Source organism: Heterocephalus glaber, unplaced genomic scaffold, assembly GCF_053883595.1.
Source record: "Heterocephalus glaber isolate CG9 unplaced genomic scaffold, H.glaber_assembly_v1.0 deba00000347, whole genome shotgun sequence".
Lineage (NCBI taxonomy): Eukaryota > Metazoa > Chordata > Mammalia > Rodentia > Bathyergidae > Heterocephalus > Heterocephalus glaber.
In genome coordinates this window covers 55,787,480-55,859,568 of record NW_028258143.1, presented here as the reverse complement: position 1 = coordinate 55,859,568, position 72,089 = coordinate 55,787,480, and the positions used below count along the sequence as shown (strand labels likewise).

General features: G+C 40.4%; 1 long non-coding RNA gene across 1 annotated transcript; it reads left to right on the top strand.

Moving 5' to 3' along the window:
* Positions 1-45,687: 45,687 nt before the first annotated feature.
* LOC110344442 (uncharacterized) lies at positions 45,688-67,063 on the top strand. The gene is made up of 3 exons (XR_002387017.2): positions 45,688-45,815; positions 63,774-63,867; positions 66,786-67,063. It is a non-coding gene; the product is annotated as an uncharacterized LOC110344442 (long non-coding RNA).
* The last annotated feature ends 5,026 nt before the right edge of the window (positions 67,064-72,089 follow it).

Below are 72,089 nucleotides of genomic sequence, written 5' to 3'. Positions count from 1 at the left end.
CTTTCCCAGATACCCTGCAAGCAAAAAGAATCTTAGAATAATTGAAGTCAGAAAACAGTAAGTGTGTGTTACATGGATAGATTGGTGGGTGGACGGCACAAGAACACAAAGTCTAGGAAGTGAAAAGATTTTGTCAGTGTCATAACTGTTATATGGACAATGTCCATTTGGACTTCTTGCTGAAGTCCAGAGTTAGGCGACATATGGAGGGTATTCAGTGATCATACATTTGGGATGCTTTTAGTGCAATGGAGAGTCTGGAGATTCCTCTTGGCCTTAGCCCTTGGAAGGTATGAGAACTCTTTCTCACTCCATGAGTCAGATACATATTGAATGAAAAAACACATAGTACTTCATCCTGTATCAGGCCTTGAAATTACATAGCAATCACTAATAACAGACTTTGCTTCAAGGGCACAGTCTAATGTCTATGTGTATACATGTATAAGAAAGAAAATACACATTCTAAGAGCAAGTCAATTTGGAAAAATGGGGACATGAATATAATCTTTGTTCCTTATACAAATAATGCATTTGAAAGCTGCCTCTCCAATCCTCACTATCACAGAATCCTGTTTATTCCCTTCAGAGCACATGCAACAATCTCTAATTATCTGGATAATTTATTTGTTTATTGTCTGTCTCCCATTGAGACTGTAAATTCCTTAAGAACTGGAACCTCCTCTTTTATTTACTATTGGTAATCCTGGCATAGTTTCTGTCAAGTAGCCATATAAGAAATATTTGTTGTGTGAATGAGTGAGTGAATTATATGAAAATTGAGAATCTTTAACTTGATATCATACTCCAAAATTTCTCCAACTCTAAAATTCTGTGATTCCCACCTAAAAGGGGTACTGCAAGTATAAAAGAATGTCAGTGTGTATACACATATTAAAATTAATGTGTATTGGAGCAATTTTTTTTTTGTATTGGAGCAATTTGTAAACTGTTAAACAAAACTTGCTCTTTGAACATTGTGTACAAAACAAAGCCTGGAATGATAGAAATTAGACCTAGAGCAAATGAACCATTTTAAAATAAAATGCTTTCTAAAGAGATAACATTCTGGAAAACAAAGTCAGCTGAGCAAATTTTCCCCTCAATCAGCTCAGTAGAAAGTCACATCCTCCTCTTATGCAGTAATACTTGAAGAAGTTGTATTTGCAAGTCATTTCTAAAGGGCAGCAATTTATTTTGTATTAGTGATTCTGTGAACCACAGACCCTGCTTGGTGAGATCATATGTCTCTGTAACATCTACTTGACAGGAAATTTCATTGATGCATCTAAGGAAGATAGACCCATCTGAAATCTTTCATTGGCCCAATTGTGTTTCCAGGTGGAGTCCTGTGCACTGTACTGAAGCACAGAATCTGAACACATGTTCTTTCATCCTGTGCCAGACTTGGCTGGGGCCAGTCAGTAGTTCTTTTTAATGATAGAATAAGTATGTATTCCCAAGGGCTGATTTGCAGTAGTCACCTTACATCACGTGAGCATTGGTATCGCCGTTAGAGGTTTTGTTGGGCATACTGGATCTTGTGTCACTCTTCAGCCTCTAAGCCAGTGGCTCCTCACCACTCCCCAAAGTGAGTTTGATCTTCTGGCATTCAAGACTGCTCTACATGGCCCAGCCTAATTCTTAAGCACACATTCTCTCTGCTCCTAGAAACACAACCTATATTCTAGCCAAATTGAGCTGCAAAGAACTTTTAAAACATGGCTGGTACTTTCCTATCTTCCTGGTTTTGTTATACTGTCCCCTCAACTCTTGAGATGGGGCACAGCCTCTATCCACAATCCCTATCATCCTTACCTGTAAAAAGTTTATCATTCTTAAGTCTTAGAGTCCTCCACCAGAAGCCACGTCTCTATCCTCTTTGTATTTAATTATAATCATTACATTTACACTTATTGAGAACATACACCAAAGGTTGTTGTAAGTGCTTTATGTTGCTTTTCTTAGGGCACCCTCAACTGACCCTATGATATATATATCACTATCATCCTGTCTTTCAGATGAAAATCTTGAGCTTAAAAGAGTTAGGAAGCTGGTACATGTTCTACATGAGTACATGGCAGAGCTGAGACTTAAGATCAGATAGTTTATTGCTAGAGCTAGGACTTTAGAGAGTCCTCTATTAGCATCTCATTGTAATTCTGCATTCAGTTAAATCATGTTGGTAGTTTGAAATAAGCTATAGTGAGAATATTTACACCATGGAAATAGGCATGTCCTACAAACACATGCAGCATTTGTTCCAGATCAGTTGTTAAATATTTACTGTTACAACACAGGCTGGGGCCCACCTTCTCAACCATTGTATTATATTCCCTTGACTGGTGAGGTGTTTTAGTGTGATTCCCATTAGATTGTGAGTTCCTCACAGTAAGATATTACATCATATTCATTTATATCTCATGATATCTTGGCACACTACCATTTTTGTACACAATAAATAGGTGTATTCGTCACTTTCCTATTGCTGGGAGAAAATACCTGATATTTGCAATGTAAAGGAGGACAGGTTTATTTTTCTCTCTCAGAGTCCACTGGGTTCAGTCCAAAGCCCACGGGCTCTAAGGAACAGCATGGTGGAAGTGCCTGCTGGATGACAGCTTCTTCTCCCATGGCAGCCAGGAAGCTGAGAGAAAAAGGAAGAGGAAGAGACAAGAATATACCCTTTCGGGTCATGGCCCCAGTAACCCAGCTCCACCTCCTAACAGAACATTCAGTTACATTCAGTTATCCATCAATGGATAGCGCCGTCATGATCTAATCATTTTCCAAAAGCCCCACCTATGAATAGGAGAGGCTCTGAGGGGACATTCTAAATATAAACCTTAAGAGTGGGCAATTGGAATGATTTATAGTGATTGGAATGATTTGCAATTCATTCTCCAAGTGGCTAATAGCAATGTTCTATTGTGAAACAGAAAAAGTAATTACTTGTCTCCTAATTAAATCAAAATAATTCTAACTCCTTTAAATAGCAAATACTTGAAGATGATTCTGTCAACGTGAACAAACATGGAGAAGAAAATTCTGGAATCTGAGCCCAGAAGAAATCGTAAAGATTATCAAATATTACACCATGTTTGACCAAAACAGAGTTCTAGCCTCTAGTGGCTGTTCCTTTAAGGGGCAAAGATTGACCAGTTGTTATCTAGGGGCGGTGTAGGGTAATGACTTTTTCAAAGTAGAACATTTTGCCATCCCTTCTGATGTCTGCTCCCACCTCTCCTCCCTCACTGTGGATCACGGACACCCAGAGCCTCACTTACTGACAGAGGGCTGGTGTCAAAGGGGGCACATAAGCAATGAAATCTTGCCGAGATTAAGAACAAGTCAGGGAAGATTAATGTGATTCTTCTAAACGCAGTGCCAAATTTTACTACTCAACTTTCCCAGCTTTCAAACCTAAATTGTTCTAAATGTATTTCCCCCTCATCTTATGTTTTCTCACCCCTAAGTTTTTACTCTCTCCTTTCTACCCACAGGACTGTGCTCCTGCCCCAACATCACCTACTGAAATCACACCAACACTTAAATTTATTTAAGTCTAGCTTATTACTACCTGCTTTGCCTTCCACCAAGAAGAAATCATTGCTATAAAAAAACGCAGATCCCTGGGTTTGAAAAGTTTACGTGTTCTTATCTAGAATTCTACCATGAATCCTTCTGGGAAGCATCCGGCTTCTCCTTGATAAGACCAGAAAGGCCTCTCCACCCGCTCTGTGTCCCCTTTAGGCCCAGCCTGACTACACTGTGACCAATGAACACCAGGTCTCCTTCATATCTGGGAATCTTCTCCAATAAGTGCTCCACCAAGAACTGGCAGGTCTAGTCTTGCTGGGGCTTAAAGGGAAAAGGAACTCAGGCACCTCCTGATCCCTGAAGTGCCTCCTCCTCTCTAAGTCTGTCCCATCCCTGCAGCTGCTGATCTGACAGGACTCTGCCTTGGTACGGATTTCTTCTCAAGATATTTGCAATGATCACAGTCCAGGTTGCTCACTAATTGGACAGGACTCTCAATCCCATCTCACTCACCTTGCCCCAGGGTTGGGCTGACAATCAGGATGGTATGGACACCACACAGACAGAACACTAAAGACAAACAGAAGGGAAGTCAAGGAAACATTAGCCTCCACCAACCTGAGCACAGTTCTGTGACCTGTGCCAAGCATCTTACCTAACCCCAAGAACTGCTCCTACCACCACCCCCTGCCCCAGTCTCTCCTGCAATCCCTTCTCCTGCCCACTGCTAAGGATGATGACTGTACTGCCTATCTGTTCTTGTCCAATAGCTCTTAGAGTAGTCCTCAAACAAAGAAGCATTCTTTCAGAATGAAAGTATTGAAAGACATCTAGAGGTCCTCAGTGTTCAGATAAGGATATTTAGGTGGGTGACCACCTCTAAAATGGGCATCTAAAGGGAGTGAAAAATTGATGGGACTTGGTTGAGCAAATGTTAACATGGAATAGTAGAAAATGACATGATCCAGAAGGTTTTCACTTTATTTAACAAACACTCATATTTACTATATGCCAGGCATGGTTCTAGGCCTTTTGAAATAATAACTTTTAATCTTGAAGGGACTGAGGCACAGAGAAGTTAAGTATTTTGCTTGAAGTCAAACAGCTGAGCTGCAGACCCAAGCAGTCCAGCAGCAGAGTCCTGCTCTTTACTAGAAATGTAAGGCTGCTTACATGAAAGTGACCAGAAAATGACTGTGGTCAGCCCAGAAGAGATAGAATCAAGTTTGAGGAATCACTGCAAGGCCCAGGAGGAAGGCAGGGTGTCTGGGAATCTTGGGAGATAGAGCTGTGGATGAGGTCAAGATCCCAGAGCTGCTCCCAACAGACAGCCTTGGCTGGGACCAAGAGCAGCAACCTGCAGGGAGACAGATGCTCAGTGCCAGTCCCATGCTCCTAGATAGTAGGAAGGCGATGAGTCCACCCTCACACCACCTGGTGGCTGGGGACAGGATCTGGTGGCTATAAGACTGGCCTTACATCCTAATCTCAACACTGACAAGCTGTTTGACCTTGGACAAGTGTAGTCAGCCTTTTTGAGCTTTGATTTCCGGACAGAGGGCAAAGATTGCTCCTTCTTCATGGAACATTATAAGGACTAAATGAGGCCACATACTTGGTAAACACTTAACTAAATGTTGGTATTTGTATTACAATTATTCTTACCAATTTCACTTTCCTTGTAGCTTTCGCAGTGCTGATGAAGCAAATTCAGGAGTTGTAAATTGCTCCTAAATTATTTCTGGTCTTGGTCTTGGGCCAAGTACATCTTTCATTACGAGGAATTTATTCATTCCCAAATGTTTTTATGTGTCTACCCTATGTATGCACCAAGAATTATCCTAGGCACTTAAGAAATAACAATAAATAAAACACTTTGTCCTTTAGGTAAATACAAATGTTTTGAAAAAGCATGGCAATAACTAGCAGCATGGTGGCTGCATCAGGAGCTACTAGAGAATGGAGAGTAGAGTGACAGGCATGCTTGGAGCAGGGCCTGCAGTCTTCACATTTCAGAGAGTGGCATTTCAGCAGACAAGGCAGACTTTGAATGTGAATGGGGTTGTAAAATGGGATAAATTTAGAAAAGAAGGCAGGCCTCATATCCTGTATATGGCAAGACACTGCTCCGGGATTTTATGTAGAGAGAAGAATGGGATTTTATTTGTATTTTAGGAAGATGATTCTAGCAGTGATTTTAAAATTGATTGATCTTTTTTTCTCAACTTTAGTAAAATCTTTAGTAATTTGCATATGCCAATCACAATATGTTGTCTTCGGTGTGGATCTTCTATACTCTGAATTCCTTAATATTTTTCTTTACATTGACTACCTTTTTCCTTTGGATTATTTAAAAATAAGTTTTATGTAACATGGATCAGTGAGAAGTCAGTGTCATTGGCCTTAGAAATGACCACAATGGAACCAATATTCACAAAACAATATTAAAAATTCAATCCAGATACTTTTCTTGTCAAAAGCTTTGAGCCTAAGGACTGTTCTCATTATGTTAAAAAAAAGTAGACAAAAGAAAATAGGGGAGAGAGAGAGAGTCTTAGCAAGTGTCAGATGGGTATTAAAGATATACTAGCACCAACTAAGGCTTTCCCCTTGACCCGGTTAGATAGTTTGGACAAAGAACTAAAAAGGCAATAACATTGTCATCACCTGATCCAATGTTATGAGCCTAAGTTGCTTAGCAGCATTACTAGGAAACAATGTACTAGGACAGAGATTTTAAACTTTGTGGATGAGAACCAAGAGAACAAGCACATTTTATAGCTGCAATCGGCGAGAGTTCACAGGCAAGTGTGCACACACACACACACACACACACAGAGGTATACAATCTAAGGAAAGAGTTCTAGGCAATAATACCCATCCTTTCCTTGTGCAATACATGGTGATCCCATTCTATTCTCTCTTCTTCTTCCTCCTCCTCCTCTTTTTTCCTTCTCCTTCCTCTTCCTATTCCTCTTCCTCTTCATATTCTCCTTCTCCTTCTCCTCCTTCTCCTTCTTCTTCTTCTAACCTTGTTGGGGAAACACTAAATTTATTCCACTGTCCACTAATGAGTTACGAAGAGCTGATCCTTTGCACTCTGAATTAAAGGAGAGCAACTGAATCAGCTGTTATAAGAGCTTCAGCAAGAAAGGAAGGGTCCTGATACTTATAAAGTAAGGATTCCATGCTCCTAGGGCAGAGAAGGTGAGCCGCAGGCACCAGAAGCACCCCCCACCGTGGAAATGAGAAGACATGTAAACAAACCTCAAAAACAGACTTCCAGATCACCTACAGCAACCTCAAAGGGAAACAAGATGGAACAATCTGATACTCAAACACCTGGACTCCCTGAACTGGCAACAAAAGAGGATCTCGAAAAAATGAAATCAGAAATAATTTCTCAGATAACAGCAAAGATTGTGCTTATAGTGCAAGACATGATTAATAAATCTAGAGAGGACACAGATTAAAAAAATAGAGGATCTGAGGAACATGATGGAATCCCAACATAGGAAACAAATGGAATCCATAAAACAGATGCAAACAGATTTCTAGGAGATTAAAAACTCCATCAAAAGTCTATGCAGCAGAATGAACCAATGTGAGGACAGAATTTCACATATAGAAGATAAGATTGAAATTAGTGACCAGGAAAAGAAAAATTGCTTTAAAATTGTAAGGAAACATGAGAAATCAATCCAGCAGCTGCTAGACGATACAAAGAAGAATAACGTAAGACTGATTGGAGTCAATGAAGAAACAGGAGAGAGTGCAGATGATATAAAAAAACTGTTCACAGAAGTGATGGCAGGAAACTTCCCAAGCAGGGGAAGAGAACTTGACATATAGATAAGTGAGGCATATAGGACTCCAGCTAGCCTTGATAAAAAAAAAATCTACACATAGGCATATAATAGTTAGGATTCCAGAAACCCAACAGAAGAACAAAATTCTACAAGCAGTGAGAGAAAAGAAACAAATCACATACAAAGGAAAGCCCATCAGAATCACAGCAGACTTCTCAATGCAAACCCTCAAGGCAAGAAGAGCTTGGAGTCATGTATTTCAAGCCCTAAAGGAAAACAGCCTCCAACCCAGACTGATGTACCCTGCAAAACTATCTTTCAAAATTGATGGAGAAATAAGATACTTTGATGATAAAGAGCACCTTAGGAACTTCATGAATACCAAACCGGCACTCCAAAAAAACTTTAGACAATATCCTAGGAAAAGACAATGAGGATCACAACCCCAGGAAGCCCAGCAGAATGAATCCATTGGGCATGACAAATTGAATGCAAAGGGGGAGAATCCAACAAAAAGAAAAAGTCATGACAAGGCTTTTAAAACTTTTAACTTCATCTGCCTAATGAGTTTACAATTTAATCTTGTTATTGTACTGATTAGTATTTTTCTGATTCCAGAGTTGCACACCTTTCCTTGTGCTATACTGGCTATTTATCATCTTCTTGTGTCTACTTTTTAATTGGGTTGTCTATTAATGAGCTGTAAGCGTTCTTTATATATTCTGATCATAGGTTATATGCATTGTAAATATGGTCTCTTTAAGGACCACTTTTCATTTTAATGATGTCATTTGAAGTTCTAAATTTTGATGGAATCTCATTTATCAATTTTTTTCTTTTATACATCATGTTTTTTGTATCCTAGGTAGTTCTTGCCTATCCTAAATTCATAAACATTTTCCCTTAGAATTTCTCCTTAAAGTTTTATACTTTTAGGCTTTCATATTTAGGTTCATAGATCCTTTCAAGTTATTTTTATGTACAGAAATAAAGGGTTGATATTAATTTTTTATATACAGATACCAGGTGTTCTAGTGCCGTTTGCTGAAAACACTCTTTTCCTCGGCTCTTGAATTGAGTTTATATTCTATAAAATGTTTTAATGTTAAATAATCCTTCAAAACTCAGTGGACCAAAAAAAAAAGAAATGAAGGGTCCTAACAGATTCCAGCCCTGTTAGAAATTTTAAAAAGAGGGAAAGAGGTGTGATCATCACTCTTTACCTTTTTAAAAGTTATACCATTTGACATAGAGAGGTAGCATTTGTGAATCCATTTCTTATGCGTTTGTTTAATGTGAATTAAACTCCCAGCAACTGGTCAGTTTGGGGTGTCTTTTGATGGGAAAGCACTTCTGCCTAGAAAACAGGCCACAGGTACTGTTAAAAGCACAAACTCAGTCAGCTTCAAATATGTCCATGTGGCTTTCCCAGAGCATTCAAGTTTGCAAATACCATTCATATTATGGTTTTCAAGAAATCTTCAACCATGGTCATGCTTGGGTTTATTAGTCTATACAATAATTGTCACCTTGGATGATAGCTTGTTTTGTAACTCTCTGGTAGCCCAACAAGTGTGACAATGACAGAATTAAAATCGTAATTACATTGTGTTCATGGTGTTTGTTCAAGTGAGACTTATAATGAGACTCCCTTGAGCAAATGAAAAATATGAAAATGCTTCAAGTTTACAAGACAAGGAAAAAAATCTGTATTCTCAAACAGTTCTGGAAAGGCCACCTCTATTTTCACAAGTGTGGCTGTAAAATAAACAAGCTTCCTCTTTAATTTACCTTTGCTACCACATCAAGATGTTAAGAAAGAACTGTACAGCGATGCATTTGCCAGACAAAAAGCTTTCGCTGTTATTAATGACTGGTGCTGCCCCAGTGTAATCAAAGGGCACAGCTGTGGTGATATACGGCAGTGACAAACCTCGGGATCTTTCCTTTCCAGTGCCAGAGCCTAGCAGCCAGCAGCCGAGAACTTCCAGCTCTGTATATCTACAAGATAAATAGCACCAGATATGAATATATGTATTGCTTACAGTCTTGAAAAGTATTGTTATATCCTCACCACACAATCATTCTAAATATGACGCTAGTGCATTTCTCACCATTTCTATACAATCCTTGTTGTTTGTAAATGACAATAGTTTTCTAGTAGAGATTTAAAGCTGTCCAACTATACTGTTAGCACAGTCTGATTTGAAATCTGGTGCCTTTGCAGCTGACAGGAGAGCAGGTTTCTGGAGATTCATGACCCCTTTTATGGTGACAGGCAGCATCAAAAGAAGGAATCACCTCAAAAATGTACTAGAAATCATTTTTATTTTTGCTCCTTGATCATGCCAAGATGATCTAAAGGAAAAACTCAGAGTCACTCTTGATATGAATGTGACATGAAGAAATCCATTAAAAAAATTCACTGATGTTTTTATTTCCAGCGATTAAGTTGTTTTTTTCCCTCTCCAGCTTTGAACTTGTGACCAGCAAGTGCCATATTTTGCTTTGTTAAGGGTTCAAGAAATGTATTTAATTAGGAGTTATGGCCAAGGTTAAATAAGTAGCATGAAACGGTGTTAGCTTTCTGCACTTACTCAGGTGTGAGTTCCAGTAGAAAAATTCTATAATTACTGATCAGGTTTCCATTAAAAATAAAGTAAGCAAAACCACTGAATGGTCTTTTCCCAGATCAATCGCAAAGACACGTCTGTGCGCACATACAGGAAGTTAGCACAGCTCCATGACCTTTTCATGAACTTTCTGGGAGACAGAAAGATCATTCAAAGGGCAGAGGTCAGCATTCATGCTGGCCACAAACAAAACTCAGATTTACCGGCATATTGAAACATTTTGGGCTCTCACCGACAAGCACAAATTAAATGGTATGGTTGCACATTTTCTTATACCATCAATGGCAAAGCATCCCACTTTTGTGTTTAATCATGGAAATAACATTTATTCATCAATACACATTATTTTGTAAGCATCACAAGATGAAAGATGAGGTTTAGAACTGGAAAAGTGCAGTCAAGATGGGACTCTTTAGCTCATCTGTAGGACCTTATGATGCTAAAGGTGCCCCACCTCTCCCCAAACACACACGGCATAAAGGGAAGACCAGGACAATGCAGAGTGGAGGAAGGAGCTTCAGTAAGAAATCAATTACACAGGTCCTGACCAGATGCCTAGGCCTTGCTCCTCTGTAGATCTAGGTCCAGCTCCCACAGAAATTGTGCAGCTCTCTACCTTTGCACTAGACATGATCAGTGCTAAAGAGACAATGGTGGAAATAACTAGGAATCAGATGCATTTTCCTAAGGAGCCCTATTTCTAAGTGCACTGACTCAGGACAACATCATTGTGAAACTCAGAGATTAAAATGAGTTTTTGGTTAGAAAATGTCCACACAGAGGTGCAACTGGTAGCTTCTATGGTCAGTGTTCTTAGCCGAAAGGAACCCAAGTAGGCAAAGTCTTATGTGTGTTAGAGTCAATTAGGAAGTGTGATAAAGGCACTTTGGGAACTTTTAGTATTGAAATATAGAAATCTCAATATTCTGAAAATTAAATATCCTAGGTGTTGATTAGGAAAAGAAAGCATTTTCAGAGAATCTGGTTCAACCACCACAAATCACAGATGAGTTTGTAGCCCTCTTCAGATAACACAAATAGTTCAAAAGCAAAAAGTTCAGAATCCTGCAGCTCTTAGTAGAAATAAATTCATAGTTAACACATAATGAAACACTGCCAACAATTCTCTTGTGTTCTAATGTACTCTTGTGTTCTAATGCCACACAACATTGCTCCTGTTTGTGTCTATGTTCTATTTTCCTAGGTACAACATTTAATTTTCTTAATCACTTGATGTAAGACCCAAGTGAGTTTCAGTATATCCTAAGGCCATCCCTCCCAGCAGTTGCTTTGTGTAACTCTAATTCTCAGTATTCTATGCTGAATCATACATTAGCTTTGGTAAAGCAAGCTTATCTACATGAGCATGTGGGAAGTGGAGTAGGGCTGGGAAAGTGGATGCCTTTTAAGTCTGTAGGACTTGAAAGTTAGGTGACATATGAGGACATGCTTATACTCTCCTTTGCTTTCTAGAAAAGGAAACAGTCCTGGTGATGGAAGTATATGCTGTGTAGCACTGGCCAACCAGAATAGAGGCCCGCCCTTTCCAATCACAAGGGATTGTGGGTCTGGGTAGAAAGGTCTTTTACAGGTAACAGTTTAATCTGGTGGAGGAGAACTTGGAAAGGGAATGTCAGCTAGGGTAACAGATAATACAGTGTCCTTAATCCTGGGGAAAAGATGGTGTATTGGTTTTATACACATCTGCTGGGCTAGAGTGCTGATTCTACCACAAACCAGATGAATATCCTTGGGCAAGTTATTTAGCTTGGTGAGGCCTTGGTTTATTCACTTGTGAAATGAAGATGATAGAGACCTCAGAGAACCCTCTGAGGAGACGATTTTTATAGCCTGCATTTACAGGTGAGGAAATGTGGCTCCAGCAGGTGATTTATTTGGCCCCATCTCACCTGTGGTAAAAGGCAGCAAAAAGACTCAACCCAGAAAGATATGCATGGAGCCCTAGGTCATCCACAATATCTGCTCCCAGAACTTATATTCAGTACAGGTCCTAGCAGCTCTCCTTTTATAGTCTCCCACTAAGAGCAGCAGTGTTTATGTAGAATAAATGAGATGCCTATAAAGGACTTCATATGATGCAGTTTTGCTTAGCCTTATTTTCTAAAGAGGTAAATTTGTCCAAGTTTTCACAACTAATTACTGAGAAAACATGTTAACACCCCATGTTCTGCTCCACTGCTTTGAATATAGGTTCAAAGTGAATTGTCAGATTACACTGTGAAGCATGGCATGATGAATTAGTGTAGATTCTCAGTTAGAGGGTCTGAGTTTGAATCCTGGCTTCTTGTCTTACCTTGCGACCTTACAAAAGTTCTGTGGTCTCTTTGTGCCTCAGCTTTCTCATCTGGAAAATGGGAATGATAATCAGAATAGTACCTCTCTCCTCCAGGGAGTTGTGAAGATGAAGTGAAGACTGTGCATGAAGCATTTAGAACAGTGCTTGAAACATAAAAGCACTCCAGAAGTGTTAGCTCTTGTTGCTTTCATTCAAGCATATTGCCTCTGTGTAATCCAATTAACCACCAAATTTCAAAAAAACTGCCTTATTCTTTTCAGAAATGTGATGGGTCAAGTGCATATATGGTGGAATGAAGTACTAAATTAGGAACCTGTAAGAGTTATTTTAAGTTTCTGAAAGAGGATGTGGTTAAACCTTAGTTCTGAAATCAGATAATACTTCAAAGAATTGGTGACACTAGAAAGAGGTCTGCAAAAGTATTCTAGTTGAAGAAGAGACAGTTTGGAAAGGACTCCATGAAATCATACATGTCCTGGTGACATTAAATTTTACCAAAGGAAGGTATGAGCTTCATTCATATCATCCCAGTCAGAAAGGGAGGCCAAACTCAACCAAATATAATTTGTATAAAACATTTTATTCAAAGTATCTATTTTTAAAGGAAATATAGCATATAATATTTATTGGAATGAATGGAAAATGAAGGTGAAATAAAATTGCATCCAATTTTTTGTAGGAGAAGGTATAAATATTTTTAAAAATATATTTCTTCATCCATCCACTGCCCTCAAAATTGTATTTAATACCTCAGAGGGTACAGTGAGCAGATTTCTGCCTTTTTGCCCTTTTAATGCGTTCAACTCGTTTTTAAGCACGCATCAGAAACCAGTTCACAGTGAAAGCCTTTTATTGTCTGTAGACAGAAATGGGGCCCCGGCCAGCACAAGGTATAAAGGAATTCCTCCTGATGCCATCTGTCCTTCAAGGTCAAATCCTGCACAGCTGCACTCTCGGGATGGCCTGGGATCACCTGAGTAACCTCTGAGTAATGTTCATATCTGAGATGTGACCTAACACAGGGAAGAAAGGGGAGAAAGAGCAACATGATACTAAACAGATTCTGGCCCAAGTGATTGCACATTTGGCTTCCTGCAACTCATAAATCCATTATCTTCAAAACCAGGCTGCTCACATTGCAGGCATTCCTCCTAAACAGCTGCAGATCATAAGCCTCGCTTTACAAAACTTTCTCTAAAGTTCCTCGGAGGTATGATGATAGTGTGCATGTGATGAGCACCATTTTTCTCATTTCTTTATGACAGAGCTAGAGATCTCAGTGGCCCATTATCTTTCTGCTAACCCTATGAATGGGGTTTTCAAAGCCACCCTATTCTACAAAGTCTCTGATTCCAGTATTAAAACTATATCTTTTAAGGTTTTTGTTTTTATTGGGGCACAGTGGTTCACACCTGTAATCCCAGCACTCAGGGAGCCTGAGACAGGAGGATCATACACAAATGAAAGTCCAACCTGGGCAATTTAGTGACTTAGTGAGACATTGTCTCACAAATTAAAGATAAAAAGGGCTGGGGATGTAGCTTAGTGCAAAGGCCTCCGGTTCAATACTTAATACTACAATAAGTAAATAAAATAAAATAAATTTTAAAAAGTTATATGGATTGCTCATTATGATTTACCCATACACACTTATTTGTCTTTTTCTTTTCTTTTTTTTTTTTTTTGTGGTGCTGGGGATCCAACTCAGGACCTTGTGCTTGCAAGGCAGGCGGCGGCACCACTGAACCAAATCCCCAGCCTATACTCTTATTTGGTTTTTTAATAAAAGGAAATCCAATGAAATGTAAAAACCTTGAGGACATTATGCTAAATGAGGGAAAAAAGAAACAGAAAGAGATATACCATTCTACATGGTCTCACTTCTATATGGAATCTAAAAACCTCTTAAACTCATAACAACAGAGAGTAGAATGGTTGTTACCAGGGGCTGAGGCATGGGGAGATTGAAGCAAAGGGTATATTGGTAAAGGGTACAAACCTTCAGTTATACGATAAATGAGAACTGGGAGACCAATACATAGCATGCTGAGTATAATCTGTTATGGAGATCTGTTATGTCGATCTCAGGGGTTCTCACTACATACACACGCACGTGCATGCATGTGCACAGCAGATGACTATATGAGGTGGTGGATATGTCAATAAGCTTGATTGCCATAATAATCTAGTAATTATACACCAATCAAAACATCACATTAATAAAGTTAGGGAGCAAGAATAATAATTTACTGCTTTTTTTTTCTTATGTGGAGGATTTTTTCTAGAACATTCCATTTCTAAAAAGATAATTTGACTCAAGAACTTTTGGAAAAAGCAATGTGCCAGAGCTGGTTTCTTGTAATGCTCAGGTAAGGTCAGCACATATTAGTACTGAAGAACAATATTGCTAGCTATAGGTTCAATTGTTTCCAGAGCTTTGGGGTAAAATACAAAAAATAAGTAAACCTACAGAACTTCCTTTTAAAATCTGTTATTAAATAATCATAGAATCATACATCTATAATTTGGGGGTGGGAAGGGGTCTAGGTATAGCTCCCCTCTCAACTCCTTCAGTAATAGAAAGTTGGCAGCTTCAAATTAGGTACAATGGGAGAAGTATTTATACCTCAGACACTGGCAAATGCTTCTGCCTCCTATCCCATTCCTCCATCCAGGAGCTGGATTTTAAAACAGTAACCAGCACACCATGGCTATAGCAGAACTGTGGGCCAGCCCTGGGCACCAAGGCTAGTGATGGCTCTTTCTCAGAATTCTAATCATCAAGAAGCATTAGGCATTGTTTTAGTTAGCTTTTCATCCCTATGACAAAACACCTGAGAAAATCAACTTAAAGGAGACAAGATTCATTTTGGCTCATGGTTTCAGAGGTTTCAGTCCATGGTCATTTGGCTGAGGTGTTTCTGTGCAGTGGTAAGACAGTGGACATGACAGAGGAAAGCTAGGGGTGAGAAGAGGAAGGTGTTAGGGATAAGACATCATTCCCATGCGGACACTCCCATGACACATTCCCTCCAAGTAGGCCCCATTCCTAAACTCTTATTGCCTCACAATAATGCCACCAAATTATGAATCCATCAATGGATCCATCCACTGATGAAGTGAGAGCTCTCATGATCCAATCACCTTCCAAAATCCCCACCTCAGGACATTGCTGCATTGTGGACCAAGCTTCTAACACACAAGCTTTTGGGGAAACATTTCGGATTCAAACCATACCAGACACTTAGTGGTATCTATTTGCTCATACCTCAAATCAATATGAATGAATGATGCAGTACAGAGAAAGGGGGAAATACAAATTATTGTGCTTCTTAAATTAGTTTAATAAAACTACCATTTTATTAAATATACTATTAAGTAGAATACTTAATATCCTCACATGATGACGACTGACAGCTAGAACCTCTTAGAAAGGAAAAAATAACCCTATTATATGTGTTTGGGTTTTTTTAACTTCTTAATAAAAAATAACCTCACATTCAGAAAAAAAATCAAGAATTTTACATTAATAGAACAACTTGTTCTCAGAAAAAGGTTGTTAAATAAAGTATGTTTAGCTTTTACTCATCACCGTTAGTTCTGCATGCTTCTCTGTATTGTCATTCTTGACTTTCCATACCACACATCCTTCCAGGAGGGTGTAGCAGTAAAACCATGGAGGGAGGTTAGCTTTTATTGATTCTGAAAGAACAATATAACAAGATACTGACAATAATAAACAGATACAAAGTCGTTTCAGCCTGGCAACAATTGCAGCCATATAACCCTTGGTGGCCTCTTTTATATGAACTTTTATTTTTCTCTCCACAATGACTAACACGGGAACTATCACCCATCCAATCTAGCAGCTTCAAGGTGCTCAGGAAATGGTTAAACTACTGCAGGTCAGCCCAGCAACCTCATGGAAATGCTTTGATTTGTCTCCCACATAAAACCAATATGAGTCATTTATTTTACCAACAATTCCCAACAGAATCGAGGCTCAGGACTAGTCTCTTTCAAAAAAATTTACCTGTACACTTGACTTTATCAAGAAAGAGTTTCTTCTGAGAAGAGTACAGAGTTCATGTATTTTTCACTAAGTGTCTATAAAGCCTTGACACAATATTAAGGAATTGTGTAGTTTAGCAATTTACTTAAAGTAGCCTCACAGTTCTAGTCTGGTTTAATCTAATCCTGTTGCCAACATATAAAATAGAAGTTTTACACAGAAATTCTCTGCAGTGAACAATTCAGGTGTAATAATTACTCTAAATGCTCTTAGCCACAGAAGAGGAGAATGTGCATCTCGACTCATGTTATCTGATTAGTCAATAAATAATCAGGTATCCTCTGGATAAAGAATATTATAATAGGTGATGTATGGGTTAGTTCTATTTAATCATTGCAAGTACTTCTATATTTTGTCCTTCCAAAACAGAACCTATTGGGGAAAGAGAATCAAAGAGTTAACCATGCTTGTTGAATAACAGCTCTTCTTCTAAAATGGGTGATTCATATTCGAGTCAGCTTCTGCTTGCTGGAAGCCACTGCTAGAGCTGCCAGACAGCAGAGAGGGTGAATTCTCTGTTGATACCACTACCCTCCAGGTTTATCCTGTGACTAACAAGCCACTGGCTTCATACCACACACATCTGAGGGTGCGAGATTCTGAGGGATGGTTGGAGAAGGGAGAGGAGAAAAAGAAAAGATCCAAAGAATTTCTGGGCTTGAGATAGAAAATGGAATATTCTTTTTCTACTCTGATTCCAATGTGAACTAAGTTTGTCACAAGCCACTCTCAAAGAGCAAAGCTTGAGAACACCAGCCTGCATCAAGTCGTTAACCTTTTAGGACCTACTCAAGGCGATGTAGTGTGACTTTATTAATGAATACTTTAATGTGGTCTATAAAAGCTAACAAACACAGACACTCGCTATGATTCATCAAATTTAATATTCCGTCAAACCTTTCAATTTAAAGACCAGTGACTCTTTTTTAATACCAAAACCTCAAAGATGAAATCCTGTGCTTCAATTAAACTTACGCATCAAAAAAGAAAATTCATAAGAATTTAATGTTAGGTCAAATTTTTGAACAAACAAACAATAAAAGAAATAATTGCTGTGTGAGATGAATTATAACTCCAGAAAATGTTGTATTGAAATTGCAGACAACCAAGAGATGTAGCCCTTGAAAACAGACTTACTATTTAAAGCACACTGCAGTCTGCAGTGTTGTTAGGTGGCAAAGACCCTATTGTAAAACAGCTGGGCTTCTTGCTCCAGGCAAAGGCAAATTCCACAGACAAAAATCTAATTAGAAACTTCTAGAAATTTTGCAGTTTTACCAAATGACCTTCATACTTTTGAAATTCATACTTATGTGCTTAATTTTCTCTGTAAGATCTCTGCTTCTGTAATTAAACTATATACATTTCCCCAGTGATATTTATAAGTTGTCTGAGCTCAACTTTCCCACTTTCTATACCCATCAGCAAGGATTCTTGGACAAAACATTTGAAAAGGTAATTTAGACACTTTTTTCACATTTTTTCCCTTTTAAACATTTATGTTTTGTGGTATTTATCAGAAGGAAAACAAAGCAGGAGAACCTTGATGGTCTGATCTGATTTTGATCTTCTGTTCAAAATCTAGGTCATGGTCAGGGTCTGATATGTGCCAAAAATTAGTACAGTTTCAAGGAAATCCTGTGAGTCCATTGTGGACACAGACAGAGGCCTATAAATTATGTCACCAGGCCAATCCACCATGTCATCAAAGACTAATTCAAGTGGATTATTATCTTTTTTCTCTTCAAATCATTGTGTAGATGTCTTAAGTGCTTTGCAAACTTTATTCCTCTTTATTTGGCTGTCAGATAAGTTATCTCTCATTTTAGGAATGAAGGATCTGACAGTGAAATTAACTGATGAGCTGAAACTCTGATTAAGCCACATCAGGAAGTGGCTGACATTAGAATTTTCCTGTCACTCAGAATGACATTTTTAGCTCTTGGAATAGAAAATACCAGGTTATGTGAATTTTACCCATTTCGGTTACCCATTTCTCACAAGCACATTGCTCACAATGCAAAGTTATCAAACATACTCCAAAACAGACAAATTATGTGTTTTACTAGATTTTTAGTTTTAATACAGAACATAGAATCTAGGAGATATTTTAAATGACTCAGGAAATGAAAAGTTACTATGTTTCCTCTATGAAATGTGAATAATTCACTTACATCATCTGAGATTTGTGCAGCAAATTGGCTCATGAATCATAGGATAACCATAAAAAAAATAGTGTCCATGTGACAAAAAGTGGATCAATTTTTAAATTTCAGCAATATGTCAATCTCTCTTAGAAAGAAATGAGAACACTACATTTTACATTTTTTAGTGAGAATTAGACTCATGTTCAGGGAAAGAGTATGGTATGATCGAAAAATCACAGAATTTATGCTTAGCCAGTACTTTTAAAGATGAGTAGCAAAACATTTGTCTTAGTGAGGAAGATGCTAAATTCTGAGAGGTTAGACAACTTAACTCCTACAATCCTAATCAGAAATTGATATGAACACTATAAAACAAGCCTTGGTAGGGGAAAGGATCTTCCTGACCACAATCTGAGCTCTCTTGCAACTCTAATGCCTGACATTCCCTCTTCTCAGGGAGTATCCAGGTCCTCTGTTCCCACTTGATTCTCTACCCATCCTTATCTCACTCCATAAACAATGGAAGACAGACATATGTCTATGTGGGATGCACCTCACAAGTCACATTTTTGTGAACACAGGGGTTGTTGGTAGACAGAATGAAGAAACCATGGAAACTAGAGCATGGGTCTGTAGCCTGCATAAAACATGAAGGGACCAAGAGAGAAGCTCTTGGCTTTGTGGAGCCTCATGACAGAGAGAGTGACAGCCCTGAGTCCATGTGGTAGCCCAGGGACCAAGTACCCACATTCAGCCTTCTCCTTGGACCTAAGTGCATCTCAATACCTGAGCTCCATCTATACGTATAGGCCTCATTCCAGCAGATGTAACTAAGAACTTGACTTATTTGGCTGAATATGTAAGAGGGGCAGCTTTTCTAAGCCAGGATTAAAGGCGTGGAGGGCAATAGATTTGTAGGGGATGCTGGTTTAGGAACAGCCAGAGTATGTTCTCACATGCAGCTGTGAGTCCATTCAAAATGCTTTGGCCTAGGAATTAGAAACTCCCAACACCTGCATTTCCTTTATGTAACCATTACTTAATGCAGCACTATGCAGAGCACTGCAGATTCAACAGTGAGCAAAACTCAACAAGGTCACTGCAGTCTTGTCACATCTCTTTACTGGGCAAAACTGCCTTGTGTAGATAATCATTCTGCACAGCGTCAGACTCCTGTAAGAGTGTTTTGTTACCAGCTCATCTCTGCCCCACTGCTCAGGACCATTGACCCTTTTGACCTTTATGCTCCAGAAATATTCAGCTAATAGCTGTTCTCCAAAGGCCCCACCCTCTCTCTTTGCACTTTCTTTTCATTCCCACTGGAATGACCTCCCCATGACTTCTTTCCTGATCACCTCCTTTGGATTTCTTCTTAGATACCCAGGAGCATTCTCTTCTCTTCCATCCCCATCACAGACTGAGCTGGCTGCCTCAAATGTGTTCCTAGAGTCCCCTGTGCTTCTGCTGTCAGAGCCTTAAACTTCCGTTGGTTTAGCTGTCTCCTCCACCAGTGTCTAAGCTCCACAAGGGCAGTATTCCTCCCTCAATTCCTGTTGTTCTATAGTCTAGCACCAGCGCAGGTCTGGCCACAATATGCAAAGGTAAACTCTGTTTCCATTTAATTTGTTTTCTCCATGATTCCATATATTTTGTTGAGTGCTTTAAAAAACATTATCCTGAAAAAGCGTGTGTACATTTCATCTGACTCCCAAAGGCCTCTGTGGTATAAACAACTTTAAGAATATCTGCTAATGCTCAGTAAGTACCTGATGAATGAATAGTTGGGCAAATGAATGAAGGAACAGATTGTATGAAAAAAACTCCAAAGAAAGGAGTCATGACTCCAGGCCTGATAGTTGTAAGAACTTGCTCCTATGAACATTTTATTCCCCAAGGGGGTGGTATGAATTGGTCCGTGTAAACCGTGTTAGGTGACCACCAGTCCCATCCTTTTTCTTCCACATCAACAAAGACTACCTTTTATAGTAGTGTCTAAACAGGCATAGATTCCTTGGTAGCCATTCAAGCCATGAGACACAGTTCTGCCTAATCAGATATAAAGGAAAGTCCATTAGGAGCTTCTGGGAAACATGTCTTTCTCTGACACAGTGGTGATCTTGAAGAGAAGACTTCCTATAACACTGCCTTTGAACATGCCTTGGCAAAGGTGTTGAACCTAGAAGCACAGGACCATCTGAGGATGAAAAGGAAAAATGCTAAAGATGGTAGAGTGGAGCTGGAGGAAGAACCTGAATCCTCTATAACTTGATAAGTCATGCAATCATCCTTGGGTCCATGATCCCAAGTATCTTTATATAAGAGAACATTGAATAGCCTATGGTTTAGCCCATTCTTAAGTGGTTATTCTCTGTTTCCATTTAATTTCCTTCCCATCTTACACAGCCAATTGTCCCCATAACATCTTTGCCTGTCACAGGAATCATAGTACAATCCTGAATCGATTAAGGATGCCACTCCCTGTTTCAGTTATCAGTTAACACTTTCCTTTGCAAAGTTCAGATTCATTCAACAATTTTTTTTTCCCTAGAATGCATCAGCCAGAAAAGGGAAGTGTTGGCCCTGTAGTGGGGGAATATTTCATGAAAGAGTAATCACAGCACCAGCAGATGTTCTCCAAGAGGTTTATGTGTCTGGCTCTCCAAAACTCTCAGGTGACATGCCAGGCCTGGACTTAAAGCCACCTACACAAAAGGTCAAGGTCTAGTGTGAAATGGGGAGGCTGCTGATATTCACACCCAGCCTCCATGAGGCCCTGTCCCTAACCCTACCTGTCCCCTTACGTGCCCTCTGATATCCTTCACTTCCTTGTTATCTCTTATTTCTTTGGCCCATAAGCTCCTTTGAAATCAGGGACAGTGTCCTAGGGATCACTGTATTATCCACCAGTATTCAAGCAGAGGGTCAATACATACTTATTCCATAATATTTTTAAAGGCTTAGAACTATTTGTAAAGGAAAGTTCAAAAAGATTACAAAACCTCGTTCCTGCAAAGAAGGAATGTATATGAAAAGATAATTATAATTCCAGACAGTAATACAACAGCCTATGAAGGAGAAAGTCAAGGCCACTTGGGTCCACAATGGTAAGGGAAAGCTCTAAAGAAGATTGGCACCTCAAACTCATCCTGCAAGTGAGTAAGACTTAGGAAGAGGACTAGCTGGGCATGCCTGGCAGGACACATGGTGTGAGCAATGTCACACTGGTGATATTGATCTGGCTCAGAACAGCAAGGCATCAATGTTGAGAAATTAGGGAATTAAATGGAACAGGGTGTTTGATGTCAAATGGTAGAAAGTCTTTCTCACCAAGATCGGGAGCCTGGACTTCATCTTATAGGAAATGGGGAGCCACTGAAAGTTGTAGGAGAGAGTTATAAACACATGCCTTGTAATTACCATTTGCAATAATCTTTGCTGTAAAATTTCCTTTCTATAAAGTGAGTTCCTCATTGATAATAATGCCCGAGGCTCTACCATCAGTCATCACATTATTAGAAAGTAGAATTATCTAGATCAAAGTTGCCATCCTCTTGAATAGGTTGTACAGGACAAACTTCAAAATCTTCCTACCTGTGAATTATAATTTCCTAATTATGATCATATTTTATTTAAAAGAACATTTTTTCTCTACTTTCCCAGAGACAGAAATTAAACATTATAGTCACTCTTTTGTTCTTCATTTTTTATCTCAAGAGCAGAGGTCTATAATAATTCCACACCTCTTTTTATAACACATCATCACATAATTCCATACAAGACCCTCCTCTTAATTTAATTGAATTTTTAATTCATCACCTCAGACCTTCATCTATCTTTTTCTTCCCTTCAAGTAGCTATTTTAATATTTTTGATATATGCACATATTTTTGTATATTTTGTTACTTTATACTTAATAAATCTGAATTCATTTTAAAATTTGGACAAGTGGAATATTGCTTTAAATCTCATTCTTTTACATTCATAATTTTGCTTTTAGACTAAATTCATATTGCTATGTATTGTAGGTATATTAAAATATAATCTCCATCTGCTATAGGGCATTCCATAGAAAGTAAGACCCCGGGTATTTATCAATTCTTCTTGTAGAAGACATCAAGGATTGCATTCAATCACCCATTATCACAAATTATGCTAAAAGGACATTCTTGTACATGGTCCCTTTATAAAAATATTTTCAAGATATGTGTTTAGAGGTAGAACTGTGGAAGTAGGATGACTATATAATTTATTTTGCCAAGGAATTTTGGAGGAGTAAAAGGTGGCACTATTAAAATTATGCCAGAACCTCAGGCTTCCTGCTATTCTGGGTAAGAAGGGAATCTTGTCCCCTTAGTCTCGGGGAATCCTCATACTTACTGCCATTGATATAATTAGATTGCTTCTTAAAAAGATCATACTCTTTTTCCTCTTCCACAATGATGAAAAAGATTTCCTACAACCTCACATCCTTGCAAACAATGAACATAACCCAGTTTTCTAAAATTTTGACTTTTTGATGTAGCTAAATTAGTCCTGCTGTTCTGATTACCAGTGGGCTTGCGAGCCCTTCAAATGTTAGTTCTTCATTTAAGTTTCATACAGTTTCTGTATTTTTTCTACTGACTTTCTGGTCCATTTGCAGAGTTCTTTTACATCCTAAATATTAGTGTCAGCTCTTTTTTTTCCCAGAGTAAGTTTTAAGCATTGCAAATATCTTCTCCCACTCTCCCACTCTGTCTTCCGGTTATTAACGTTATAACATTTATAGTTTAAAGCTGTCTGGGCCACCATTTTTCTCTTTAAAGAAAAAAGTAAAATAAATTTAAATAATAAATAAACATTTTTCTTTAAACCAATGAGAGATACGATGATCTTCCTCCCCAGGCTCTGGCTGACTGGCCAGCCCTTTGCATATTCTCTCTATAAACAATGGTAAAGTCTACAGTGACCTAGGTCAAGTCACTGCCCCCCTCATGACAATGGTTCTTAAACTTCAGTGTTCACCTGAACCATGTGAAGTAAAGCCCAGACTCCGCATCTTCAACCAGCTTCTTTGGGCTGAACACCAAGGCCACTTGCACCTGAACAGGACCTGGGAAATGGTCAGTAGGATTTTCAAAAAGGGGTAGCAAAGTTGAAAGGGATCTTGCAGAGCATCTAGTTCATTCAACCTCTGCACCCACAGGTACAACATTCCAAGTTATGACAGGACAAGCACCAGGGCCAGAGGCCTCCTTGGCCTCCTGCTGATGCCAAGGCCTGGCTACCTGCTGTCACAGTAGGCTGGATGTGAAAAGACCTCTCTTCCTCAAGTGCTTCCTTACTGACTGCCTCTCATCAGGAATGACCTTCTCATTTCACAGGCCCTGGTCACCTTTCACAGTTGACTTTTATCCAAGATTTGAGATGACAAAAAGATCAAATGCTTTCATTTTACAATGTCATTATTATCAGCATAATCGAATTAGGAGAGCAACATGTTTATTTCTTCCATTGTTAACATTTTTAAGGTAAAGAAAAAGTGGCATGAGACCACCGCCCCCGCTCTTCGCATGCACGCACACACAGACACACACACACACCACCTAACGCAGTGGATAACCATCTCTGAAAATAATCTGCTCCAAACCCCAGAGTCCAAAGCAAACAAAATTCAGTTCCTTGGTGTCCCCTGTTTCATATTCACACAATGCAAAACACACAGGCCAAATTTATGTCCCTGCAATTTGCCTGGCAGCTGGCATTTAAATCACCAAGATTGCAGCTCCTTGTTTTAGGGTGTCGTTTGAAATCCTGTAGCCAAGAGCTCTGGAGGAACAAGCCTCACATGAAGGGTCATTAGCCAGCGGGATGTGATGGGGCTCTCCTAGCAGAGAACTAATTAGTATGCTGCGGCGCATCTGCATATCTCTCAAATAGACATTGGTTGTGTCTTTCCTCAGTGACAGGGGAAGATTGTTCCATAGAACACCTTACCTTTTAATATGCGGGGTTTGTTAGAAGAACGGCTCAATTCATATTTCCCCTAGTTTGATGGTAAGTGAACAGCAGTGGCAATATTAATCTGTAGTAACCTGTCAGTGAACTCTACAGCTAATATGATGTAGTTATGATTTTACCATCAATCAGGACTGAACAGGCTCTGGGCAATCCTTACAGCACAGCCTCAAAAAATCTAATTGTGCAAAAGCTTCATTGGTTTCCAACATTTCTTTTTTATCTGTCACAAGCTTTAGGCCTAGTACACAACCTTTTATTATTGGCCTTATTGCATTAGTTTGTTGGACAAAGAAGAAAAGGCTAGAGCAGAGGGTTCCCCTGCATTCCATCATTTGTTTGCATGTAGGATTTTATTTGACAGTCCTGTATTGTTTTAGATGTAGATAAAAATTATTAGGACATATGGCATCATATGAACTTTTGAACTGCCAATGGCCCATGTGCCCTAAAGGACTAGAGGCATTTACAAATTCGGCTCCACCTATGGAGTTGGAGATGTTTCATGGACCAGCAAATAAGGCATCCCTGGGGGGATCGCATTTTCTAGTCAATGTGATCTAGCATGTTCTCCTTGACCAATTTTTTTGCAAGGGAAGAGTAAAATCACCGGGAAACCAAATATTAGCAGCTGAGATGATTTTTAGCCAAGATGAAGGTTGAATATTTGTGACATGATAGTGGAAAAACTGTGCACTTTCCCCCAAAACTTGCACATACAGTGTGAAGTATCAGTGGCCACATGGCCACATGGCCTCTGAGACGCAGTCAGATTCAGTTCCAACAACAGCATGTGCGTAAAACACAAATCCACATCAAAGTAGCTCTAGCCCTTGAGTATACAGAGTTGGAAGGAAATGTAAGACTTAAAGCAAATAAAAGCATTTAGGAAGATGAACTATTAACTTTATCTGTTTAGGCACTTTAATCTTTTGCATCTTAAATGCAATTGGGCCTTTGGAACTGGGAAATTGCTAATCAGCATGTTGGGTAAATGTTTCCATTTTTAAATGTGCACATTTAGAAATAACAGCTGGTCATAAAGTACATATTTATGTTTGTGATTTAATGTATCACAAACTTTATATTTTGTTTCATTTAGCTTCACAGAGAGACCACACTTTTTTTTGCAAGCATTATATAACTTTTGCTACAGCTTTATGCCTCAAGAAACACATATGATAATAAATCAGATATGTATACTATGCCTACATTTTTCAAATTTGAAATTTTTTTAATAAAAAAATTTAAGGCTTATATCCATCTTTTACATTGTTTTAACTCATTTAAAGATTCAATTGAAAATTCCTTTTCATTAATCAGGAAAAAATCTGCATAGAATTATAGTGATTGGTTTTTGAAACACTTTCCCCTTGCTTCAAAGGAAATATATCGTGAATAAGGGCACATGGACAAGAGAGCTGAGAGTTAACCCTCCACATGCCAACATACACATTGTCCACAACCTAATAAAAATAGCTGCACAAAATGAGGAAATGGCCACCGCATCCTGCAATGAGTGTGCAGGAACGTGCCTTGGAACTACTGAGGCGGCCGCTGGAGGAGACAGACAAAAACAGGATGTTAAAATTGTTGCAGCAGTGGTAGTGGCTTTGAGAGTTCTCTGGCTAAAGAGTTATCATTTGTAAGAATCTAGAGGATTCTTTTCAAATATTTAAACCAGGATGACCTTGAAGAAGACCACCTGGAAACATCTCAGCTTTTAGAAGTGTATGACTTCCTGAAGTAAGCCTTCCTGATGATAGACCAGCACACCACTAGCTCAGGTCTTTGTCAGTATGGGAAAATGTTTGCATTTGCCAGAGCACATTTAATTCCAAAAGATCATAGCTAAAGAGGGTACTGAAACTTTTGTGGTGTTTTTAACAAGCAAACTATTACAGAGAATGTTCTCATGAGGAAGTTCAAAGGCTGAAAACTAGGAAAGATCTTCAATCAGCATAATTACTGAAAAGTAGGAAATCTGTAAGTCTAATCCAGACATTGCTCAAAATATATACAAATATACTTATGCAATTTTTTAAATTAAGAAAGCAACTTCAGACACATGGGTATTATACATATAATATTCATGTCAAATGATAGCAAGAGTGAAAGTTCTCTCCAGAAGTAAAATGTGCCAAGCAAATAGAAAATGGCATTTCACCAACATTCTCCTTGGGTGAGCTGGACAAAAGATAACTGAATTCATCTTATAAATATCCCTATTACAGTAAACTAAGAAATGATGTCTTTCAAAAGAGAATGCAATAAACAAGAGACTCTGGATATGGTGGCAGGTGCCTGTGGCCCAGCTAGGCAGAGGCTGAGGTGAAAGATCTCATGAAACCTGGCATTGAAGGCCAGCTTTGGCAACATAATGAGAGCCTGTCTCAGAAAACAGAATAAAAACAATATCTCCACCCCAAGAGGCAAAGGTTTGTAGAAGAGAATTGAAAGTAAAGAATAGGGGCAGAGGAATGGTGGAATGCCTTTGTAAAGAACTATCAATGATAAACAGAGGTAAATATAGTTATTGAAGCTCAAAGGAGAGAAAGCTTTAAAAACCCACATGTTAATTAGCTGTAAATTTGAAACATGGAGAATTATTTCTAAATGAATTGTTTATATGTCATAATATTTGTCTACATATGTATATTATATGTACATATATATTACATGTAACATATTTTACTAGTTTATACTATCAAAAAGTGTTTTTCTAAAAAATGTCTATTAAAATGTATCTTAGGCGTATATATATATATATAAAATTTGGTAAATTTTTGTCCCCCTTGAGAGTATTTTCTAGGTCCCAGCAAACTTAATATAATTAACTTCATACAGTTTATGTTTTTAAAAATGATGCTCATGTTTGGAAAGATAAGGAGAGGTAATTACTCCACTAATATCACTGAGCTGAGAATAAAAAGAACTAAGAAGTAATGTAAAAATCAGAATGGCAAAATATGTTGAAGTTCAGCAACCACCGAGAACAAAACACATGTATAAGCTCAGCTGGTTAGAACACAATAAAGCTGATAAGAAATACAGAGATTAATTACAAAATTATTAGAAAATGTCAAGTCATAGATGAATCATTGAGGTAGGCTAAGTCTGGTTCCCCTGGTATTTTGCAACAGAAAAATGAACACAATTGAACTAAAACTTTCAAAAATATTCACTTCTACTCCTTTTTGGGTAACTTTGTAGTACTACTACAAAAAGTTTAGGTCAATAGTAAAGATCAAATGAAACATGCTATGGGTCAAATGAAGTTGATAAAGCACATGAAATTGGTATTTTGTAAAGCAAGATTAGTTGAGCCTCCCAGCACTTAGGGAGGCTGAAACAGAACTACATGTTTTGTGCTCATCCTGGGCAACTTAGTGAGACTCCCTCTCAAAATAAAATTTCTTTTAAGGATAGGGATGTAGATCAGTGGCAGAATGCCCAGGGGGATATCCCCAGTACTGAAAAAAAAATTTTGAACCTTAGCAATTTTATGGGGTTTATCTATTGTAATGTATGTTGTAATGCACGGAATTTAAGACCGTTTCTGAACTTCAAGGGACATGCATGGATTTCATTTTCAGTTTGACCACATTATTGGTGGTGAGCCCTTAGGCAATTTTCATGCTTTAATCTCTCAGCTTTAGTGTTCTCTTCTATGTAACAGGGACTGTGGTATCTGTTCTTACAACCTTGTGTGAGTTGGTTGAATAATCTATACAAATGCCTCATGGGGCTTTGTCCCCACAAAATGAAAGAGTGGCTCCCCAAACATTCATTTTAAGTCAATAGCTCAAAACTCAGGAAGGAATGATTCTAAGTTTTCCTAAATCTTCTGAGATTCCCCATGATTTTAAGTGTTCTGGGCTTCTAGCCACCTTTTAGAAAAGCCACTCCTAACAAAGCCAGCTGTATGAATAGGTGAGGGCATCCCACTAGAACATCTGCTTTGAATATCAGTCTCATCTTCAAAAGAGATCCTGAATCTGCACCTCATTCTTCCAGGGATAGTAGAATTTAAAATAGTCAGAAAGACACAGAGAATAATTCTTTGAAATGCAATAGCTGTTACACTGGGGTTGGGGGTACATGGGGAGCTCACAACAAGCCCCTCACACTCCATAAGCAATCTGACAACTCCTGGTATTACTCACATTGGCCTTCCATCGGTGGGTTAACCTCCCTCAGGGGACACTTCTCACTACCCACCCAGCCAGAGAAGTAAGTGCCACACTCTGTGCATGGTGCCCTTGCCTGATTTCTCTTCAGAGGTTCTCAACTGCCTGCTCTGCTCTACTCAACTAGACCTGAAGAGTGGCATATCCCGGTGTTTCTCCGCTTTTGGAATGAAGCACATGGAACCCTGAGAGTGAATCCAATGATGTCCTTGGGTTGTGACAAGTGACTTCCATGTAATATTTCATTCTGTTCTCACAAGTCTATAGAGACATCACTGCCATTTAGAGACCAGGTAACATGCTCACCCTCACTAAAGCCACATTACTAAGCAGCATGGGATCCCAGAATCTAGTTCTCAGCCAGTAAACTGGTGCCAAAGAATATCAAGAAAAACAATAATAGAGGGGGTTTTTTTCCTCAAAGTAAAATTTCCACATCAAATAACCAATTACAAACAGACTATATTTCCTCATTACACCTGCAAGTTCATTTACTCCCTTCCTCAAAATAGGCCAGAATCATTCTACCTCCCCTAACACCCAAAAGGGTGGTCTTTCTTCCTTTTCAGAATTCTCTGTTTTACCTCTAAGGAGAATTTTCTCCAAAGTGATGTACCATTTTTCACTTCAGCTTTTCTTTCTCCTGATCCTTGTCACTGGGTATCTTTCAACTTCAGCAATAATTTCCCACACCACAGGTTTTCCTGGTGTTAAAAACATCAGGCTTTGCCTGCTTGCACCTTTAGAATCTATGCAAGCCCAGGATCCCCAGCACGAATCAATATTCTGCAGTAGAGAAACGCAGGAATGAGCCAATAGAATTAGCAGCGTAATTTACTGTGCCATGGCAGCAGCTGGCAGGGACTGCAGAGGGAAGTAAGCAGATGTTTGTTTGCTAATGGTGGCTTTCTCAAGTAGTCGGAGGCCAATGCCCCATCCCTCTATCAGCCAATCTGTCCCGCTTTGTAAAAAAAGGAGAAGGGATATTTGGCTTCACTCAGTGGTAATGCCAATTGAGTTCTTTTTCTACAATTCATGGCAATGTTCCATGATTTTCATGGTTGCACTATGGAGTGATTGTATGATATTTTAAATTTGTTGTAGTGAAAAGGGGAAAGGATTTTGATCATATAAGTTAAAAAATCTCAATGAGGTCAAAATATATATTCATATGTATATTTTACATATATGTATACTTACCTGGAAATTGTGCTCAGTGTACCTCACTGCTAACCTGGTAGACAAGAAAGGAAATGGCAGCAAGACACTTGGTAGCACATGTGGATTTTCCCTTGTTAAAGTCATGTAGTAATTTTCTCTCTCTAAAAAACAAAGAATAAGCATGTAATAAAATATAAGCAAAGCAAAACTGATTTCTGGTCTTGCCTACACGTGCAACCTCCTGAGAAGAAAACTAAGACTTCAAGAGTAGCAACACCTGCTTCTGAGAGGCCCCTGATGGACCCAGTACACTATGAACCCACAGTAAGGCTTGGTATCTCCACGGGTACCTCCTTGGTACTCCTTCATCTGGCTCTCATCCATGATTCTGAGGCTTATCTGTCAAAAAGTATTTACTCAAGATAAATTTTCTGAAGTTTGCTATGTGAGGTTCTGAGCCAGGTTCATGAAGGGAGACAATCTCACATGAACAACAATTCGGAAAGATTCGTATAGATTTGGGAGACGGGGTTGAGGATGTTTAAAACAGGAAAAGATGGAACAACATTTTAAAGAGCACCAGTGCAGCTTGAGATTTCAGTGGGACTTACACAGGCAGAAGTGTGGACAAGGCAGAAACCTTTGGGATAGAGAAAATGGCACAGGCTTGGTGGAGAATGAGAGTCTCATGTTCAGAGAATCCAAAGGAGTCTCTGGCTGCACATAGGACCTTGGTAGGAAGTGGGAAGTGGTCAGAGATTCACTTGGAAAAGAAAAGAGTCCAAAGCTTGGAAAGTTTTGAATTCCGAGATCAGCCTTGTGGACTGTACTTGGTGCACTACTAGACAAGAGTGAGGGACACTGAGCACCAACTACCTCAGTTTTGTGATGTCAAGCTCAACGGTCATCCATAAGTACAGGATTCCTGGGTAAAGAAGGTAGAAGACAATGGAAGCATGACTAAGGTGGTGACAGTGGGACTAAAATGGAAGCTAAATTGGGAGAGTTAGATGTTGAGAGGCTAGAAAATGCAGTTTCCTCAGTGACTAAATGGATCCAGTGGGAAGGTTTGGTCTAGGGGGAGGAAGGTCAGTAGTGACTAAAGTTTAAAACCTAGGGAATCTTGGGAACTAGGTACCATTAAATAAAACAGACCACCAAAGGAAGAAACTGGACATGCTGAGCACCTCAGTACGTCAAGCACATTTTATGCACCATTTAATCTTATGTTCAGTTTTTATTGATAGCTATATCATTCTCATTTTGTTTCTGAGGAAACTAGGGCTGGATAATAACCAATTTGCCCCAGTCACACAGACAGTATGTGACACAATGAGGATTTGAATCCACTCTGTCTGGCTCCTTCACCTATACCTATTCTAGAGGTTTTCCATCTGTGTTCTGAAGAAACCCAGAGATCCTCAGAAGCTCTGGAAGTTAATTTGGAGAAGCATGAGGTAGGTTGGACCCCTGGACCCTCATTTTGGCTCTAACTGACTTAAGATTTTCTTTGATGAGGGAGTTCTCCTGCTGGCCAAGGCCACAATTCTACCCCATATCAAAAGAAGAGAAGGGCTTACTTTCAAACATGCTAAATATGAGGAGGAGCAAATAGGACAAAGGCGGGGAAGGTCCAAACATTAAATATGAAGAACTGATCTTACAGATGAAAATACAGGTTCAGAAGCATGTCTGTGTAGAAGAGATTAATGAAAGGGGCTGCCTACTTGCAGCTGGTATTAACTTCCAGTCTCAGGAACTACATCTTCATATACGCATATTAGTAATGCCATTCAACTGGCAGGTGCTAGAACAGCTAAAAGTTCCAAGTTGCACTGTGATGCCAGATCCTGCTCTCAGATATGTGTGTCCATCCCTGCAGCCACCAGTTGGGTGTCTAAGTCATCGAGGGCGCTTGTGTTTATTGCCAAGGCTGTTGTTACAAGTTCCATTTGTTTTTGTACTTTAGGATTTCTATTGAATAACATGTAAACCAATGCGATGTGAATACAAAAGGAAATGAAGTTGTTATTTCCATGAAAAATAAATTGAAATTGTTTGGAAATAATGAGTCAAGTTCCTTTCCCTTCCAATGAAGTAGGAATGAGATGGTGAAGTATTGGGGGAACTATAAAAACTAGGCAGATTCTGGGCTCAGTTTGCCTTTAAAGTATATTTAAATTCCTGCAGTTCTAAGAAACTAAAACTAGAAGTTGTGGGTGATGTATTATGAATGCAGCTTGTACATGAAAGTTGATTTTAACTCTAGGTGCCAGACTATGGCCCTACATCAAAAGAATGGGTGATTAATCTCTATTCATAACTTTTAAGTGAAAATAAAATATTATGGGGGTTTGTTTCTATCACTTTTATGATGCTACATTTTAAATTATTTCTTTATTAACCTAAAGACACCAGTCCTGACCAAATGAGAGAAGAATGCACCTACTACATCTTTCTAGTCCATGAACAGAAAAGGGATTTTTACCACTTTGAGCATAAGTCAATCACTTTGGTCAAGCTAACTAGAAAATGCGTCAAGAAATTAAAATATTGTTGAACTGAGTGGAAGCTTCCCAGAACTCATAAATACAGAAGGTGGTTTAAGGGTGAGAGCCTAAATTTTGAATGACTTAATTATGACCTCCATTTGTAAAATCATGTGGAAAGAAGTGTCCTCTTACTGTGTGTAAGTTCAGTTATTACTAATGGGCACAATTCTGCCATTCCCCAAGATGACATAAAATACGGTTTCTGGTGTACACAGAATGGAGTATTGTGAGGCTATTTCTAACTGTATGCACAAGGTCGGATTTTACTTTGCTGCCCTGGAGAAATATGAGGGGCTGGAGCAAGCAGCAGAGGCCGCCTGCTCCTCAGCAGCTGCTGCCTTGTGACCTGGAAGCCCTGAGTGCCGAACACCAGGAGGCCTGTATTTCTAATTGGCACTGCAGACAGGACAGACTCCTCCCTTTGTGCACCCAGGCAACACAGCACCGAGGAGAGAGGGAGGAGGGGGGGCTCTTGTGTGTGTGTGTGTGTGTGTGTGTGTCTGTGCGCGCACGTGTACAATCATCTGCTTCCCTTCTCTTGTTGCCATGGGTTACAGAGTCCAGAGCTGGATTGTGGGGCCAAGCACACAGGGTGGAAATAACAGCATCAGCCTCTGGGAAAAAAAAGGAAATTAGAAATAGGATGCAGAAAAGCAATGGCAGAAGAACAGAGATCTACATCCCAACGTGGCCTGGCTGTGAACTGTGGAAGCCAGGCAGCCCTCATCCAACGCACTGGTCTGAACAGTGGTAAAGAGAAGAGAAGGAACACAAATCTCTGCAGCAATGTGCACCTCCATCTAACAGGCCTGACTTTTGCATTTGTGAGCCACCTTGGGGAAAAATAAACAAAGTCTTTTAACAGCTAAGTCAACAACTGTCAGGGAGCCCATGATCTGCATGTCATTATGGTAGACTAAGACAGAGATGCTGCCAATAGGAAGGAGGCTGTGACCTTGGGGAGGCCACCATGGAATTGGGCATCTTAAGTCCGGAAGTCAGACTTGTGCACCCTACACCTGAATACTCACCACTCTTCTTACTTGATGGCCTATCGGTGCAAATTACACATTTCCTCCCCCTTTTCCTGTGGCCTGCTGAGTAGTTTTTGTGAAATGTGACAGAGTGTAGAAGTAGAGGAGAATGCTCAACAAATTTCAACCTCTAATTTTTCAGGTAAAGAAAAAATAAAACAGGCTCTGATGGGTTATCCAGTGTGGTGTTTGTTTTGTTAGAGTGAAAAATGAAGACCCAAATGATGCAACTCATGTTTACTTGTATCAGTCTCAGATTGGATGACCAGGAGATAAGAATCCCACATCAGTTCAGCCTAAAATATCAAGAAACAAAATAAATGGGGCTTTGCTTTTCTGATAGGTCACGTACTGGCTCTGAATGGGAGAACCAGAACCCCCTTTCAGCAAGCCTTGTGGATGACTGGCAGGGTGTTCGAACTCATGCTGTCAGGAGGAACATGATTGTAGGGTGTGATCTACAAGCCTTTTAAATTCAGGTCCTGACACTGAAGTGAGCTTCCAAGATCACATTCTTCCTTCTTTAAATCTTGCCAAAGAAGCTGAATGCCCAGGTTCTTGTGGTGCATGTAGACCTCAGCCATCTTTCCCAGGTTAGGGTGAGACTGTGGTCTACGCTATTGATAAGAAAGAATTCTATTAGAGATCATGGCTAATTTGTGTGCCTAATGAAAATGAGCTTCTTGATGCCACTTATTGACTAGCCATTTGCAGCTCTCTTTCTTATTCTGTCCCCCACTTGCTAAACACTGTGCTGTGGCTGGTCCCATCTGGACTTCCAGTGTACTTTGCAACCTCAAGAACTTAGACTGTCATATTAAAACATGGGGAATGGTGTCATGCCTTCTGGCTGCTGTTGTAAAAACTGACTAACTAACTTACATCAGCAGAGCAGAGAGAATGGTGCTTTCCTCCAGGACACTCGTAGGGAAGGCTGAAGTTCCAGAAGGGTGAACCTGTCTCCCTCCCAGAAGGGTTCAAGGTTGCTGGCTCTCTTCTCTCCCCTCAGTTCCAATAAGAGGAGTACAGGCCAAGTTGAAAGGGCAAATAAACAATCCCACATGTCTTTGCAAACCTTCACCAATGAGCACCAGAGAGCCCTGGAAACACACAGGGAGTTGTAGCTGCACCTCAGAATGCAATTTGTTCAGGGAGCCCCAGGAAACAGGTGTCTGGGTACACATCCTGTCACACATACTGGAGTGACTGCAAATGCTTTAGAAAGGAGTTGAGCTTCTCTCTTCCAAAGAAATTAATCCACAGCCTAAATCCTGCTGCTGTTAATGGCTAGATGGCCTTGAGGTGGATTCTCAGCAAAGTCCTTTGATCTCAGCTGGCCTCTGGGGGCTGCATATTTCTCTCTGTAATCAAAGTGCAGAGGTTTTTTTTTTTCTTCCTTCAGAGGCCCATCTATATTTCATGAGTTTTTCAAATATTATACCCCTCCTTCTTACTTCACTCTCTCCCCCTCTTCCTTTCTCTATATCACTCTTTTATGTACTTAACACTTCTGACTCCTGGGCAAAAATGATCACTTCTAGGAGTTTTGGGATTCAAAACCACAGATTCTCACAGAGCACCTGCCATGTGTCAGCCAGCTCAGGGCCAGAGATGTAACTGCAAAGACGGCATATGACCTCGCCGCCCTCATCACGTACTTCTGAGGCGTAAGAAAAGTCAGAAGAAGTGAACTTTTGTCTAAAAAGGAGGAAAGCTGGGGACAGGCGAATGGAAAAGCACATACAAAGACCCTGAGTTCAGAGGGAACATATCACGGATGAGAAACTGAATGGGAGTGGAGTGCCGGAGAACAGAGAGAAATGGAGTGTGGCAGGAGACCTCAGGATGAGGCTGATGGGGACCAGGCCATGGAAGCCTGTCAACTTCTACAACCACATCAAGGAGTTAGACTTTATATTTCAAGCAATTGAATGTTATAATCAGGAAGTGGTCTAATCAGATGTGTAGCTTAGAAAGATGGATGCAAAATTGGAGGGGCATGAGCAGGTTGGAAGGAGACTAACTAGGGAGAAAGTGGGTGGGAGCAATTATGACCTGGAGTAGAGCGGTGGTCATAGACATGGGGAAAGCTGAGCAGCTTAGAGATATACTCAGCAGTAGAACTAACATCTAAGAGCTGCGTAGGCATGTGGATGAGCACAGCATGGGCTGCTTTGAGAGAGCTCATTGATCACAAACAGGAAGGCACGGTCACTTCAGATGTCCATCACTGTCCCACTGAAGGAGAGGTTGAGAGGAGCTCATGCTAGCCCCGTGCAACTCTACTCCTCCTGGTTCCAGAGGCTGAGACTTGGGGAGAGTGCTAGCCTCCAAGGCAGGCCATCCATAGGCTTCCCAGAAGCAAAATGTGTAATCTGGGCAAATTGAGTTTGCTTTCTTGGGAACATGAGCTATGAAAACGCCAAGGGTATGAGCCAATTAGTAATGCGAACTGCAGCTTTAAGAGATGATATAGAGAAAGGATAGAGTGGGAAGGGACCCAGGCAAGTGAAGATTCTAAGGAAGGGGAAGATGTGAGTAAATGACAGAAGCCATCTACAGAGAACATGTAGCGGACGACAAAAATAAGCAGGTAAACCAACAGAGAGCGATTTTGTGGCTCCTGACAGCAAGAAAGAGCACAGGTAATTTCTAGAGCAATCTATGGCCCTGAGTATTTTCTATTTCCACTGCTGTCCCACAGGCATCTTAGCAATAAATCACGTGCATAACTTGAGAGTCTCTGTTAATTGCAACAAGAGCAAAGCTGAGATGCTCACTAATACTTTGCCCAGTGCCATGAGCTTATCTCTGCCTAACTGTGCTCCAAAGATGCCTACCTGAGCTCTGCTCTTCATGAGGAACTCCCCCACTCTGGCGACTCACTGAGAGCCACCTTTGACCACACTCAGTAGGTCCATCAGAATTAGAAAGAATGTGAAGCCTCATTCCGGAGATTTTGCTGTGTGACAGAATTTTAAACCCATGACGTGTTCCAGTGAGTTGAAAATGTCTTTGAATGTGTGCTCCCATCTCCAGAGCTATGATTAATTACTAGCTGTTGCCACTGGTTATGCTTGCAGCTCTCAGCAAGAAAATGAGTAAAAAGTATTTGAGCTTTTACATTCTCTGACAAAAAGCCTTTTTGGGAGGAAAGGAGGGAGGGAGGGAGTTAGAGAGGAAGGAAAGGAGGGAGGAAAAGGCTGCATATGGTGTGTAACGGGTTTCTATTTCCTGGGTGGCTTTGGAGCCACCAGCATCAGTGAGCCCTGAGCCCTGATGCTGGCAGATAAGGTGTGTTGCTTCTTCCCTTCACACGCAGTTATCCTCATCACTCTCTGTGCACATTTTTGAATTAGTTCCAGCTAGTTAGTGTCACTGCAGGACCATTTAGACTGCCATTGTTTGAGTATTCAACATACTCTTGATGATAGATTCCCAGAAAAGCCAAAATCCATTATTTACACACAGTAGGAAAATAAACCTTCTCCCCAGCCCAAGACATGAAGAGAGAGAAAGCTTTTCATTTTAGACAGTTGGAAATTTCACATTCAAATGGCTTTGTCAACTCCTTTAATCAATGTCCTTTGGAAAAACAAATTTAGCAGTTCAGCTCCTGTATTCGGTAGGGGTGAGATGTAACTAAGGATATTAACTATCAATGGTTCATGGTCTGCTAGCCAGCACTGGCTCGCAATAAAGTCCAGCTAACTGACAGCTGAGCCTTGAGGTAGTCTCAAGCATCCCAGTAAGCAAACACAACACAGAACTCTGCAGATTTGAAAAGTACATGTAGGACAACTGGGGGAGAATGGGAATTTCTCTCGAGCTGTAAGAAAGATAGAAAAAATAACTCCTCCCAGCGTATCAAATGTGTCCCTATAACATAATCCTAATAATTTTTAAGGTTTTTGGTGTTCTCTGGGCTTCATTTCAACAGACAACCATAGAGTCCCAGGGAGGGCAAGGGACAGAGGATGTGAACAAAGCACCCACTTGCCATGGACCAGGGTGTCAAGAAGGGAAGGAGGCCCGAATTTGACAGCAAGAGCTCTGCCCAGCGCCTCCTCAGTGGTTGATCGCAACCTGTCTGGGGAGAGAACTACAAAAATGTGTTTCCCAAGATATGTCTCCAGGAATAGATTGAAGGCAACATAAGAAAAGGGGTCTGAGGTCCAGTTAATTGGGGAATTATGAGTGAAGTAAAGCTGAAGAGGCATATTTGTTGCAAGACTTCTTGGAGCTTTCAACAGGCTACTGAGCTACAAGAAGAGTGTAATTTGCAGTCTCCGCCACTTCTTTTCAGCAGGGCCTTGAGAGCTTCTGAAAGAGCAACTTGGGCCCCAGCAGCATGTGCTGTGGAAGCCCTTTGGGAAAGGGGGTGTCCCCTTCCCTGTGGTCAGCTCTGGGCTTGCCCGGGACATCCTGATGCTCACTCTTTGTCCCCTTATGGACTCCTGAAAGACCATGTCCATGCTGCCTCTCCCAACCAACAGTAGCTCTGAATTCTCCCCTGCCCCTGCAGGACTTGATTTTTAAGTGTCCAGAGGTGGAAGCAAACATTTAGGCATAGTCCCCACTTCCCCCCAACTTGCTCCTAAACATCTGCTGGAGAGATGTCCTGAGCTTCCTGCACCCTCTCCAGGCTCCAGGATTCCCCTTGGGCTTCTTCCAGTCTCAGAAGCCTTTAGCCCAGTGGCTCCCACCCCTGTAGATTCCTTCTCCTCTTGGGGCACAGGCACACAGGAGGCAGGCAATGCTATCTTTCCAATCAACACTCCCTGGGTTTCTTGAACCCCGCCCCAGCCTCCTCATCTGCACCTCTCCCCTCCTGCTCCATCTAGCCACCACTGGGGCCTTTTTCTGTACCACAGTCCGAGATCATCTAATATCATTTTTACATAAGTACACTTTTAAATCAGTTTTTACCTCTCTGGGGACATTTTTTCTTAATATGAGGGAATTATGGAATGGAGTGAGTGGCCTCGGGAAGTAAGTTAGAGAGATATATTCCCTGCATGCTAAAAATCAAAAGATCGCCTTTGCAGGCTGCTGGTACTGCCCAGGGCATTAAGTAGGAGTGCAAATGAGGGAGATGCCAAATGACTATGTGCCGCTGGCTAGGCGGGTAAGCAGACGTCACACTTCAAAACAGCTATACCTGGAGCTAACCATTTGGTACTGCAGTTACCGCTCTTCCCAGCCAAACTTTCATTTCACATTTTATATTTTTATTTCTTATACTCCAAAATGGCATTATTATTTGACTTTGCAGTATGGGAAAGAAGACAAATAAGTAACCCAGAGGCCTGGTGATACACTTTATCACTGAAGGGTTGGTCCGTCACCATTCAGACCTGGGAACTCAACCCCTACTGCACCTGGGCAGAGCTGGCCAAAGGGCAGAGCAGAAGTTCTGGCTGATAGGACAGTGTGGGGCCATTGGCAAGGCTGGTGACAATGAGCAGCCACGTGGGCTGCCAGAAGGAAGGGTACTGCTGAGTTAGAGGATGCCCAGTCTTCCCAGAAGCTGTAAGCACACTTTCGTTGACTGCTTGGCCTGTAACATACACCACAGCTGTCCACAAAGATGCTCATGGGTAGTCACCGTGTTAGCTTAGCTCCAGACTGAGATGAGGTTTAGCACGGTTCCCTGAGTCCAGTTCCAGGCACTTGGCTCTCTGCATGGAACCTTTTGGTACAGAAATGAAGCCCCAGAGTAGGGCTCCCTAGGATCCATCAGCCATCTTAGCCTTTCAAATTCCCATGCATATCACTTCTTCACAGAGACCCTTCTGGACTGCTTCACATAAAATTACACCTTCACACACACACACACACACACACACACACACACACATTGCGTATGCACATATGCCACCCTCCCATCCATCCATCCATCCATCTTATTTCTCTCATGTATTGCTTTTTAAATTAACTACACCCCATTTCTTTTTTACTTTCTAGTCCTGTCTTCTCCACTCATCCTCCAGAATGTAAAGCCAAAAAGCCAGGGGTTTTTTACTTATTTTGCTCCATACTATTTCCCCAGTGCCTAGCACAGTATCTGGCACATAATATATGCTCCATTAGAATATAATGACTGATGCTGGTGAGGCTCTAGGGAAAAGGAACCCTTCTACGTTATTGATGGTAGTATAAATTACTACAACCACTGTAGAAGTCAGTATGGAGTTTCCTCAAAAAACTAAAACTAGAAATTCCATTTGACCCACCTGGTCCTCCTCCTAGGTATCTTCCCAAAAGAGACATCATATTACAGTGATACTTGCATTCCCATTTTCATAGCAGCACAATTCATAATAGCTAAACCTTGGAACATGTCCATCACCAGGTGAATGGATAAAGAAAATGAGGTATTTGAGCACAGTAGAATACTACTGTGCCATAAAGAAATATTTGTAGGAAAATGGATGCACCTTGAGACTATGATGTTCAGTGAAATAAATCAGATACACAAGCTTAACTGTGGCATGGTTTCTTTTATATGAGACACCTAAATTATAAAGAGCAAAATAAAAGGTAGATAACAGGAAGTGGGGAGACAGATCTTTCTTGAATGGGAATGGGATGAAGAGATGGAGAAAGAGGAGGAAGGGCAGGGAAAGGGGATGAAAAGAGGAATTATGATGTGTTATGTGCATGCCCCAACTCCACACAAGGAAATAAACACTGTATATTGCAAACATGTACTAATAAAAATATACTGACTGGATCAATCCATTAAAATCGTTAGCCCTCCAGAAGGGGACATTTTCTTCTCTTAAAATATGGAATCTTTTGTTCTACCTTTACACACCTAAATTCTATGCCTGTTTTTGGAAATGTGTTATGCTCAAAAGTAAGGCATTGTCAACATTAACGTTTAAAGTTCAGTGCTAAATTTTGATTTTTAAAAATAATTATCTTAAAGTCATTGAAAGTTATTTTTCTTTAGCATTTATCATAAGTAACACATCTGATAGTTTTTCCACATATAGATGGGGGTAGAACCTTACTTGCTCTTGACTACAAAGCATCTTCCTGTACTTTCAACTTTATCTGGTAAGTTTCCTGAAAGATGTCTAATAAAATTTTAGTGAACAGCTAACAAACCGAGCAGAAGAAACAAGACTCAGGTCCAGTGGCTCTCCAAGGTCACACAGCTGAAAGGAAACACATTTAAATCAGAAACTGAGCAAGACAAATTTTCTCACTGGTGAGATTTCTTCAAACCAGAAATGTTGTATTAGAATGATACCATACATTAAGACAATATTTACTCAGAACTGAATTTCATTAATACTTCAAGACTGAGAGTGACTTCCAGAGGAAAGTCTTGGGTAAAGACACTATGGGGCACATTTATAAGAATCCATAGCTCCTAAAGCATCCATTTTGAAATGGAATCCTATTTTAAGACATATGGAACATTTCCAATTAACTTTTACCAGCTACTCAATAATTAGAAGCCTATGCCATCAGCAAACCTTTTAACATTTACTTTATAAAGATAGCACTGAAGAGGATCTCGGCTGTCATCCACTGAACTACCTTGTCTTTACACGAGAAACCCATGACACTGAAAGTTCACGCAACGGCCCAAGCAAATTAGAGGCAAAGCCAACATTGGGGTGCATCTCTGACCACCAGGTACCCTCTTCTGCCAGATGGCTTGCTTGGACAGATGACAACCATCATTAGAATGACTTCCTGGTATTTCATGCTCTGTCATTTTCCCAATGTGTTGTGGCTCTACAGATAATCAAGTAATTGAAGATGCAAAATGTCCAAGAAAAAATGAGAACGGAGAAATCGGAGGATACAGCCAGTTTCCTCTCCATCCCTGTCAGAAGTGACTGCCAAGTGTTCAGCAGGGGTGACCTTGTTCTCAGGGCTCCAGAGGGCTGAGGCTGCCCTTGACTATGAAAAGGGCTCCAAAGAAGACCAAAGCTGGGGAACAGGGGACAAGAGCTGGGCAGGGCACTTAGCGGGCTTCTGTAATCTACATCACCCAACTCAGGCCCAGTGTTTGTTCAACTGAATCTGTATCAGATTTAAAACCAGTGGTGGAGCACATTCTACCCAATGTGCTAGAGGAAAGACATCAGATGAATCCTCATTTTCCTTTGTTTAATTCTGCCCTTGCTATCCTTTTGAATGAATACAATTGTGGGGGGAAACCACAGCAGAGTCCACAGAGGTCAGTAACTGTGTGATGATGATATTCACATGTCTTCTTCCTACCATAGACAGGTGTCTGGGTTCAATCACACAGTTTAATATAAAGGCATAGCACAAGGTCTCTTTGTGGTGATGAGAGGATTCTGTATCTTGATTGTGGGGATGGTTCATACATCTACATATGGGATACAGTTGCATAAAGTTCTGTACATTATCACAAATGAGCACAAGTAAAAACAATCTGAATTTTTAAAATCTGAACTTAAATTCTGAATAAATTCCATAGATTGTACCAATGTTAATTTCCTCATTTGACAGTAGACTATAATTATATAAGATGTTAACATTAGGTGGAGCTAGATGAAGGGCACCAGGATTTCTTTGGACTGCTTTGCAACTGCCTGTAAATCTATCAAAGTTTAAAAATAAAAGTTTAAAAAGGATTCAAAATCTTTTTTTTGGTAACCTATAAGAGATTTCATTAAAAATGTTATGTTTCTTCAGTTATTGCAAAGAGATAAAAATTAAATTTTTTATTAAAATGAAAAATATTTTTGCCAGTATATGTGTTCCAAGAGTTTGAGACAGATTATACAAATGGCTGATTTATAGTTATCACTCACTTTTAAATATTACACTTTAAATACACATTTTAGGTGCTGAAATTTTAAATACTTCTCAGCAGCTGCCAACTTTTAAAATTATAATAAAATCAGAGGGGCATTGCCTAAGAAAACCAAGCTCTTTTCCTACAGAAACTATGAAGGAAACATTAAAAACTCCAATATGTTCTTAAGAAATATATACATACTGACATCTTTGCCCAAATAATATATTTTATCTATGAACTGTGAAGAATCTATCTTTCTGAGAGTTCCAAGGAAAAGGTAAAGCTCAAGTCTTTTATATGCTCCTAGAGAAAATTCTATTTTCTATAAAAAGCCAGGCAACTTAGAATGGAGGGACTAATTTATACTTGGCCACTAGGTGTCACTGTTGGTGGTGGCGTGGCCGATAAGGAGGGGGAGGGGAAATTGGAATCAAGGAATCTTTTTTGGTTTTGAGGTTTGTTTTTGTTTTTTTTTTTTAACATAAAATTCTCACATTTCTGCCGTTCTGTTTCTCTGCACTCAGAGGGATGACGTGGAAAGGAAACAGAGTATGAAGACATAGTTTCGGAGGTTGCGTACCATCCGCCCACCTTAGGAAGTGGGAAAAACGGCTTAGCCTGGAGCTATCACAGCCAACAAAAATGGGCAATGAAAGACACTTCCATTTTAATAATTCCCAAACCACATGGCAGGAAAGCAGCAAACGTCAATTCGTGTTCAGAGAAGGAAGTATCCCTCGGCCACTTCTACCTGGTGCTGAGGAAATTAGATGAATAATTGATAAACAACCGGAGCGAGAGGATATGCGTGAGGGCGCGTCCCGAGCCTCACCCAGAGGCGGCTGCAGACAAATCCAACGGAAAAGTCCTGGGAAGTTGAATGGGATTTTTTTTTTTTTTCCTCTGCCCATTAACTGTCAGTGGAGTCCGATTTAATTCTGGACTTGGCTGTAAGAAATAGGAACTTTTGCAGAGCCCATGGACACTCAGACAATGAACAGATTTTCCTGGTGTCGTGCTTGGCCCAGGCTCAAGGGTGGTCGGGCGGGGCGGGACTGGGTCGTGCACACCTTGCAAGGAGCGGGCCTGTTGCCAGCCTCTGGCCAAGGGCCTGTACCCGGCGACCCAGGGTCCCAGATCTCCTGGGCAGGGCCCTGCACAGGAAGCCACGAGTGCCAGTGCTATTTCAGGCAGACGTCTCTAGCTGGAGCTGTTATTCTTTCACTTCCTAACAGGGAGAAAGAGTTGAAAACCAAGGCCTTGCAGTGGAGGGAGGTTGGGAAGAGAGCTCTAACAAGGGGTTAAACCCCAAGGAGCACCTGGAGGAGAAATTTTTTAAGGGAGACGAATTGAACTGCATCAACCCAAACTTTCATATTTGAAAATTGTTCCTTGCTCATTTATGGTTCAAACTAGTATCAGACATCATTTCCATCCTATACTTCAGACATTTCTCAGGGTAAGATTCGTGTTTCATTCTCAATCGTGTTCACGGGACGCAAGTTAGTGAGATAATCATTTTTAAAAATGTTTAAAAGAGGCATTAAAATGAGAAATGGATAGAGGTAGGGGGAAGAGAGGGGAGGGGAAGGGGATGTAAAAAGAATTAAGAAATACGTGTACGAGCTCCCCAAGATGAATGTGATCATTACGAATTGCAAACGTGAACTAATAAAAATTAAAATTTAAATTAAAAAAAGAAGTAAGGAACTAATATCAAGTGCTAACCACCTACCAGGTATTATTCTCAGTGCTTTCTGTGTATTAGCCCATTTAATTCTCAAACAACAGTAGGAAGCAGACACTACTATTATTCCCAGTATGAATAATGAAAACGAGTCAGAGGTCAAGTAGCTTGCCCAGCGTCACAGAGCCTGTAAGAAGCACTCTCTCTCCCTGCACAGTCACTGTGCCGCAAAATCAGGACCAAAACTCAGAACTCTGAAACTGATCACCCAGGCTCTCCTTGTTAGACTCTTTGCATCTTGTGTCTTGTAAAGCGCCTACCAAATTCAGATCCTAACCACTGAGATCCAGGAAATGTTTGCACAATGATTTTGTCTACCTACTGCATTCTGGCTAAGAGCTACATCAAAAGATGGAATGCATACTAGAGTGAGAGGTGCCAGGCCTCAACGTTCAGACCTTTTTGGGGTGACATCTCCAACCACTACCTCAGCTAAGCCCTTTAGACATCTGTCTGGGCCAACTTCTTCTCATATTTAAACATAATCTCTGACCAGAATCAAGTAGCAATATGAGCCTATACATCAAACTCTCATCCTGATGCACATGAAATTAACTTCCAGAAAGTGTAAGTAATTGTATTTAGTACGAAAACACTTATTTTTCGATTGTTTTTATTGCCCATAACACATACTAAGATTTTGCCAAAATAAGTTCAAACCAGTGGTATAATGGTGCTCAAAATAGCTAAGCTACATAAAATGCCTTTTGGGCACTGACTCAGAGGAAAAGAACACAAATGCGCTCCCTAATACCCTGGTAGCTCTACTGATTCTAATGGATCATTTTCTAGTCCTGCAGTAGTACCACAATTTGTCATTAACACAGGTGAGGAAGCCAGTTTCCTTAGTTGGAACAGAGCCACAATTAGTAGATAGTTAAAAAAAATAACAGAACAAACAAATGATAAACAAAAATAAGAAAAGCAGTCCCAGCCAATAAACCCAGAGGAAGTGTTGACTCTGGAAAATAAAAACTGAGTGCCACAGCACAGCAAAAAAATCTTGGGAAGTTCTTTTTATACTACTTTCAGGGTAGACACTAAGCATGACAATGGGATTCCCTGTCAGATTTCCTTATTCTTGTTGTACTTCCCATGAGTCAGGGTTATTTCACTGCCAGTGATCTGCTAGTGTATTAATTAGTGTTCTCCAGAGAAACAGAACAAATGGAATTACACACCTGTATGTAGATAGTGGTAATTGGCTTGTGTGATTATAGAGGCCCAGCTGTGGCATTAGCAGAAATAGAAAAGACTAGCAAAGGAGCAGAACTGGGAGGTGGGAATCGCTGTTTGGACTTACTACAAATGTTTCTGTCCAAGAGGCTGGTCACAGACTGTCTATGCGGTTACTCTCTAAGATGGGACTTGGGATGTATCATAAGTAACAAATTCAGCCAGTGATGAGGATGAATAACAAAACCACCCAGACCAATTTAGGTCCAATTAGAGTCTGTGGATGCAGGCTAGTGTGGGCTTGGGTTGGGACTACTGCAATTCTCCTCCCAGGGGCAGCATCCGGAGCTGGGTGGGTCCTGGGAGACTTGTTTCACTGAGAGGCTGAACAATCCTCAATCAGAGCCACTATAGGACTCATAAACTAGGGGAAGTAGCAAGTATACTCAGTTTTCCCTGGATCTCTGGGCTCGAGGGCTTCTAGAATGGCTCAAGCTCTACTTATTCTGTCCCTCACAGACATGGCACCACTACCAGTGATCAGTTGGATATACGTCTTAGGAATTCCCTTGATAAAAGCCTTGAAGAAGTGAGACTCTTCTTCTAAATGATCCACTATTAAACAGTAAGATACAATTTGAGAAAGGTAATGTTTTATTGATTATTCTACTTATACTAACAGTTACAGAGCTACAATTTTTACAAGAGACAGTTGGCTTCCTTGCAATTTCCATTCTTTCCTCTCTCCATAGTAATGGGATCACAATTTTTAGTAAGAGTTGATAGAAGCTTGGACTAGAATTGTGGTGGTAGAAATAAAGAAATGTAGTGGCCAAGGGAACTCCCTAAAAATAAAACCAGCAGGAGTTGGCAGTCAATGGATATGAGCAATGAGGGAAGAAAGGGATCTAAAATGACCCTCAGGTGTCTGACGCACAAAAGAATGATGAGAGACACTGGGTTTGGGAGGAAGTCATAAGCTCCAGTTTGGATGTTGATAAAAATATCTGAAGGAGGCAGCCGGATGTAGGAATCTGGAGTTAAAAAGAGGAGTCTAGTTTGTCAGTCACCTGATAATAGAAAAGAAGGATCAGTGAGGAAGCATTACCGAGGGAAATGGTGCAAGGGCCTGGTGAAAGGCTGGCCTTTCCTGACTGGACAGTGAGGGACGAACTTTTCCAAAAGAGACAATAGAAACAGTAAGAGATGAAGGCAAAAGTGGGTTTCCATATATCATGGGAAGCTTAGGAAGAAAATATTTCAAGCAGAAGGGGCTGACATTGGCATAAAATACTTCTGAGTGTAAGTAAAATGAAGACTGAAAAGTGGGGCTTAAATGTAACCACTGGAGATCACAAGTGACCTGGGGAAAATTGTGATGAGGGAAGACACATTAGACCAACTTAGTGAGAGACGAGCATGTGAGAGACAGAACCAGAAAGGCCTCCTTTTCCTGCTAGCTACTCTTGTCCAGTCACAATTGTTCATTAGTAGAGAAGGATTGGTACAATCTTGGTAGTAACACTACCAGATGCAGCATTGTCAGTTCTTCCTTGTGTTTGTAAGATGATGTTTGGCTTTGATGGAACAAGAGCTTGAGCTGTTTTCCCACCAATAGAGATAGAAATGGATACTGATTTGCTCACTCCCTTTCCCCTAATCTCTCTGGTCAAAAGGCTGGACAAGGTTAGAGCACAGCCCTGGGCCACGGAGGCAACAGAAGCTTTGGCTGGGGTTTGATGACTGTCACACTTTCCCACCAGCATCCATCCAACCCACAGGAATCTCCAGCTGTGGGAAGCCCTTAATTGGGAATCAAATAATAGGATCCCTACCCTCAGAGGAGAGGGGAAAAGTGAATGTGAATAACTAGGAGAAATCAAGGAAGCATTCTATCACCCAAGCCCAGTAATACAAACCAATTCAAAGTATGCATTTAAGTTCAGATTTGCAAAGGGATTGGGGGTAAGAGTGAGGAAGGAAGAGCTAACTGAATGAAAAATTGCATTTACCAAGGAAAGGGTCCTGATGACAGGGTTTTAAAATGGGAATCTTGTAGTTTGGCACAGATGAGAAAGGATACTTATAACCAGCAGAATGGAATGGTTGGAAATGGGAGTCAATTCTAGTTCCAGGGCCTCTGACTGAGTCCACAATCCCTAATCTACAATCCTCAAACTGAAAAGCTCTGAAAACTGAGGGTTTTCTCCAAGCTCCCATAGTAGTTCATGTTGTTTTGACTTGAACACACTTGGTGGCAAAATCTGATCTGAAAGGATATGAAAATATTTACAATGATTCCACTTTAGAGTTAGTATTCATACCTTTCACTGAAGAAATATTTATGTGTTTGATCCTGCAGTGTTGCCCAGCTCGTCCTGGGGTGTTGGTTACTATCATACAGAGAGCACTGAATTGTCTTTCTGAAACATGGAAAAATCTGAACTCTGAAACATATCTGGCCCCAAGGATGAGGATAAAATTGCGAACCTGTAGTGGGAGGGACCACGAGGACTGTGCTCCTGAGAATGTCAGGACCAATAACACAGAGCAGATGGAGAGATCACAGCCTGGGCAAGCAGTCTGCATATGGGGCTATGGTCCAGTCAGGGAGCCCTAGAATGGCTCTAAGAATCAACCAGAGGCTGAGCCTGGCCTTGTGTCCTTGAGAGAGGAAAATCTAAAGGATCTGGTGATCTCTAGTCAGCAAACCCATGTTTTCGAGAGCCTGCTGCATGCCAGACACAAGTCATTACCTCATTTTATCCTCATGCCTGCCTTCTGAGAAGGGGGAATAAGGATAGAGTGGAACATCACAGGGTAAATGAAACAACTAGGATCAAACCAGGTCTGTCTGACTCCAAAGCTCATTCATTGCCCATTCAACCATGTAGGTCATTCGTTGAACATAAGTCAGCTGGCTTTGGGCTAGAGAGAGCAATTCTAGCAAATGCTTGTAGAATCTATTTGACATGTGGCACCTCACTTAATTCTCAAAAAATCAAGTTTTGTGTATTATGATTCCCATTTTTCAGGAGAAACTGAGGATTAGAGAAAATTAAATGGCTCAAAGTCTTACATACTTAATAAGTGGTAGAACTGGATTTCAAACCACATCTGTCTGTCCCCAATGCTAGCCCTGCTACCCCATGGGCTATACCCCCACTGAACAGTTTAATAATGTCTGTGGGCAGATATTTAAATACATGCACACACGCACACACACACTTTCTTAAAAGCCACATGATTAGCTAGAGTTAAGTGTCAGTGGCCTTCCGGGATCTCTCTGGTGGTAAAGGGATAAAGGTCATAGTGACAGCCACAGAAATCTGTTTATTATAAGAAGATAACATTGCCTGTCACTTTAAATGATCCAGAGACCTCCAGACACTCCGGCAAGTCTCCCATTACACAGGAGAACAGCTTCAACATCAAAAGAAAAAGAGATATAGGCAAAAGAAGGGAGGCATGCTTTTCTTTGGCTGTTGATGGTTGGTCAAGTGAATCTAATGGCTTATTAATAAGAAGCAATTAATTGTGTAGCCAGCCCAGGAGTTCTAAGAAATGAAATCCCAAATCTGATACATGGATGGCATTGGGGATTGAATAACTGTTAAGAAGCAGTTTCTGGCACTGCTTTGCATCAATAAAGATGAAAAGAACAAAGGAATCATGTGCAACTACTGCACAATCAATAGACACTTGAAATACAAAGAGGAAAGCCGAGGAGCATAGAATCTCGTCAGATATTACTATCTGCTTTCTAGGAAAGAAAGCAGCATTGTGGGGACACCAAACTGGGAAGGAGCTCAAGGGGTCACCCTGCCCCACAGCTCTCATTCATTCCCTCAGCAGTGGACAGCTAACCTCTTATTTCTAATATGTGGAGAATTATAAGAGACCGTATTCCAGAGAACCGGGAGAATGTGCATTTACTTATTGCAGGCACTGGACTGCTGGCCCACTGGAAGCAGTAGATCAGAGCCCAGAACAATGAAATCCAAGGAATTTCTGGAGTCATCAGACATGCTGTGATGAGCTAGACTGACAGATGCCTACATTTCGACAGAAATCATGAGAAATCAAAATTTCTGCCAATAAAGGTCTGGCTTTCTTTGTAATGGAGATGCTTATCATTCTAAAGCCAGAACTCATAAATTTCAGCCACTTAAATGAAGGGATCCAGAAGCCACTTGGGGAATCCCCTGGTCAATGTGGTAGTTGCGACATCCTGTGCTACTTGGCAGGAGATAATATCCACATGGAAGGAGTGATGGTGGTTTATAGCCATGAACTCAGAGAATTCTAATGCCCTACTAAAATTAAAACATACACACACACACACACACACACACACACACCCATACATGCACATTTGGAGACTCCAGGAATGTGATACACATAGGAGAATAGCATTTGTATTATTATGCCAATTTACTGACTGAGCCCAAAATGTGTAAGCTTTCCATTTTCAGAGAAGTTATACTAGCAATATCCCTGCATCTAAAATGTCCTCAGTTCCTATTAATAAGGCTAAGGGAAGATTCTTTGTAAAAAAAAAAAAATGTTTGGAATATTTGGAGATTTCTGAACCCCTTGGGACCACTAGGCATAACAATGGAACAGATTTAACAATCTCTATATCATGCAATGCTGTTGCCTAGAAACATCCCCTGAAGATTAGTGGATACTGTTTTTGTCCATACTCCTATAATTTTTGAGTCTTTCACATTTATCCATTTAATCCAAGAGAAGATATGCAAAATTTATATCTGGACAGACAGTGTTTCTTTTCTGGGTGCTTTTGGGGAAGTAGCAAAGAATTCAGGGGACTCAAGGAATTATTTCACAGGTTGTCAGAGCATTCCCGAGAGGTTAGCTACATTTGGTGGTAAGTACAATATTGCTATATCGATGCTATAGCTGAGGAAATAGAATCAAAGAATCAGGGCAGAGGCCAACATTTGTAACAGTAATCCCTTCGTTTCCGTCTAAGAGATTATCTTGGTAAGAACAATCTCTTTTATGAGACCTGAAGCTGCCAAGCAAAGGCCGTTTGTAATGAGACTTTTTCTTTAGTTACAAGATTATATTCTAAATTAGTTGAATCCCATGGGCCTTAAATATAAAACTGGCTGACACAATCTAATTTTAATATGGCAATGCACTATGCTATGTTTGAAATGTACACAAGTGGCCAGGTTTTAACTCTGTTTTAGAAGTGATTGATATCTATTTATACATAGGTGGCCTCGCCCCAGAAATACTGGTCACTCTCTCTAAGCTAAAGCTGCAGTCAGCTGGCCCCAGAAAAAGAACTGGAGCAACAGCACAGCTGGCCCCACCACACTTCTGAGATTCCACAGTGTTCTTTCAGTCTAACCTATAAAGACAGGCCTTGTTGTCTTGGGGACACCCATATCATTGGAGAAACTCATTGGAATACACTATACCCTGCCTGGATGGTGAAAAGCCCTTCACATTTCTCTTTGAGTATACATTCTCCATTTTCTTCTCCATTTTCTTGTGCTTCTTCCTATCTGTGAGTCTGTGGCCCTGGGTAAAGAGTTTGCTCATTAAAAAGAAGAAAAATCTGTTTTAAGTTCTACCTCTGAACTGGAAAGTTAATCCTTGATTAGACAGATGATAAGAGCAAAAGAACAATTCGAGATCATTCTGAGAGTCTTACCAAATGGCAAGGTCTTATGAATACATCATGTCTCTTCTAAGGAAAGGAAGGACAGAACTATTCATTTCCATTCTGCTTTTTGATAAGGATCTAGAAAATTATAATGACTCTGATGATATTCATATAGAGAGAGAATGTATATATTCTCTTTGTCACTCTTTCTTTAGTGTTTATGTGAGGTCATGTGGAAAAGATGCTATTAATGAATATAGATAGAGTGTCAAAGCTGTACTAAGGGAATTTTGAAGTATAGAAAGAAACATGATACTATGAGCCAGCAGATTAAAGCAGGTTCATATTTTATTGTATGTATGCTATGATGTTTTTATGCATTGAACCCATGTTATAAATCAAGTAAATAAATATACTTGGCAATAGCTCATGTGCATCTGTGGACTATTTAGACAATTGCAAATGAGAATGGATTTTTTTCCTTTTCCTATTTTACCAAACTTGTTAATTTTATGATGTGAAAAGGCTGCTTTCCCCCAGGGTTTAAAGGGCAAAACCTTGATGAATAGAGAACAAATGAATATAAAATTAAAGTACACAATACTTTGGCTTGTGTACAAGGTCACTCTGTGTTTAGAACCAGTAAACACCCTGAAGTCTTTGCCATGTCCACACTGCATTGGAGAAACAGTTGAAATTTATGCAGTGGAGACTTTTTCACAGATTGATTTACAGAATTAAAATAACAGAAGCCATCTCTGATTTCTTAAAATAGAAGCTGAAGTACTGAAAAGATGAGAAACCACAACTGAAACACAGTAAGAGGAAAACATTAGAGACTGATAACCTTGAACTATAAAAAATGTGAAAGAAAAGAGTGAAGCATGTACATGGACAGGAACTGTCTCCGTGCAGTGCACTTCTGGTGTTCTGGCCTAAGAATGCAGCCAAGAAAAAGAGGAACAAGAGTGAGACTGAGTCCACCTGAAATTGAGCTCTAGAATTCAAGCATGCCTATAGCCAAAAGTCCACATACATTTTCCAGATTAGCATGATCTATTAAATCCTTTTAAAAGCTAATGTAATCTCAGAAGTAGGATTTTTGTCCTTTATAACCCCAGTGGTCCTGACTAATACACTCCAAAGAATGAACTCGCACCCTAGTGAGCCAGTGAATCTGAAGTCTGGATCTACAGGTCTGGTGGGTGACACAGAAGAATTTCCATCTGTACCCCAGGTGAACAGAGACCCTCCAGGTGCCCTGAGGCTAAGTCACAAACATAGAGTCATTCCAAGGCAGAAGGACACTGTAAAAGGTCACGATATCCATGTTGGGAACATCTCCAAGTTGAGAGGGTTTGACATCATTAAACTGAAATATGAAATGACACAGGCAACCTCTGGTTTATCTGGTGCCAAGAGCAAACAAAGGCTGGAGAAGACATAAAATGGAGACCAGTCGGTGGACATGGTTTGGATTTGCAGAGCATCAGAGGAGTCTGTGAGGGGAGAACAGGATGTGCTAGAGATTCCACATCTGCCAACCAAGCACAGGCTTCGGGAAGCTCTTCGTAGGCAGAGTCCCTAGGTTGCTTCCACTATTCCTTCAGGTTTCCTCTGACCCTTGTCTGATGTAAGTTCAGAAATGGAATAGAGGCTTTCCCTTGATCAATGAGATATACTTGTAGTTTTATAACAGCATATTAAGAGAGAACCACTTTATAAAATATAATCACAATTCTAGTGAAGTAAATACATATATATGTGCGAGGGAAGAGAGATCTGTTTGGGAAGAATTGGAGGCCAGGCCAAGTGCATTACAGGATGGCCTGTGTGGAGAATCTACAATTCTTCCATGGTGACAATCTGCAGAGAGAAACAAAAGTGGAAAGGAAAACAAAAGATAGATGAAATACAAAGAGAAACATTTTAATATATGTGAGAATTAATTCAAGTTTCAAGAACATGACCTAAAGTAATAGTAAGAAGTATAAGTGCAAGGTCCTGAGTTCAATCCCCAGTACAAAAAAGAAAAAAGAAAAAGAAATGCCAACTGAGGCTCAGAAGTGCAGATTCAGGAGATGCCCTTTGATTCCTCATTTTCAGTGTGAGTGTAGAGGAAAATAGATCTTGCCAGGGAACCAGATAACCCTGTATTTTCATCACCTCATGTAGGAAAAGCAGGAACTTCTACCCAGAACAAGGCAGAGATACATCTTACTTATTTTTTTAAGTGACTGTCACATACTGTTGAACTGGTTGCTTAATTAATTCCAACCAAGAGACAGTAACATTCTGAATTATCCCCTAATTTCACTGCTGAGAAACTAAGGATGTGAAAGGTAGTGCATTTAGTTCAAAGTCACACAGATAATTAGAGGATTATCTGAAATAAGAGTTCAGTATTCCTGAGCCCGGGGCAGGAGAAGCATGCTCAGATGTCTGAAAAAAAATCTATGGGATGGTACTGGCCCTCCTAATTAATTAGAATACGTGACCACACGGAAGAGAGTAATATCTCAATAACTGCAGGGAATAAAATATTCTTTCCTACCTTGACTTGCTCAGAGATTGTTCAAGCAAGAATAACCAATGAGTTGAAGGAATAGAGAATGAAAGGAGGCAGTGATAAAAAGAGACTTTCACAAATACGTCATCCAAAGGTTTATTTGGATTCAATGTTTAAGCAAAAGCATCTAGACACCAACCTACCAGTACATTCATTAGTGCCAGTAGCCCGTGGATTCTAGGAGGAAACCAAGAGACAGAAGATGGTCCTGGGGAGAATGAAAGCTCGCTCACGTTTTGTTACACACCATTCCCTTGGCTGGAAATTGTTGGGCCTAGGACTAAGCCTGCCTTCACCACTCGCTGACTGTGCAGCCCTCTGCAGACCTGTTTCCTCATCTGGACTGAACAACAGCGGAGACCTCTCCCGCCCCTGACATTACTAAATTCTGAGTGCTGCGGGGATGTGGCACAAAGGCATAATTAAATTCAGTTGAGGTTAATCTAGAATTGTCCATCCTGTCCTCCTCTTCTACCTTTCACTGACAAATGAATGTAAACCTGAAACTCATTTTGCTCCCAGAATGCCTGGGATGCTAAGATTACTCATATTTTAATCGGCTTTTAACAAGAATAGGTAAGAAAGAAAATTAGGACAATTAAGAAATAATGAAGCCATTATAAAAACAGTAATGATTTAAAAGCAGGTGAGGGAATACTCTTATTGGAAATGTTGAATACCTGCAAATGAGCAGTCAGATGACAAGCACACCGTGGGATTAAGGGATTTCACTAATGCACAAATGGAACCATTTATAATAATTTACTCCCCAAATTGAGCATAATGCAAATGTCCTGATTATTACTGGAAATATATATTCTCTTGAAAATTGACCATGCTGCACAAAGTTGGATATTATATCCCAAGATGTTGTCAGAACTTGGTGCAAATTCATTCTCTTGTCAAAGACAGCAACTTTCTAGTGTTTTTCTTATAGATCAGAGGACTTTTCTAAATTACCATAGGCAGATTTGCTCTCTTTTAAAACAAAAGGATTGTAAGTTCTGGTGCCGGGCTGGCTGATGTCACAAACACCCCTAAATCTCTGCTACTTGCTCATTTCGAGTTCAGTGTGAATGTCCCTGCCTGGGCAGCTCTCCCAGCAATGAGGCTAAGACCTTCACCTCTACCAATGCATGGATCCTCCATCTTCCAGGATCTCAAAAATCTCACCGCAGCCCAAGGACAGTGACAGAGAGAGCTTGGAGGATTGTACAGAAGGATGTGTGACCACCCTTGCTGGGCCAACCCAGCTGCTGCACACCTTCTACTGGCCAGAATCCGGTGTCGGCATCCCACAGGGAGAGCAGTTCAGCCACGCAGTCAGAAAGGAGAGAGGAGAGCTCTTCCAGGATTTGTGCGTGTGGAGGAGGATAATCTGCTACTCCTGGCTGAATAAAAGTAGAATCTTTGACTGAAGGAGTGAGTGATGGCTTTATACAGAAACAAAGAGCACACTTCTTCTTGTGCCGCTACGTCTAGAACGTCCTGCTGAAAGACAAGCAGGGAGATGTGTTTCCCTGTGAGGTGTCTTCTGCGCTACACCTTTCAGAGCCTCTGATCCTGAAACAGAGTAAATGGGTGAATGCAGGGACCATTCCCAAGGCAATCTCGGGGCCCCTCTGCTAAGAACTGACAGACGACAAAGCCCGAGAGGCTATTTCTGAGACAATGAGTGCGGATAAGGCGAGTTGAGGAAGGCATCCTTAGCACTCAGCTCCCCCTTCTCTCTTTTCCAACTTCTTTCCATTCTCTGTCGATCTCTCTCCTCATACTCAATGCCTCTGTTAAGCTGTCCCAGTCCCTCTCTGTCTCCTTACCACACACAGAAACACAGACAGACACCCCAGAGAGAGAGAGAGAGACAGAGGTGGTGAAATGGGGGGACCTAGGAGAACCCAGAAAAATGCAGATGGAACTGAAAGAAGTCCAACACCACAAAACCCGGTGACGATAATGATGAGGAAAAGCTGCTGCCAGGTGCATCTTGTGATGACGCCAGCTATGTAATTCTTTTTTTTTTTTTTTTTTTTTTGGTACCAGGGATCGAACTTGGGACCTTCTGCTTGCGAGGCAGGCCGTGGAACCACTCAGCTAAATCCCCGGCCCAGTGATGTAATTCTTTTACTATCAAAAGATGCCGGTAAAAGCAGCCTTGACAAAAGCTTTAAAAAAATCAAAAAAGAGTGTGGCATCATTGAACTGTGTTATCTGATTTATGCCTTTTTAAAGCTCAGGCTTGTATCATATGCTGATAATAGACTCTAGCCATCAAAACACTATTTTATCTGGTATCTTGATTTTAAAGAATTGTGAAAACTAGCAAATGGAACTGGGTTGTTTACATAAGGTTAGAAACTCTGTTATCCACTACAGAAAAATGACAAGGTACCCACAACAAAAATCAAAACCCAAACTGGATAATAATATAATGAAAAGCAACAGCCTGGATGCTGTAGGCAGTCAATGGGGCAGAATGTAATTTCCAGACTACAACAAACATTTTTTTCATAATTAAAGTATGTGTGAGTAATCAATTGGTGTATGGCTGCCTCCCAGATGAGACCCTTACCCACTAGCTGTTGGGCACTGTTAGAAGTCAAAGACCTCACTGCCAGCAGATGGAGACTCTGGCTAAAGAAGAATCCACATCAAGAAACAACCCCATCGATTACCACTGAAAGACACAGGGGTATCCTTGGAGCAGACACTGTGCAAACTTTAAAAAGAGTTTTTAAAAATTTTAAGTAATTGAACATAAAAACTCCCCAGAAGCATGACCTAATCATTTTACATTTCATACAATTTAGAGATGACATCTTTTTTCTTAGATGACTAGACATTAATCAAATGGACCTCCACACTTGAGAAGATAAATGCCAACCAAAGAAAAGGAAGCCTTCTGTATATTTACCTTTCCTTTTAAAGCACAGGCATTAGAAATGAATGGGATTTTTCATCATTTATCATACAGAGAGACCAACTGTCTGGCAGAAATTTTTATGTCAAACTACACCTGGCTGTACATGTTTGTCTCTTGATTCACAACCACTAAATATATTACTGCAACACTGTTGGGCTTAAGCCAAAAGTAATGTATTTAAAACTCCTTCTTTGCAGTCTTAAATTAGCTCTGATACTGAAAGAAAAAGGCTGCTTTGAAGATCCAAAAGTATGGATAATCTAAAGGTTATTTATTTAGTATTTTAAACATATTATTTAGTGGGATTTTGGCAGTGTATTGACCTTTCTAATGAGGTTTGACTGAAGCCAATATTAAAATTAATGTGCCCTCCCTGAGCAGCCAGTGACAAAGTACAAGAGGAACTGGCCCAGAAGAGGCAGAGGGAGGCCCAGTGCAGCAGAGGGAAATCAGGTTGGCCCTGGAAATTGGCCATAGATAATCCACATGCAGATGATCAAGAGCTGACTCCATCCCTGCTACAGATTCCAGGAATCATCTTTTCAGATCATGCACAGTTTACAGTGATCAGAATATACTGATAGAAAAATACCAATTTCAATGGTAATGGTTTATGGAAACACAAGATGGCAATATAAAAGATCTTGGAAGGGTTTTCAGTGGAAAGACGGCACCACATGCATTAGTAATACATGGTCACTGGGAACCCCTGCAGGGTAGAAATAGTACTTGGGACTGACTTGCATTCTCTCCTACATCCTGGGTGCTTCCCAGCCTCATGTGCATGTTTAAGCAATTCCTGAAGTACTCTCGTGGGCTGGGGATGCAGCTTGGTGGCAGAGCCAGTCAGTGGCAGAGTGAGCAAGGCCCTGGGTTCAATCCCCAGGACCACAAGAAAACAAAACATAACAAAACCTCACATGCTAAATGGTCTAGAATAAGTCATAATTCTCATTTCCAGGCATTACAGAGGTAAGTTTCAGCACATGGTCTTCAATGAGACTAAGCCGTGGACGTTCCATTTATACAGCCTTGCTTGGTCACCTCACAGGGCGTGACTTTAGGTGAGTTAGTTACCTTTCTCAGATACAGTTCCTCAGCTGAGAAAAGTGAGCATACAAATGAAGTGAGATGGCAAGCATAAAGCTCCTAATGCCATGGGACACTTCTTTGTAATGGAAAGAATTCGACGGAGACGGGGTCTCCCTGTCATGCGCGCTGCTCATCTGTCCCATATTGTCAAACCGGACTTTTCAAGCCCCAAAGGCAATCGGAGAGGTCAGATTGCCCAGTGCCTCCTTAGAGCCACCGTATGTGCACTGCTGCCCCTTCCACGCCACCCCAAGGAGGATCATTCTAATCTGAAACCACTTTGGTGAGATCCCCTGGCCGTGCTCTCTGAGGAGTTGATATCAGGTGCCCCCTTTGTATTTAAGGTCCCAGCCCAAGAGGCCAAGGCACGCAGGATAGGGGAGGAAAGAACGAGGATGAGGGCTGATTATCTGGCAGACTCGCCTCACTTCCACCTCATGCTTAAGGTACCAAAATAGTTCCTCGAATATGCTCCCAAAGGACGGCGCTGCCCTTGGCTGTACTCTCCGGCTCCCGTCTGAGTCAGGGTAATGAGACTGCATTTTATAAGAGCTGAGCCTGGTCCAAATGGAACCGTGTAACTGTTAGAAAGATTAATGGACTGTATCATCCAGCAGTTGAGTATAAACTTCTAATTGTGTGAATCTCAGTGTGGTGTCTGGAGCTAAACCAGAGCCCGCTCCCTCAGTCACTAATATCCACGGATATTGTTCATTATTTTTCTAATGTGAGCCCTAGGTACATCAGCACTGGGCAGATCCCTGAGGAAAACAACAACTTTTGTTGTAGGTACTTGAGAGTAGTCATTATCACCGTTGCCAATTAATTCATCAATCCGTGTTTACTGAGCTGCCACCAAGCTGCCGCTGAGAACAGGGAACGGCACTGGGTCCTGCTGAGTGAAGGAAGGGTGGCCGAGAAGCCCATGAAGACAGAGGTTCTGCTCTGCAGAAGCTGGGGAGGAGAACAGCTAAAAGCAGGAGCCAGGAGAGCGCCTTCCCATTCAGGACCGCGTGACATCAAGGAACTGCTCAGCCCTCTAAGCCTGCACACTGGGTAGCAAGACACTGGCCAGGCCAACCTACCTGAGGAACAAAGGATACCGTGGATGTGAACGTGCTTGGGAAAAAATTAAGCTCAACTAGAATGAAAGCATTTATCATAACCTAAAATAGATCAATGTACAGACAAGCATAAATAAGACTACTTGGGTTTCCTTGGAGCCATTTTCTTTCTTAGAAATTCATGCCCCTCTTTTCACATCTTCAGAATATTTCTAGTGCTTTCTCCATGTGGGCAGCCCTTACTCTTTGTCAGTTTTGAAATCATCTGCTGAAGCTTCTTGAAGCTGTGCTTCCTTTGTCCTTGACAGAAGCACATTTTATTAAAAGAATCATCAGTGGCTGTTCATTGGGACCATGGGAAAGTAAGGAAAGACTTCTTTCCTTTACCCTGTGCACTTGTTCCACCTACTTCCCATTGTTTAGCTCCCTGCTGTTTCCTCTGGACAGAAAGCACGTAGCTGCCAGCCACATGACCACTTAGCACCAAGCTGAGACCCCAGAAGCTCCCATATCCTCCACCCCAGCACCTAAATGTGCAGTCCTTTTTAATCACTTTGCAAAAATGTCCCTCCCTCCTTCGTTGTAGCTGCATTAAATGAACAAGTCCCCTTCTATCCCAAGCAGTCCTTTCTTTGCAGGAAATGAAGGTGAGAGGAATATTAGTTATCTGTTTTGCCATGGTGTATTGTGAAATTCCGAATGGCATAATACTTGTTGGCAAATGAGACTACAAGTCTCTAAAGTTAATCAAGTTGCTGAGGTTTTCAGGAGTCGGATGTTGGCAGAATTTCCCCCACTCCCCTGCCAATTTAGAGGTTTAACTCTCTAGGGAATAGTAAAATATAGACCATGCTATTGCTATAGTAAGAAAGAACAGAAGCTGCTGTCCTGTCTACACTGCATGCTGTCTTCTGTGCACAAAAATTCCCTTTGACAGCATGGGAAGCAATAATATATTCGCCCTCCTGAGTCCTGAAAACAGCCACCTTGTTGCTTTCCAAATCAGGCTTTATCCTACCACCTCATTGATAACAACTTAATTTATACACTGTAGATCAGAGAAATGAGCTGATTAGGAACAGACTCTGGTACATTTGGATCTGCACTTTGCATGATGGAAAACCTAAGGCCTGTTTTACTGTGCAGTCTAGAAAAATACTGATTCCCTAAAGTGTTTCAGCCATTACAGTGAGGCCTACAAAAGAAGCTGAAAGAAACCTGAAAGTAGTGAGTTGGCACAAGGGCCAGGATCAGATTTTGCCAGCAATACCCATAAAGTTCTTCATCAAAATAGGCAATGTGCTGGCCAAGACTCCTTTTTCCATTACTGAAGGAATGATGGCCAAGTCTGAGTTTTAAGACTGATCACTAAGTGTTTTCTGTTGCCTCCTCCAGGACAAGTAAAACTATAATTGTCTGGTCTTGCTACCATAACTTCACTGTATGAATGGGGAGGAAAGTTTGGAAATGGAGAATTAAAGCAAGGCAGAAATAATAGAGTGGATAGTCTTCTGATACCAGTGTAATCATGCCATTTGCAAAGGTAATTTTCTCCAGAATCCAGACTTGTGAACACTGGTAGGTGAACAAGTCTCCGTGATTGCTACAGAAATGAGGACTCAGAGAAAAGGGTCTGTGGAACCTGAAGCCACTGGTGTTTTTCCTCTTGTCATTATGAGTATAAATTGTGGAGAGTATGAACAAACAAAAAGCCCAATGAGACTATTTATGAGGCAAAGCAATAAAACCCACACAGATAATGTATGAGAGAGAAGGGGAAATGAACTTCCCCAAGCAGACTCTAATGCTCTCTTCGTGGGTGCAAAGCACAAGATTAACGATGCCACCCTCAGACTCTTCGGTGGCATTTCAGGACCTAGCTTTACGGCTTCCTTTCATTTCATTGGGACTTAAATAATTGATAACTTGGAGGGACCGGAGAAACCCACTGCAACTGAACACAGATATTTTTTATGACATCAATTACAGGGCTAGTGATTTGATGAGAAAAGGAAAATATTTCAAACCACACTTTAATGATCTCCACTAAGAACCCCTAGTGTTCCAAATGAAACGTGGGTCTCTAGACCTTGATTTTTTCTTTCTGTCTCCATTTTTCCTACTCAGTGGGAATATAAGTTACAGCTGAACAGAAGAGATGGTTAATTATTTTCGTGTCTCTACTTTGCAGGAGTGGGTTGTAGGCCTCCTTCTTACAGAGAAGGAAAGGCTCAAAAGAGCAGAAGCTTTGAGGGGACGTCCCTTGGGTGTGCCACATGTTCTATGACAGAAGGTGCTGTTGAGTTAGGTTTGATTATGATCATAGTTGAGCTTGTCACTTATGACATTACAACACTGGGGCATGTTAAAATGCTATGGTGAACAGCACCATTAAGGTTGTTGAAAGGAAGTCAGAGTTCAAGTATTTGTGCATGAGGCACTTTATGTGGTGATGACTTCTGAATTTATAGTTTTTGGGACAAGAGTAGAGATGCTGATTTAGCTCAAGAATGGGTCTGTTCGTATCCCTGTCTGGTTGATCATGAAGTCCAAATCATTTTTCTTTTTTCATGGTGAAATTTTTGCTAAGCTGCCACCATTGTACAAGGAAGGTCCAGAGCTATGCCTGCAAGGTTATTTAAAAGTCCAGATGATGCAGTGCAATGGGGTCATGCTGAACACTCCTTATGTGTTGGTCCTCAAGGAAGTGCAATATTAGGATGGAGGCAGAGATGAATCAAGTAGGTGTGCTTCAGAATGAAGGGGGTGGAGGTGAGGGAGATGCTTCAACACAATTCCAGACTCAACAAAATCCTAGTATTCTATGACTTATTGCATACATTTGACTCTACCACAAGTTCAAAAAAAAATACTTTGAGATATCATCACAGGTATAGAAAAAGTCTCCCTGAATTAGTTTGTAATAAGGTCTTGGTATATCCTCCCACACCAAACATCATAGCTCTTGGGTTGCCTTCTTTCTTTCTTTCTTTCTTTCTTTCTTTTTCTTTCTTCTTTCTTTCTTTCTTTTCTTTCTTTCTTTCAAGAGGCCTAAACAAGTGAAGGGAGAACTGATCAGTTAGTTTAGAACACCAAAGATCTGCCAAACTGCTTGCTCTCTCAAGTTGAAAAAAGTACTGATTTGCTGTTAGCCCAGACTACTGAAACCCTCACCTTTTAAGCCTAAGCTTCTATGTCCTACAAAGCACTGTTGACTGACTTGGCACATACGCATGAAGGAAAGGGGCAAATGGTCCAGTGACGAGAATTCTTTCTCTTCCTTCCAGTTGTTTGATGCAAATATATCCTTGTTTTTCCAGTTTCACTTCCTTGCCATTCTTCTACACTTTCCTTATATTCTACATCATCTAATGATGTCAGACATTCTGTAGGGTGTGAGATCTTTAAAATTTCAAGGGCATAATACTTCTTGTGCTTTCCTTTCTGATGGCACCAGGAAAAATCCGTCTATTTTTCATAACTCTTTGGTCTATTTAAGCAAAATGAATCTCACTCCAGATGAGATTTATTGAAATGTTCCTAAAATGAATCCTATTCACCTATCATAAGAGAAACATTATTCAGGGGTTGGAGGTGCTCTTGGACTAGTTGAGTCTTCTCAGTTTGAGCCTGTAAGTACAGTTCATAATGAAAATCTATCAATGGAGTAGATACTTTATCATGTCTGTGTTAATTTGGGACTGCTGATTTATCATTAATAAAGCATTTGGCTAGAAAACGATGTCCATATTTATGGTCTAGTAACTTCTTTCTCCCATTATATGCCACAATAGCTGCCCAGTCTTATTGTCACCCATTATAAATGTGTAAAGTTTTATGGAGTATGTAATGTCAAATGAGGCAGTGTCAAGCAGATCTGGAGGCAAGTTGGAAGCATTTTGATGGAAAAAGGAGCCATGTGGTCTATGCCACCCTTGCTTGTAGTTTTACTGGGTATTGATCCCTTTTTACACACTGATTTAGCATCCTGAATTATGATGCAGTATTTAAATTTAAATACCAATTGAGAGATCCTATCTCAAAGGTTGCTCTAAGTCACAGTCACTTTTGACGCTGATGCTCTCTGCTTCTCTGGATGGATATTTTATTAGAATTGCTCGTAAAAGTCTGCATGGCAGTTAACTATGCAGTGAAGAGGATATGTGGTAGCTTACAAGTGTCTGGGGTGCAGGGAAGCAGTGAGCAGTTTGATGTAACAAAAATATTCACAAAATCAGACTTAAAAGGAAGCTGCAGAGATCACTGAGTTTAGTCTGGTATCTCTGGATAGAACTGCACATAGATCCTTCCCTACAATTTTCAGAAAAGGGGATTCCACACTCTTTCTTGGTATCAAAGCTTACTATTCAATAAGCTCAATGCTTAGGGAAACTTTCCCTAGCACATCCCTAATGTGCTGCAGTTCATACTTACCATCCATTGTCTCCCACATAAAGGGCCAGTGAAATCCTACTTGGTCTACCACAGGAGGAAGTAGACTGTAATGTGTCAGTCAACCTTTTGAAAATTAGGGGTCCATAAATCTTTAATTAGCTATAATGCATTACACCCCAGGTGTTATTTATGTAGCTTCAATTTGTTGCATATGTACTGGGGCTATTTTTGTGAGTGGAATTTGCTTGAATACCATGCTGAATCATCTTCCTTTATGGAATCAAACAAGCTGGATGAGATTCTAAAGTCTTCCAAAGAGGTGTCAGTTGCCAGCATTGCAAAATATATGTTATATTCCTTTTATAGTAAATGTTAAAATATAGGAAAGAAGAAAGAAAAGCACAAGGAAGGAAGGGAGGGAGGGAAGGAAGAAAAAAAGGAAGGAAGAAATGAAGGGAGGGAGGGAGGGAGACAGGGAGCTCCAAATTGTTAATGTGGCCTCCATTGCTGGGTCTGGATTCTAGGCGTGCATAGGAGGAGACAGAGAGGTGGTAGAAGAATGGAACGTAATTTTACCCAACTAAGGTGATTCCTTTCTTGCCCACCTTTCCTTCCTGTCTTGTGGCAAGTCTATGAATTCTTCCCTTAAAATGATGGAAGAACAAGGGACCCAAATTAAGATCAAACCAAGTTTAAGAGAGGGGTTTTCATTTTTGCTTTATGAGAATATATAGACTGCAGAAATAAGAATTTAATTATACCTCGGTCCTCATTGATTGGTATTATTTACTAAAATGCAATAATTCATTAGATTTTATAAAAAGTTAAATACTGGGTCTTTAACAAAATGAATACACATTTTTCTTACAGTTGAAGTGGCTAACGCACTATATCTTGTGTTTTACACATTTCGTATTTAGTCTTCATCCATGTTCCAACAAGCCCCCCAGATGATTCCAAAGAGAACCACCACCAGCGGGAACCACTGTGTGAAGCAGTCTCCCCATTTTATAGGTAAGAAATCTGAGACACAAAGAGGCTAAGCCACTTTTCTAGCACTGCACAACTGGAAAGTGGAAGAGGCTACATGCCTCCAAAGGCCTTGACCTTAACCACGTTAGCTTTGCTGAATGATAGACCTTGGTTTTCTTGGAAACTCATGGTTAAGAACATAGATAACTGGGAAATACAGTATGGAGGAAAAAATCTGATTTTTAAAAAAACAGTTAACTAACAACATTTGGCTTAAGTCATATTTTGCTTGGCAGAAAATCTGTCTACACAATACTTTAACTGAAAAAGTTATGAGCCAAAATGCTGCATTCAAACACCAAGCAACTAATGGGAAAGCAGGACTAGAATCAGAAGGTGCTGAGAGCAGAGAGCCCTCCCCTGTGGGGGCAGAATTCTCTGCTACTGCAACAGCTCTAGGTCAAAATGATCTCTCAACAGCCAGAAATCCAAATTTGTGAATGGACTATTTCAATTTTTAAACATTAGCTATTAGTTCATTTTTTAAATTATTATACAGATAAAAACAAAGCAAAAATCACATGAATGAAAAAAAAAATCACATGAATGGGCCAGGGATTTAGTTCAGTGGTTCTGCTGCCTGCCTTGCAAGCACAAGGACCTGAGTTCAATCCCCGGTACCAAAAAAAAAAAAAAAAAAAAAATCACATGAATTTCACTTATAGAATACCACCTTACAACCTCTGACTGAGCAATCCTCAGAATGTTTAATGAACTCAAATGAAGACACTGAAGTCATATAAGTTCTATGGAAAATAGGTGTGAGGAGAGGTGTGGGAAATGAATTCATGGAACTGTGTGAAGTCATCACTTCATCTATTAAACACATGCCTCACCCTGATGGCTGTGCCACAGTGCCTGCTCGTGCTAGGTCAGAGTTCGGAGCTGTGTTTCAGAATATCTCCATGTTTGTACACTCATCACTGGGATCATGTGACTGCAGACCCCGGTTTCATGAGCAACTGTTAGAATAAGTGTTGGCAAATTACCTTTTGTGGTGTATGTCGAGTGTTTATGTGGGCACCATTTTAAAATTTCATTGAGAAAGCCACTCTATGGACTGAAAAGCATTCAGAGGAAGCAGGTTTGGAAAAGTTACTGCAAAATCCATCACAACTGCAAACAGAAGTGATTTTAATGCCTGTTATTTTGGAAGCAGTTCAAAGTTGTTTTTTCCATTGTAAATAGCATTAAAGTGCTCTGTGGAGGCAAGTATTACTTTTTTCTTGGCCCACTGCACTTCAGTAATGGTTCTTATACACTGAAGGCACAACAATAAGACTCAGGAAGTTATGTACAATATATCGGGGACAGCAGGGGAAAAGTAGGAGGGGAAAGAGGTCATATGGTAAGTACATAGAAGAGAAATTTGGGGGTGGAGACTGTGCAAGAGCATACCAGCCAAGACAGGGAACATCTGGAAAGCCTGCTCTGTATTATGTGGTCATTCCATAAACTTTTCCAAGGAATCACATAAGGAGAAGATTATATTTTAATTAGAGCTGGGACTGCTCCAGAGAAAAAGAGTAAAAAAGAGAGTGGTTGGATGAACAAGCTGCTTTTTAGCTTGGCTGGGCCCATGAACTGCAGTTAACCACTTAGCTGCCTCTCAGTGTGCACTGCATGCTACAATAGTTTGTGATTTAGTAGAACAGCACATTGCGCTCTGGTAAAGAGCTCTGGGAAAAGAGAGGAGAAGCAAAGGGTGAATGTCCATGAAGAAAAGAGGTCAAATCCGGGACATTTTAGTATGGGAGGGCCAGAAAGTCACTAAGGTATCCTTTTCTCTCTCTCCCTCTTTTAAAATTTATGTCACATGACAAGTTTATCCATGGTTATTCTGTAACCAGGACAAGAATACATTTTAAAATGTAATAGAGATAAGTAGTTTCTTTAAATTAATATCATTCTATTCTATGAGAAAATAACACTGTAGTGCTAACAAATAAAATCATTCATCTATCTTTTTAGAAATTTAATGTATTTTTAGAGCTAATGATTTATTACTTAAATTTTAAAATTAGGAAATCTAACAAATTATGTTTAATAAATCTAATGTTAATTTGCAGGAATTTAAAAATATAAAAGGAATATTTCTTAGGATATTTTGGGCCATTTTTTATTTTCGCTTGGGCCAGTTCATTGAGTCCCAACCACACATTGAGGAGTGTCCTCAAGCCTGTGAAGTTGTATAAGACCCAAGTTCTGTCTCAAAGGACAAAACCAATATAGATGATGACACATACAATGGCATAAAGTAAACTACTAAGCTGATGGTTCAGAAAGAGCACTATGGGCTTGGAGGTAGAAAAAGCAGGAGTGACTTCCAGGGGGAGGCAGTCTGCATGCTGGACCTTGAAGAATGGGTAGAATCTGGGTAAATAGAGAGGAGAAAGAGGATCAGGCAGAGAATGCACAATGCTCTAAGCACAAGCCCAGGAAGACCCTGAGTGTTCACAGGACAAAGCAGCACAGCTGAGCAGAGGCTCCTGGAAGTGACAAGGGAGGGCGACATTTAGAAGGAAATAGTGACCAGATTGAACAGAACATGACAAATGTGGATGGAGGACCTTGCTTGAGGAAGGATCCCTGGTATAGGGAAGGAAAGCTTACAATAAAGAGTCCAAATCAGTAACCAAATATTTCAGGAGAACATACACTAACCATGTACCAAGAGCCATGAAAGTGAGATGTTCCCAAATAGACAAAGAGGGTTTTTTTGTATTTTCTCAAAGGGGATCTATGTGGCAAGTGACAATTTAGATACAATGTCCACTGTGATTTCTAGGTTTCCTTTCCCTTATACCATGGACCAAAATTGAAATAATCTAAATTCCAGATCCCTTGCATGATTGACCCCATTCCAATAACACGTCAACTTCTTCATTTTCCTCTTTCAGCATTATCTTTCCAGGCCCTATTTGCACTTGCCTTGGATCTGCAGCCTTTCCAAAAGTTGGGAAAATCTTGCAAAGAAGAAATACGGCATCTGATTCTGAGAATTTCACTCCCTCTACACTCTTCCAGCTGCTGCACATACATGTGCTGCTTGAGTTTATTTAATAAGAAAGCTCAAAATGTTTCCCAGTTCAGAACATAACCCCACATGCTCTTCTCTGTAGCCTAACCAGGAATCCCATTCTCCTCCTCCTCTAACTCAATAAACCAAATCTAATTGGAAAATAATTATAAAATACACTGATGTGCAATTTGTTTCACTAACTCAATAATTAATTAATATGCTACTTATGGTTCAGAAGAGCTCTTAAGACACAGCACAAATTCCACTGGATGAAAGAGAATACCAAAGACGTAAACCAGGGCCGGCATCTTCACATAAGACAGACCGGGAAGAAAAGATAAGAGTGAGAAAAAGGCAAGATATCTTGGCCTTTTGGAATCTGTGGTGAGATTTGTTGTGCCCCCTTTGAGGATTCTTCTCTTGTCCTTTTCTACAAGAGAGTTAGATTATGTGTTTGGCAGATAAATTATCAGTGACACTTACATACCTCAATCCAGCTGTGGATGGACTTTATGTTTAAACTTTCCAACTACCAGATGCTTTCGGGTGAGAGAATTAGTCCTCCTCAATGGAACCCTTCTCCCAGCCACTCTTAGTTGATTTGAACACACATACTCTCTACTCATTAGGGTAGCACACAATGCTTTTCGCTTTCACGCCATCGAATCTTGCAGTAGGAAATGGCTTGGGTTTTCCTGTTCATTGTTTAAAACATGCAGTGCACATAAATTGCTCTGGAGATTTCATTAAAAGTGGTTATAACCCTCTCTTCTATTTGCCTTTGGAGAGGTGAAAATTTAAAGCTAAATCCATTTCTTTGTAATTAATACAAGAAGCAATGATCAGGTGATCTCTAAATCAATGAAATTTTTAAAAAATACTTCTTTGTTTCTGGAAAATTGTACTTATTCCTCATAGCTAGGTACAAGATCCTGGGTGACATCAGGCATTGAGCCACCAGTGGGCCATCATAAACTAAAAGAAGCTGTGTTTTATTTGAATCCTTTCAGCTCTTATATTGGCTTTTATATTTGGAGGTCTGGTGAACCCTCCTTTACAGTACCTGTCTTTTGGGAAGAGGCAGGTTTTTCATTTGTTGGCAAAGGGACCTCAGATGATCCAAACCATTAACGTCTCTGTGTCCTTTACCTCACAAGGCTCCTGCGTGCCTTTCTTTCAATTGCTCTTTTCCTTTGGCAAAACATACTTAAAGCATTTCCCCAGTGCAGGCAGGATACGTCCATAGCAGAAGCCTGTTTTCCTGGAGATCTTATGTTTGTGAAGCAAAACAGCTTGCCATGGCAGGTCCACAGCACACATGACAAGTAAGGACTCAAATCCTACATGTTCAGCTGCTTTCCAATCTACCTATACAGTGGAAATAGTAAATCCATTGCAATATAGTTCATTGCCTGTGTCTGCATGTAAATACTGCTTTATATCTTTTTTGCTCTTAAAATGAAGTTGAAAATTCAGCTGAGACTTGCCTCATTTTATGAAAAACAACTGACAAATTGCCTACCTATTGTCTGCAGCAAAATATATACTGTGTTAAGTCATTGTGGTTTTAATCTACATTTCTTTCACACAGGGATGTGCTGTAGAGATATCAGAGCCTTTCTGCTCTTACACAGCACAGTTAACCATTAAAATCTCTCTTCTGTGTGTTCTTTGATTCTTTATATCCTGCTTTACAATTCTCTTGAACTTGGCAAAACGAACAATATTCATGTGAGTTTACTTTTTAGGAACATTGACCTATTTTGAGAGATTTTTTTTCTTCTTAAAAAAAAAGAAAGAAAAATGTCTTTTACATCTGTGGGATTTTCCTGAACAAAAGGAATTAGTCCGGCCAGATATTCAAGATCCATCCCTTGTTGATTCATAAAAGGAATTCTGATGAGAATTTTCGTTTTATTATGTGAAGCCATACTGGAACAAGATAAGCCAAGCTTGCTGAAATGAATTACTGGTTCAAGATTGAAAGAATTTTGAACTATGGAAAACTGAGAGGAGTAACTCCTTTCCCCTCTAACTCTTCAGGTTCCCAACTTTACATCTTCAACAGTACTGTCATAGTTCAGGTTCAACCGTCTAGAGTTGAGAAAGACAACTTTCAACCTATTTTTCTCATTCTATAGAAAGCTCATAATGGCACAATACTTTAATGAAGATGATTATAGTGATACGGCAAACTGATGCCTTTAACACTAGAAAACATCGAGCAGCCCGATAAAGTAGATTACAGCCTTCCTACGGATCATTTTTATAGAGTGAAAAATAAATTGTGGAATGAACTCAGAGGTAGCTTAAGAAATGTTTGCAAAGGCAATGATGATGGTCACATACTGCAGTGTTCCTCCTACTCCTTTTACCCTGGAATCACTGATGGTAGTGCTACCTGTGCAGATCCAGAAATATGGATCCAGTTGGAGTGAGAAAGGGCCCAGGAATCTGCAGTTTGGGTCATATATAAGGTCTGTATGCCACACATTGAACAATATTGCCCTAGGTCAGGTGTTGTGAAGAAAGCAAAATTTGTTTCCAGCAAGTCATGAAGCAACAGGGTGACAAGTGATCTCTGGAGAGCAGAAAGAAGATTGCCAGGTGGGAAGGGAAGGATATTCTGATCTTATGCTCATCCAGGCTTTCCTTCCTTCCTTCCTTCCTTCGATCTTGCAAATCCCACTGAGCATCTATCACAAGGCCCCTTTGGCTTCCCCTGCTCCATCACTGCTGGTCGAGGCCCAGCCATGGCCAAGGTCAGCCCCTGAGAAGGCCATTGTCAGAGGCAGAATCATCAAGTGCAGAAGAGCATTCTTTTCCTTTCTTTGAGGGCACTGGTCATCATTCTATAAGCAAGACACCCACATCTATTCCCTACTTTCAGCTTTCTGACTGAATTTTCTTTGACTGCAGAGATTCAAGTGACTGGCTTTAAGCTTGAGACCATGATTGCTCTTCATCAGACTCTCTTTTGATAAGAGATATAAAGCACAGAAGTTTAATACCAATTTAGCCAAAGTGGGGAAATTCTATATTGGAAGGCTTGGTACTATTTTCTCAACTTAGGGTTAGTTTTCTACTGAGGCTAAATTAGTGACATCTTACAACCATTTTCAGAACATATTGCTTTTTTCCCTCAAGCTGAAGGCCAATTAAATTTAGCCTTTAATATAGACAGCATCCAAAATTTCTTAGAACTGAAAATAAATCATATTTTATACCTCCATAAATACTCCCTTGTATAAAGCTGAAATCAATGGGATTCTCATAAAATCTTTAATACAGAGATTATTAGTGGAAAAGATTAGTGGAGATTAGCAGTGAAACACAGTGGAACATACATAGTCAGCAGTACAGGAGAAGCAGAGAGGGACCTCCTTATTCTCACCCTCAAAGCCCCATAGGGTAGGATGTAGCTGATTATCAAATGCTTGGGAATGTCAGACTCAGTTTTGCAGCTAGAAAATTTTCCATTTCCAGAAATGATGGGATGGGGTTGTTTTTTTTTTTCAGACCAAATCTACCCCCAAAAAATAAAAAATAAAAATAACAACAACAACTTAACTAAAACGGTTTCATAAAAGTATCAATAAGCTAACAAGGATGTAAGCGACAATGACCAAGCCAAAATTTAAAGGATAAAAAGAAGCCAAGAGAAAATCAAGACCTGAGCTCCAGAGTTGCTTTTATTCAGAAGACATTTGCTACCTTCTGCTGGTCTCATGGAGAAGTCAAAGCTCTAGACCAATGTAAGAGGGGAGTGTAAAAAAAAAACTTCCTTCCCCAAACTAGCTAAGGCTGAAGACTACATCCTCAGAGAATGTGTCAGCCTGACAGGGACAAGTTCCTGGTAAACCCATGGATGGAGAAGAGACCTGAAAATAGAAGATAGAAAACAAATCTGTCTCTGGGACTTTACAGCCACAGGCCAGCCCACATAAGGACTTGCATGTGGGTTTGTATTGCCCAGAGGTAGCAGAGAGCCTTAAACCCTGACTGGATGTAAAGTATTTAAGGACTGTGCACAAGTGCCAGGCAGAAGCAAAACCGCTCTGGAGAAATGGACCCTCATGGCAGGACTCAAAGTTTCCCACAGATGATTGTTCAAAGACAATGACAAATATGCACACGAAAGTCACCAGATACACAGAAACAAGGCACCCTGAGCAAATTTGCTATCTATTGGGTAGCCCTAAACTGTGCCCCAGGGTTGGATCACTAGGAGAGGAGGAAACACCTGCCCAGTGCCACCAAAGTACATGCCCTCTAATCCACTTGCTATTTGATGAAAGTTTCTATGGGTAGAAAAGATTGAATACCACGGTGTCAAGGGAATATAAACGTTGAGATATCTTAAATCACATAACTTGTAGACAGTGAACTCACCGACAAGAAGATAATCAGAATAAAAATCATTAAATTCCTTAAGGTAAGACCCTATTCTACTTGGGAACATATCTTACATTTGTAAAGTATTCAAAGAGCACACAATTTTCTTTGGAATCTTAAAAAATACTTGGCCAGGGGAAGGATTTAGTATTTTTTATCCATTTTCAGAGGCAAAAGTTGAGGTGGAAAATGGATTCCCAGAGGACTAGAAGTCGAAGATGACACAGGGACATGACCTGCAGGCTCCTTGAGCACTACATGGCAGATCACGTTAGTCCAACTGCTATAATCTGAATTCATCAGGCCTCTCGATTTTGTTCATGTGTTTTAGATTCCCCCCAAAAATGTATTTTGTCAGAATTCTTCGCCTTTAACTTTTAAAACCATGTGTGTTTTAAGGTCAATTTAATCTGCATGTTTCCTGTTTTCTTATAATTAAACCATCAAAATATTGCCCTTTAAAAACTATTTGATGTCCACAAAATCTTCTAAGCCTTTTCAATAAGCTACTTAAAAGCTTTTTCATCCCACTTGAAAACAGAAGTTGCACTCTGTCATGGGTGACCTGATGCAGAAACCAAGAATCCCCTTCAAATTCCAAAACCCTTGACGTTTGAATAATTCCTGACTCAGAGAAAATGAGTTCACCCATTGCTAAACTCTCTGTGTTGCTGAAGAGGACATTTGGAGCAAAGATGAGTTCCCTAAGAGGGGAAATCGGAGCTGCAGGAGAAATTGAAGGTATGTGACATTAGCTAAGGTCCCTTAGGAATAGCTGGAAGCCTCG